Source organism: Quercus lobata, chromosome 11, assembly GCF_001633185.2.
Source record: "Quercus lobata isolate SW786 chromosome 11, ValleyOak3.0 Primary Assembly, whole genome shotgun sequence".
NCBI lineage: Eukaryota > Viridiplantae > Streptophyta > Magnoliopsida > Fagales > Fagaceae > Quercus > Quercus lobata.
Genome location: NC_044914.1, coordinates 21448508 through 21520596, shown reverse-complemented (window position 1 = coordinate 21520596; position 72089 = coordinate 21448508). Strand labels below are relative to the sequence as shown.

Below are 72089 nucleotides of genomic sequence, written 5' to 3'. Positions count from 1 at the left end.
TATAAAAAAATTAAAGACAAAAAATGCATTAGGTATTATTAAAAAATAAACAAAATATTTTCTTGAAAGTTAACTCACTGTACCTGTCAGTGTGTTTGGTTTTGTATCTTCAAGCATTTCTTTTGGGGATTTGAATATACAAGTGATAGCTTTGGGTGTATTTTAACATTTTCTTTTTTCTTTGTTAGAACAACTACTTCAAATATTCAACTTGGAAGTTTAAAACTCATTGTTTCATTTTATTCTTGTAATTTTCTTTCTTTCCCATTATTCTATATTATCTTTGTTGGAGAAATATAGTTTGTCCATTACTAAGTTGCTAAATTAACATCAAGAAAAAAAATGACTTCACATAATAACATTGGTAGCTCCAATCCATTTGTACCTATTGGCAGCAATCAATTTCCTTCGATAGTAGATGAAGATAATGCAACCTCGTCATAACCTCTGTTGGATAGGCCAGAAGATGTCCAACATAACAATGAGATAATTGAAGGAGAGGGAAAGCACAAATCAATTGTTTGGAGTCATCAACAAAGAGAAGGTAGAAGTTTGAAGAGGCAGCCCAACAAGAACATAATGAATGTACCAAAGAACTAGCCCTTGATTGTAAGACTCGCTGGAACTCTATCTATCTCATGCTTTCTATTGCTATAAAGTATCAAAATGTCTTTTATCAATTGAACATTTGTGAGTCATCTTATAAGCGCATTCCAACAGAGGAAGAATGGGAGATGGCAAGTAGTATATGTGAGAGATTGGCAAGTTTCACAAGGTTACAGAGCTATTCTCGGGTACCTCATACCCTACAGCCAATCTTTTCTTTCCTAAGGTGTGTGAAATAAAAATAGCTTTGAATTCTTGGTTTACAAGCGCAATTGATTTGATTAGGAATATGACATTTAAAATGTTGGAAAAATTTAATTGTTACTGGAATGTGATTCATGGTGTTATGGCCGTGGCAACCATTTTAGACCCAAGATATGATTGAATTGTTAGACTATTATTTTCCAATAATTTATGGTGACGAAGCTAATAATGAAATTCAAAGGGTTAGAGATATTTGTTATGAAATGATTCGTGACAATAGTTCTAGGAGAATGGGTAAGGAAGGTACTCGTGGCCTTTGTGTAGGAGAGGATCCACAAGTTGATGACTCCCTTATAGACTTTGAAAGATATCTTAGTAAAAAAGAAAAAAAAGACGTGGGAATATTAAATTGGAGTTGGACCATTACCTTGAGGATGATTTTTTTTTAGAATACTAAGTATTTTTTAACACAGACACACACGGGGAGAGGGGATAAGGTATTAAAGAAACTGACAATGGTATATTCTAAGAACCGTTGATGATTTAATGCCAAGAACTATGGATTTTGATATTTTGGCATGGGGGGAATCTAATGGCCCTAAGTATCCTACTTTGAAACATATTGTAAGGGATATCCTTGCCATTCCAGTGTCAACTGTTGCCTTGAAGTCATCATTTAGCACAAGTGGTTGATTGTTAAGTCCACATCGCAGTAAACTTCATTAAAAGACCGTGGAGGCTTTAATGTGTGCTCAAAATTGGTTATGGGCTAAAATTAATGGAAATTAAATTTACTAGTTTAATTATGCAATGATTTATTTGCTACATTCTTTATTATATTTTTCAATTGTTTGATTGAATTTATTTTACTTTTTTTTAGGTTCTTCATCTATTGTAGATGGAACTAAAGATACATTCCAAAACATCATCCGGAATGATTATGATGATGAAGAAGAAAGTGGTGTCACAATGACGGAAGAAAGTGAAGATTATTTTTGAAGAACTAGGCAATTTTTATTTTGTTATGTATTAGGAGTTTGGATTATTTTGTTGTGTCATACTATGAGATCTTTGTTTTTGTTGTGACATTGTCTTGTTAAACACTTCAATAATATTATTAAGTTTTTGCTAAAAATTAGTTTGATTTGATGGGATAAATTTATTTGTAATTTCAAGTATATTTTTATTAATAAAACAAGTAATTTTATTTTAAAAAATTGTAATAGTTGTAGGGAAAATTAACAAAAAAAAGAGTTTTACAAGATGAAGTGAGGTTTCGCAAGGCCCAAAGGGGCAAGGATAGGGCAAGAAAGGTGAGGCGGGGATGGGGCAAGACAAAATTATGCAGAGTGGGGGCAAAGACCCCATCATTCGACCCCGCCTCGCCCCCATTGCCATCCCTAGGTGGGAACAATTTTTGAGTGGCTAGCGGCAGCTTAGTGTTGTTTAAGTATTGGCATTCAAAATATTGTGAAAATTGTGATTTAAAAAGTGTTGCGACGTGTGAAAACACGTGTTTAAAGTATTCATAATGGAAAAAAAAATGTGTTTAGTACCATATTTCAAATAACATATTTTAAAATGTGAAAAAAAAAAAATTGTGTGTTTGGTATGTATATGTATTTTTTTTTTAATTGATAATTTTTTTGTAAAAGAATTATATTTTATTTAAGGAGAAAAAAAAAAAGAAAAGAAGGAGAGAAAGACAAAGAGGTGGGCCTGTCAGAGAAAAAAAAAAAAGAGTTTAATTAGTCTAGTCCATGGGGCCACAATTTTCAACTTGTTTACGTTACAAAAAGACCATTTAACAATGTTACTTGAAAATTAAAAATTGGTATGAGTGGAATTATGGCGTGCCTTTGTGTTAGAACCCTTTTCCCTCTCCCCTGTGTATGTGTGTGTGTTTGTTTCTCAAAAAAAAAAACTGGTATGAATGAGTTTTCAAAAAATATGTTTTAAATACTCTAATTTGAGAATTATAACTCAAACACCCATAATAAAAACATCACTACCAAATACTTTTTTTTTTTACCAACAATTTTCAGTATTTAAATACTGAAAACTATTATTTGAGCGTGGCTGCCAAATTCACTTCTACCAAATCCCTTTGTTGTTGTGTTCGCTAAGGAGCATATGCACTAAGGACAGTGGATTATTGTTCTGTTTTTTTTTTTTTTTTTTTTTTTTTTTTTTTTTTTGAGAAACTAGTGGATTATTGTATAAACATCCTATTTTGTATTGGTTAATAAACTTGAATCCAGGGCCGGCTCTAGTATGAAAGCAAGTGAGGCGGTCGCCTAAGGCCCCTAAGTAGAAAAAGGCCCCCAAATTTTGGCCAATAAAGTAATTTTTTATATTATAAACTTATTCATTAAGCCCAAAAATATTAGCCAATAAATAAAATAACTTTTTTTTATCAAATAAAAAACAAGAAAAAAGAGAGAAAAATACCACGTCCACAACATTTTTCACAACAAGTCCTAAGTAGCAAGTTGTTACTAGCTGTTATTGGTGGGAAAAAAAGTAATTCAATGATGAGCTTAAATTAGAACTAGTAACGACTTAATATTTAGGATTTGTTATGAAAATATTGTAAATATAACACTTTTCACAAAAAAGGAAAAAAGAAAAAGAAAAAGAAAAAAGCAATACCCAAAGAATTTCACAAATTTTCACACCAGTTGAGTTGTTAACTTTTACTAATTTTCATCTAAGTCTACCACTAACATCACATTTTTACTTACCATTGCCAATCTGCTACATCAACAACTGTGAAATGTTTTGTTAATTTTTTTATGTCTATAGATTTTCTAAAGAAAAAAAATTCTACATAGTTAATTAATAATTTTGCATCTAAACACAAGATAATAGAATTTAAGTAATATTAATTTTTTTTATAAAAAAAGTCATATTTAAATATATGAAAAGTCTCGAGTCAATTTTCGCCTAAGGCCTCTAAATGCATCATGCCGCCCCTGCTTGAATCCACAGTTTCAAATGATAACACCTAGACATGATACATTAGTCAGCTAAGACACTAAAAAGCAAGAAAAAGAGCATAAGTATAGCGTGCCGTATGCATGCATCAACCATGTATACACGGCCTCAACTGAGCCTTACACATGGCTGTCAACTCTTGCGCATGGAGGCCGTGGCTGAAATACTAAAAAATGGAAGGTTTCTTTAAGATACAATTTTGTGGCTAAGCAGTCCTACATTGCTTAAACACAACTTTCTTACCCAAACTTCCCCATGTAATGAGGGTCTTCAACCAGTAAAAACAGCGAACTTAAGGAGAGTGGGTATACTAAATAGTATTCAAGATTCAAAGAAAACGATAATAATTATAAATAAATAAACTTTGCTTTCTTTTTCAAAACCCTCTCTCTCTCAAGGTTTTGATTGCTCTTTTGTTCTTTGAGTTAGTCTAAATCCTGAGGGGACCGGCCAATTGAGTTTTAGGGCCTGGTAAGTTCATTTTTAGTTTATGTATTTCCATGTTGTATTGAATTGTTTTATGTATTAAATTCACTATTTATTTCCATTTTCCTTTTCTTCTAAAAAAAATCCGTTTTGATTAAATTTCAGATAATTGTTTTGTTTATTTTAGTTTAAATATATGTAGATTACGGTTGCTGGGGTAAGGGTGCATACACATATTTTAGGGTGCATATCTCTTATTGCATTTGTGTGGTCTATATGAGTGATTTAAATTATGTTTTTTTTTTTTTTGAGAAATTAAATTATATTTCTTATATACATTAGGTGGTATATCTATTTTTAAAATTTTTATTTAAAATAAATAATCCAATAAAATTTAATAGTATTTTGTCTACTTCATGGTAATTATTCTTTACTATCTTGTAACCCCATGCATATGCATAGATACACTTAAAAATATATAATAAAATGCATAATATAATTCCTATATATATAATTTAAATAATATTGATAGTCATTTTTATATTTTGTTAACTCTTTAAAAAAAATTTGTAAGGATATTATTAGGTATAAAATGTAAATTGTCATTTTTAAAAAAATGATTGTGAAGCATTTTTTTTTTTTACTATTCATTTATTTTAGACTCTTTGGTTTTTGTAGTTAATAACTCACTTGGATAAATATTCATGATGTGGTCCCACATTTGATTCTAAAATTAAGAAATAAAACTCTTTAAAGATATATAATTTAGGATACATGGCGTAAAATTGGAACTCTAATTTGGAATTGTAATTTGAGTTTCTCTCAACTTCACCTATTATTATATATATAGATTATTAAGTAAATGGTCTAGATTTGAAATCTTTGATTTAGTCTTCAAGGTAGTAGCCAGTCCATAGATGTCCATGTCATTGTACTCAACTTTGAAAATTATATATGGTGTGCCAGAAACTCTCTCAAACCCGAGAACAAGATAGTGAGCTCAATCAACTTTGCTCTACTTGGACAAATTGAAGGAACTATCAGAATTTGATAAGGAAGTGAGGCCAAACCTAGTGGTAAGCAAATGGAGACCCCCGAAGGTGGGTAAATATAAAGTTAATTATGATGGAGCCATGTTCTAGGATCAGAACTTGTCTAGCATGGGAGTGGTAATACGAAACCATAATGGTCTCATCAGTTACTGGGAAACCTCAAGATTGGGACCATGACTCACAGGAAATTCTTACCTAGTCCCGGACTAGTCTCAGCCAATAAGAACAAAACATGTAAGATAAAAATGCTGACATTATTTAAATATTACAGCTCATCAACAATGGCTAAATGCAAGTCTTCCCGTTAACTTTCCTGTTAGCCAGCTGTTTTCAACAATTCTTAACCAATTTCAAAAGTTCTCGGGCCCACCTCAATTTCAAATTTCAATCCACCCGCTTGTTTCTTATATTTCATTTCTCCTCTTTAACATAAAAATGAAAATCACTTTCACGTAACTCTCTCCCAGCCGACACAGCCATGGTCTCATTGGTTTTTTTCACTTTCTTGTAGCTCTCTCCTAGTTGACACAGCCATGGTCTCACTGGCTTTTTCACTTTCAAACTCATATATATATATATATATATATATACATATATTCATATGAAGTCTTTCCAAAATCAAAATCAAAATCCTCCAAACAGAAATAGAAGAAATTGGAAATGAAGTTTTAGAGCGAAAAGGGGATGAGCTCGAAAGTGAAAACGAGAACCGAGAAGATGTCCCTGGAAAACTACCTCGATTTCGTTCTCTAACAAGCAAATTGATCTCTCCGTCAACTTCCTCAACCAAGTCATCCCTCATTTTGCTCTCTCTTCTTCTTCAAATTTCATTATGCTTTTTTCATTTTTTGTTTATCACTGAAAACTTAGGTTATGTTTGGTAACAGTTTTTGTTTTCTATTTTCAAAAACTTGTTTTTGGAAATATATAGAAAAAACAATTTTCTTATATTTTTGAAATAAAAAACATGTTTGGTTAGTTGAATCTAAAAAAATGGTTTTTTGAAGAAAAAAAATACTAAAATATGTTGTTACTAGGATTTAAACTCTAATGCTAATTCATTAAATCAAATGCGTGTTTTCATTGACTTTTGAAAACTAGAAACTGAAAAAAATATTTTGTATGTTTTCAGTTTCCTTCACAAATTGAGTTTTGAGAACAATTTTTGTTTTCTATCCATTTTGGGTTGCCAAACAAATTTTTTAGTCTCAAAAATAGAAATTTGTTTTTGAAAATAGAAAATAAGAGGAAAAAACAGTTACCAAACATACCCTTAGAAATTCATCTCTCATGTTTTGCATTTAATTTTGCAAATCATCAGCATGCACGAGTTCAAGAAAATCCACAAGGTTCAAAAGGTGACAATGAAATTGCACTCTCTAATATCTCTTTCTCTCTCTCTTTCTAAGTTACTGAACTTATATATTAGTGTTAGCCTATATTTGATTGCCAAGAAATTGGATGTGAAATCAATTGTAAATGTCTTAATTAACCACTGTTTACATTGCTGTACGAAATTTTTTTCTCCTTTCAAAAGCTCAAAAAGTGTGTTACACTCTTACTCAATTAAGTGTTGTTTTACGTTTCTATCTATACTGCTCTGAATCATCAATGAAGTTCTTAGCCTCTGTTTAGTTCCAGAGAAAATAGAAGGAAAAAAAGTGTTGATGAACTAAAATCAAATTTATCTTTTTCCATTTGTATATAGTCTTATGAAGGATTTAGTTGCTTCTTATGGAAACTGACTGAACTATTTGATCGAAATTAGTATTCGAATTTTGAAGTTGATCTTTGTCCATAAAGGAGTCACTAAGCATTGACCTCTAATTCAATTAGCAATTAATTCTTAAAATGTTAGCCTTTGAAAAATACTTACTATTTAATGTTTGTGTATGCTTCATTTCTATAGTTCTACTATAATTTTCTAGTCTCTCTTAAGCCTATTATTTTGTATTGAGAAGGCTTTTAGAAAATTTTTCCTTGTTACTTGGTTAGTTGGACTTTAGCTTTGAATTTATGTGATGGGAAGTCGCATTCTAAAATTGCCAATTAAATTGGTGCTCAATTGTTATTTGTGCTTTAATGAAGGGGAATGAAAATTCGAAATTGGTGCTCAATTATTGTTTTTGATTCTATGAAATAGATGCTCAGTTGCAAGAACTTGATGCCAAATTTAAGTTGTAATCACCATTTTCATGGAATCATAGGTGCTTAAAGGCGATTTTGGAAGGAGCGTTAGCCATACTAGAAACATATCAGCAGGTGTCTGCTACCCAACTTTCAGCCTGAACACATGACCCTCTGTTTGTAGTAGGTGGGAATAGGGGAAAAGCTTAGGGATTTTTATTTCCATTCATGATGTATCCTCGGGAAGAAGCTCAGCTAGCTTGGGACCTTTTTTAAGTTGTATACTTTGTTTACTTACACATCAATAAAATTCTATCTGTTATCTCAAAAAAAAAAAAAAAAAAGGTGCATAAAGGGTGTATTTGTGGAATATGAGAGTAGGAGTTTTGAGAAGCTACCAACCTCAATTAAAGCTAATCCAAGAAAAGAAATGCAAGCAATCTAGAAGTCATTCTTAATAAAATATGTTGGAGGCTGAAAAATAAAGAATCTGTGAAGATTGAACAACCAAGGATAGAGACAAGGGTAGAACTGTAGAAGATGCTAAATTTTGCCAGTGTTTTATCCTGAATTGTATTTTCAATCAATGAAAAATAATGTTGTATAATTGTATTCTATGTACCCTATGTACATTCTTATTCTTATAGAAATTTTGGTGTTGGTTGTGTTTCTACTTTCAAATAAACATCAGTGGTTTCTAATTTTCATCATGAACAATATTTGCAATACAATTAGGAATATCTTCTAGCCATATGACCTCATCATTCAAGAATTGTGCATGTCTTACAAGTGTTTGAGGTGCATAATTCATATCTCTGCATATATGCTAAAAGGACCAGCTTATTTCCTGACTTGCTAAGTGTCTTATATTCTCTATGATGTGACCAATAACTATGAATAGTGAACACTATTTGCATTTGCAATAAGCATCAACTACAAGTTTAAAGCTTAAGATGTTATCTTTACTCCTTTAAGCCTTGAAATAAGCATTGTATAGAAGTTGCAAACAAAAGATCAATTTTACTATAATGTAATTACAATCTGAACTTGGAGCCAAATCACCAATTGTACACATGCTATTTTATGACATGGAATTTAACCTTGAGTGTAATATTGATAATGCAAACTACAAATCACGGTTTTCTACTCCAATCCCATACTCCTATCTCCATTAACGCTAAAACTATAGTTAATACATAACTTTCACTTGGCAACAAGTCAAAATAAATCCAAAGAGGACAAATGTACTCCTCAAAAATTAAATAACAAACAAAAGAAACTTGGTGTCATGATAAATGTCACTTGGCTCCAAGCTCATAATTTGTGTTGGTTTTGTGAAGTTCCTAGAGTTCTTGGTTGCATGACATCATTAGTCTTCCCACTAGAAACATATAAAAATCATATTAGCATATTAAATGGAACAAAAATGAATACATTAACATTCACAAAAACCATTCTAATTATTTTGTATTGATTCAATAACACTTAAAAACCAAACCCCAATTAAAATAATCAATAATTGGATTGCCCTAACCTTGCTATTCTACATTGTTGACCATGTTTTGTTTTTTTTTAAAAAAAAAAAAAAAAAAAAAAAAAAAAAAAAAAAAAATTGTACAAAGCAAGTCATCCTTAGGAACAAAAAACAAGTAATGAAATTGATAATGCAAACACACCACAAGAATTTTCAAATTTACCTCTTTTATATGTGTGGAATTTGATTGCTTGGAACTATACATCAATGAGTTTATTTGTGAGGGAATATAAGTTGTTGGATTCTATAGAGATCAAAATATAAGAAACATTATTTCAAAACAAAGCTCTGTACACATGTTAATACATAAATGATAGATATTTTATTCCATTTTAAATAAATAATCAATTGTGTCAATTTACCTGACTAAATTGCATTATACCATTGGTACCTTGCAACATAGTTGTAAATGAACCATTTACACAACCCATTTCCTATATAGAGACAATATTCATATTTAGATATTACGTCAATGACCAAAATTATGATTACACATTATAAATATTCTAATTTTGTAAATTAAAGTATGCTTAATACTTGAGAATGATTTGTCCATGACATGTAAGATTGACCATGTGCATTATCACTTGTAAATCCGAAATGAGAGTAGAGATTTGGTTGTTGGTATATAGCTAGATTGTATGAGCCATCGAATGACACATTTGAATTTTATTTGAAAACTTGTTTTTTTGCTTTTCCTATAAAATTGCACATTAAAAAAAATCAAACATAATAATAATTGTAAATAAAAAGGTTTATTAAAAATAAAAATATGGCATATATTTAGTAAAAAAAAGAGGAATTTTTTATGTGAAGATGATGCATCCTTAGACGATTTTGCCTTATGCTTCTCAAAGTGACCTTTAAGTCTATCATTTCATAAGCCTTTTGATTTCACACATGGGGGATTTAACACTGGCACGTGATTTGCTAAGTCAAGCATTTCATCAGCTATATTATGCTCCATAACTTCATTTTCTTCCAAATTTGTATTTGAACCCAACTTTGATGACCCTCTTTCAATTTTTTCATTAAGTCCCAGAAGTATCTTTTTACAAATGCTTTTAAGGTTATTATCCCCTTGGTTTTTGGATATGATTGTATTAGCTATACACTATCTTGGCCTCTTTAGCATTGCCACTTGAATGATTGTCTTGTTCATAAGCCATCATCCCTTTCTTAGCCTCCTTTATCCAACGTTTCAAAATGTATTGGCTTGGAATTTTAGTCAAAAAATTTAAATTGAAGACGCGCAATGCATGACAACAAAGAATTCCCATTAGCTCAAATTTCTTACAAGAACAAGAAATGTTGCTATTGAAATTATCAAAATGGACAATGCGTACTCTTTCACCTCAAAGATATCAATTGTTTCTCGACAATCAACTTGCTTCCACTCTATTGTAAGACTATTAAGTAATTCATAGTCAAATAATTTGAATATCTTACATGTGTAAACTTGAGCTATGTGACCCAAAATACCACTCTTCTTAACTACTCTTTGCGGGGCGTCTTGCTTGCATCGAAAATCTTCATTAAACTTTGAAGAACGCATACTTGCCAACACGCTTTCATATTTAATTACAAAGTTAGTGAGGCTTATTGTTGTATCTGCTATATTATTCAAAACATGGTTTGTGCTTTCACTCCTTGAGGAAGCTTTAAATTCAGCTGTGAAGCTATCCTTATTGAATGCAATGCTCCATTTATGTCAAATTTTGTACATCATATTAAGCCAGTGATGATCTTCAAGATTAACCTTATGCATCATTTTATCCCATGTGTTTTGAAATTTCAATTCTAAATGACAATATTTTTGACACTTGTTCCCACAAGGACTGAAACTCTGAATTAGAATTTAACTCTCCAAATTAGGAAGGTGCATTTTTTGAAATATGCCACAAACATACTCGATGATGTGTATTCAAAAACACTTCCTCAATAGCATTTGACATGGCTTGATCTTGGTCAGCAAAAGTTGGTATTGGAGATCGATTTCCCATTGAGTCTAAGAATGACTTGAACAACCATTTGAAAGAAGCAGTAGTTTCATCCAAAAGAAATGCACATCCAGTATTACATTTTGCCATTGGTGATTAACACTTACAAATGGAGTACAAATCAAATTATATCTATTAGTGTGGTAAGTAATGTCAAATACCACATCTCCAAAACAATCATAATCAACCCTAATCTCCCATCTCTCCAAAAAAAATTTGTCATGAAATTTTCTTAATCTACTTGAATCGTGTAAAAAAAACTTGGGATCTTCTATCTGCCTTTTCTTAAAATGATTCAATAGGTTTTGAGCATCTCCAACACTAATCGTTGACTTCTTTTTTGTGTTCACATGATTATAACAATCTTTTTTAGTGAAGTCCACATTCTCACTCCCTCCAACTTTTTCTGTTAAATACGAATAAGTATTCTTTGTACTTATACCTACATTCACCATAGAATCAATTAAACCTGCCTTAGGTTTTGAAATACAACGACCCGATCTTAACAAATGTCTTTTTGAGGGTAGTGCAAGTTCATGATTATGCTATAGATTAAATGTAGTAACCCTCCACACATCATTTTCAACTATGAAACAAATAAATGCTTTACAGCTAGTTCTAGTCTCTAGTCTCTAGTCTCTAGTTTCTTCCAATTTTTCTCTTCACAAGGATTTTCATCTATTTTAAAACCCTCCTTAGAACATAGAAATTCACATTGCCTTATGTTCTTTGTCCCATTAAAATATCTAGGCTTTCCTTTTCATATACTAAAACCTGTTCGTAATGCATAATTTTTGTATAAATTGTATGCTTCATCTTCAGTATATGCCACCTTATCCATCAAATTGTCATCGCTATTTTCTAGTCATTCAACAAACAAATAATCCTCTTCAATTCCTTCAATATCACTTGAATTGAAAATAACTACAATACTTTTTATGAAAAATATAAATGTTAGAAATAAAATATTAAGGAATATACAATATAATAATTATCTTATGTGTGCAATTTTTTATGTGTTCTTAAAGGCTTATGGTATGCTTTATTACAAAGCTTCCCCGCTTCTAGGCACAAATATAATTAGAAATTAGACATAGTTACCAATATAAAGATGAATATATTATTTATTCCTATCATATTATATATATATATATATATATATATACACACGTAAATTTAGTATATAATAACAAAAAAACAAAAACATATATCACTACACATATTTTATTTGGGAGCAACACCTTTATATATTTTATTTGGGAGTAAACTTATCACAACAAAGCAATAAATTCATTCCTCAATACATTTTTATAAGTTTTATTTGAGAACAAACAGATCACAACAAAGCATTAAATTTTTCACAAAAAAAGCATTAAATTCATACCTCAATACATTTTTATATGTTTTATTTGGGAGCAAACATATCACAACAAAACATTAAATTTTTCACAAAATAAAGCATTAAATTCATACCTCATTACATTTCTATATATTTTATTGAGGAGCAAACATATCACAACAAATCATAATACATTCTTTAAGAAATGAAACAAAACACAACAAGACAAAATAAATTATACCTCTATTACTTTGAAAATTGGGTTCTTCCATGCTTATGCGAACAAGATTTTGTCTCTTTACACTAGAACTTTTCACTTGATTTCACTAAAAATCACTCATAGTAACATTTGTTTGTGGTCGCATTGTGCACTTGTTTTTTGTTGGCACTAAGGAGTAGGACCTTTTGGCTTTTGTTCACAAAGAGTGAGAACCCTAAAAGGTTCTCTTTGTCCTAAGTCCTAATTGGAAAACAACTGGCTAGCTTCTTTTTTTATAATTTATATTTTTTTAATAACTAACATTAACGGGGTTGTCTAATGTTGGGGACTTGAAGACCAGCATTTAGCCATCGTTGATGAGTTGTAACATTTAAACGATGTTAGCATTTTTATCTTACATGTTTTGTTCTTATTGGTTGGGACTACAAGCTCAGCTTGGTGACCTTGTAGTCCTGGACTAGGTAAGAATTTCCCGTGACTCACACTATGCAAAGAATTTAGACCAAGAAATAGTATGGGTAGAAGATGAGTCTTTATTTGTGATAATATAGAGGTAGAAAAATTGTCTTGCACTAGTTGATTCATTTTAACCGAATTTCCTTCATTTTTGTTAAAAATTTAAAAGGAAGAATAAAGACAATTATTAATTTTTGGTAAAAGAAGGATTAAATATAGGCTTTTGTTCAATGATAGGATCCTTTATAAGAAGAGCTTAATGGAATCTATTGCATTAGGAAGAGACCAAATTTAGTTAGATCTTTAGTTGAACAAATTTGGATGCATAATACCTTTTTAATCCCGCACCCAATCACCTTGACTTTAACATCAAGACATTTTGTACCCCCAAAAAAAAAAAAAAAAATTCAAGGCATCAAGTGTCAATTTTGCTGACTTCATTTTGGACTTTTAATTTGAACAATTACTCCAAACAGGGACAGAACTACTCAAGGGCTGAGAGGGGCCATGCCCCCCCCCCCCCCCCCCTTTGAAAAAAAAAAATACTAGCATGTATATTAACAAAAAAAGTTCAATTAATAAAATCTCATATCAAGAGTTGTAGTAGGTTAAATATAAAATTCTATAATTGATTATTTGTATCTATAAAAAAAAAAGCAATTTTTTTTTTAGAAGATATCAAAAAGATCAACTAAACATAGGATATGTTTGGTACACTGAATAGAGATCATGACATGAATTGTAATTTTTATTATTAGTAATAAAGTGTATTGTAATGTAATAACTAAACATATTTATTAGTTTGGCTGTGAGTTATAATATTAAAATGAAAGTTAACATCTATTTTAAGAAATTTCTTATTTATATAATTATATCTCCTTAAAAATTGTTATTTTTAAATTTGAAAGAGATATGTGTTATTTTTTATGATTTTTTTATTTTTATAAATGTTAGATAAAATTGTTATTTTTAAATTTAAGAGAGATATACGTTATATTTTATGATTTTTTTATTTTTATAAATGTTAGATGTATACGAAAAGTTTGTTTATTTGGAAACATATTAAATTTTGAAATTATTACACTTATTAAGAAATAGTTAATACAACATTTTAAAAATGAATAATTATTCCTTATTTTGAAGAATAATTATCCATAAAAAATGACTATTTCTTATAATAAAATTATAACCAAACTAAATAATAACTAAACTATAAAAATTACTATTACATTACGACTCTTCTTATAATTTACCAAACATACCCAGAATGTTTTGAGAAATGTCACTAAAAATCTAAAGAAAAGAATTTCTAATCACGTATGATTTATTTTTTTAATCGTTAAACCCACCCTCAAAAAAACCACAAATCTTTCTTCACGTTCAAAGTTGAAATCCAATTTTTGCTGGCAATTTACACATTCTCCTCCACACTGAAATCACATTCTTTACAAAGTGACAGAATAAATTGAAAAGAGATCGTATGGGTTCAATTGGTCGCTAATCATCGCAACCTTTTTGTGATATAAATTTCGATAAACTATGGTATAAGTGTAGAACATTTGGGGAAAAATTACACTTTGAACATTATTATTTGTGAGGATTAATCCTTGTAATTTTGTGTGTGTATATATATATATATATTAAGTGGAGAAGAGGGATTCAAACCCTAAACCTCTCTATTAAAAACTCCAAAATAAATATCATTGACTCATAAGTTACAAATAAAGCACAATAATTTAGGGAGTTTCAAATTAAATGTCATAGTTTCACAAATTAGACATTAAACCATGAATTTTTAAATTCATTTTAATTTAAACAGTCTCTTCTCTCTCTCCACCACTAATCGCATGGTTCAGGATTTTAATTAATTCAAACATAATTAAAAATTCATAATTTGATTTTTAAGTTATATAAAATTATATGGTTAAATAAGAAATCTCCCCAGACTATTGGGTTTAATTTAAAACAAAGAAAATTTAAATTTAAATTATAAATTATAATGTTTAAAATGAAATTTCTTCAACATTTTATTTTACTTAATAAGAAAAAAAAGGAAAAAACCCTTGGATTTGGCGCTTTGCCAATAGAAAGAAATACAAATTCATTATACCACTCATTGTATTTCGTTTTATGTTCCACCAATTATGTCATGCCATGTGTTTGATTTTTTTTTTTTTTTTTTCATTTTAAACTTTGATTATTTTATAAGAAAATTCAAACAAATATGTAGTAAATTTTGATTGATATAACATAAAATAAAATACAAAAAATGGTACAGAGAATTTATATTTTATAAGAAGTCCAACCTATTCATTATTTTTAAGCATAAAAGTTTTAATTAAAAAAAAATGTGCATAGGTTGAGGCACTCTAAAAATGGAAGCAAGAGTTACATGAAAAAAAAAAATAAAATAAAATAAAATAAAATGGAAGCAAGAGTAGTACATGCAATCAGTGCAGCACTGTAACAAAAATGGAGACAACAATTCATTGTACAAAATGCAAATATAAGGTCTTGGTCCGGATATTCAAGTACCAACCAAGGACCGGATCAGCGGTTTGCCACAATCAAGTAATTTTGCTCAGAGGTTGAAGAATGAGAAGGGAAAACAGATAGATCTACATCAATATCCTATTCCAGTCCTCAGCCCACATTCAAGCAGTGAAAGCCAAACGTTTTTTCTCTGAATGTAAAGCTATCTCGAACAGGTTTTTGTGAGACACACCCAAGGAAGAGTGCTCTTCTTTATGGGGTTACTTATCAGAAACGGAAATACGAGCTTAAAGGAAACAAGTCTATGAGAGATATGTTGATTATTAACCTTTTGGTTATCCAGAAAAATGCATTCGCGTCCTCACCGGTAATTTCTAATTATTAATTATTAGTACCTGTCTTATGATCCGAATAGTACATAAAAACAAAGATATATGTGGTTTTTTTATGCTGAGTTTCTAAATTCTAATACAAATATATTGGGAAAATTTTCTTCCATTCTTTAGTTTTTAGATAGTATGTAGGGGACATTCTCAATGTCTTTATTTATTTTTATGGGTAAATTGAAAATTACACTCCTAAAGTTTGGAGGTATTTAGATTTTACGCTCTAAAGTTTTAGAATTTAAATTTTACCTCCTGAAGTTTGAGAGTGCTTGGATTTTATACTTTAATGTTTCAAAAATTGGATTTTAACCCCTAAAGTTTGGTATTGTTTGAAAATTAAACTCCAAATTCTGAAATTTTAGGGTGCAAAATCCAAACATCCCTAAAAATTGGGGAGTAAATCCAAATACTCTTAAAATTTAGGAAATAAAATCCAAATTTTGAAAAGTCAAGATATAAAATCCAAACATTTACATACTTCACGGGGAAAAATCCAAATTCTGAAATTTCAGGGTATAAAATCAAAATACCCCAAAACTTTAGGGGTATAATTTGCAATTTATCATATTTTTATTTGATTATTCATACAATGATCGGAGTTTGCATTTTCTTCAAAATTTGGAGCGGAACATAACATACAAAGCTTTAAGATCATAAAGGATTTTCTCTAACTGAGTTCTCCATTTAACTGATGAGGCAGAGGTAGGAGGATTGAGAGGGATAATTACACCCTACACCCTTGTAAATATTTAAAAAGAAATGTGAAAATAGCATTTGGGTTCATACATTTTGAAGTCACAGTTAATCACATTCCTGTTACTTTAACTTATTATCAATTTGGTTCCTATCATCAACTTATTAACGAAAAATGTATACATGGTTAATGGATTGCACCATTGCCATACTTTAGGCCTACGTGACCTCTAAAATGTTAATAATTTTATATTTTTTTTTTGAATATTTTTTATATGTTAAATAAATTTTTAGTCATGTAGGTATTTTTTGTTAGTGTGTTAACAATAGAGATCAAATTAACTACAAGTTGAAAATAATAAGAACCAAATTAATTGCTACCAAATTGTTAGTACCAAATTGACTATGACCCTAAAATGTACAGACCAAAATTGTATTTTCACTAAAAGAAATTGTTTGTCATAGGTTCAAATTAGTTCAAATTATAAAATCACTTGTTATCAAATAAGAGAGAGAGATTCAACTACTTACACAAAAAACTAATTGATATTTTGACATCATCGTGATCATGATAATAAAGAGTAATCACTCACACAAAATTGTTTGTCCCCTCCTCCCTCTGGGAGTGTCCACGGCCTTGGTCGATCAAGTCTAGTTTAGGCTTAACCCAGACTCAACTTGATCCTGTTAGGTGGCAAAACGAAGGCCCGCCATCAACCATGGATCGGATTGAGACTAATTTCCATAAATCAAATCTGTTTCGGTCAAAACCGAGAGAGGTGGCAATGATCAAGATTCCAACAGATCTTCATTGTGTGGTGAATCTCCATCAATTCTAGGCAAAGATCGTGTGATGTTCACTAGATTTGGACGGAGATCACAAGATCTCCACCAAATATGGATGGAAAACTCTTTAGAAAAAGGTGGAAGAGAAGTTTTTTGATCTAATTGACTTTGACGGCTCAAGAGAAGTGAAAACTGAGACTCAAACCAACTTTGTCAAATCTTCATCTCCTAGAAAAGTCATCGACCACCATGGTAATTGGATTGGTTGGAGTTTCGACCGGATGGCTACAGGTCGAACAATTCCGTCGAGCCCAGTTGACTTTGGACAATCATACCCCCTCCCTTGTAAAAGGTTAATTTAATTTGTAATCTATTGGATTACCTTCAAGAGAAAATCGTTGGCATAACAATTTCCAAAAGTCATTAAATGATAAATACAAAATATGCTTCACATGTCATATTAATTTCCTGTAAAATATTTCAAGTACTATTTTCTTTTTATTATGGGTCATGCTAACGAATGTCCTTAAGACACTAGTTAAGAATCCAATTAAAGAAAGTTTTTATGGGAAAAGAAAAAAAACAATTAATGTTTTGACAGTTTTTTTTCATTTCCCATAAAATTGATGTTAAAACTTACTTTAATTTGATTATTAACCAGTGCCCTAAGGACACTCATTAGCATTTCCCTTTTATTATTATTATTTTTTTTGTCCTTCTTAGCAACGAAACTTGGAAAAACCAGAGCTTCATAAGGATTTCATATAATACCAAATTAAGCATATCGTGACTCAAAAAAATTTGAAGATTTATTGGTGACTTAGGTTATACGTATGGTGTTCAAGCTTGGTGAAAAATGTAGGAAAAACATAGTTTGTATCGCATACAAAACATACACAGTGGAAAATTAATGGATCTACTTCATTCGCAATTGATAACATATATTATGTAAATTTTAGAATTTAAGACTAAGAGAGCGTACCTTGGTGTGGTGAAATTCAAAACCAAATATTAGAAGTACTTGGGAACAATTTTAATTATCACTCCAATTCCACTTATGCCCAAAAAGTGTGGTCTCTCAATCAGTTTACACGTATGTGTTTAAGGGAGAATAAGATAGTGACTTACACTCACATATACACCATTTCATACATTACCATGCATTTCAAATTTTGTATGTTTCTCTCCTTATATATATATAACTGATTATCTAATTGGACTAGCCTTTTGGGCCATTCCAATTGGGTTTTAGCATGTGGCTTGGAGTGGGACCAAAACCAAAATGGACAAATAAGACACTAGCTCTAATGAGTTTTGGACCTTTTTGTCAACTCTTGACAAGCCCAAAATTACCATTAATTATATTTAATACCACTATATAAATATAATTGCACTTTAGGCCTTATTAATAAATTATATCCCAAGACTTTATTATACATTGACCCCTTCATTAAAATATTCGTAGTAATACAAAGTCATGAATGGTGACTGTCACTTTGAAGATTACTACATCTTAATCCTTGAGTACCCGGTTTAATCCTTTAAGTTATTCATCATATATTTATGAAATCCAATTTCATAAATATATACTTTAGTAACTTCTTACTAAAATAGTTAGGCCTAATATTCTGAAAAACCAAACTCATTAAACTTATCTCAAGGGAATATTTTATATCTCCATTAAGAGATTATGAATTCCGTCTTGAGAATATATGTTCCTTCAACATTAAATGTGGCTGCCCAACATATTGAGGTTATGATCGTGACTTTAGATCTCACTCCTGATATATTAAAGCAACTTACACTTCATGATCAGATTCATTATTCTCTCTGGATTAAGAGTTGATATAAATAGAAGTCGTAAAATTTATTATTTATTTGATAGTTGTTAGTAGAATAATGAATCTCACAGTGGTCCAGTTCAATATGTTTTAACACTTAAAACATATCAACATATCAACTAGAAGTCTCCACTTCCATGATCAAGACAAATCATTTTTGTTGATATGTTATAGTCTTCACAGATGAAATGCCCAATTTCATCACCGACTACAAACTAAAATTCTGAGTTTACAAAGAACTTGAGATTTAAATCTTTTGCAACTAAATCACATAAATCACATACTATGCATCTCATGGATTATAAGATAATGTCCAAATATTCATATTACCGTTATTTGAATCGTGTAAAAAAAACTTGGGATCTTCTATCTGCCTTTTCTTAAAATGATTCAATAGGTTTTGAGCATCTCCAACTCTAATCGTTGACTTCTTTTTTGTGTTCACATGATTATAACAATCTTTTTTAGTGAAATCCACATTCTCACTCCCTCCAACTTCTTCTGTTAAATACGAATAAGTATTCTTTGTACTTATACCTACATTCACCATAGAATCAATTAAACCTGCCTTAGGTTTTGAAATACAAAGACCCGATCTTAACAAATGTCTTTTTGAGGGTAGTGCAAGTTCATGATTATGCTATAGATTAAATGCAGTAACCCTCCACACATCATTTTCAACTATGAAACAAATAAATGCTTTACAGCTAGTTCTAGTCTCTAGTCTCTAGTTTCTTCCAATTTTTCTCTTCACAAGGATTTTCATCTATTTTAAAACCCTCCTTAGAACATACAAATTCACATTGCCTTATGTTCTTTGTCCCATTAAAATATCTAGGCTTTCCTTTCCATATACTAAAACCTATTCGTAATGCATAATTTTTGTATAAATTGTATGCTTCATCTTCAGTATATGCCACCTTATCCATCAAATTGTCATCGCTATTTTCTAGTCATTCAACAAACAAATAATCCTCTTCAATTCCTTCAATATCACTTGAATTGAAAATAACTACAATACTTTTTATGAAAAATATAAATGTTAGAAATAAAATATTAAGGAATATACAATATAATAATTATCTTATGTGTGCAATTTTTTATGTGTTCTTAAAGGCTTATGGTATACTTTATTACAAAACTTCCCCGCTTCTAGGCACAAATATAATTAGAAATTAGACATAGTTACCGATATAAAGAAAAATATATTATTTATTCCTATCATATTATATATATATATATATATATATATTTATACACACACACGTAAATTTAGTATATAATAACAAAAAAACAAAACAAAACAAAAACATATATCACTACACATATTTTATTTGGGAGCAACACCTTTATATATTTTATTTGGGAGCAAACTTATCACAACAAAGCAATAAATTCATTCCTCAATACATTTTTATAAGTTTTATTTGAGAACAAACAGATCACAATAAAGCATTAAATTTTTCACAAAAAAAGCATTAAATTCATACCTCAATACATTTTTATATGTTTTATTTGGGAGCAAACATATCACAACAAAACATTAAATTTTTCACAAAATAAAGCATTAAATTCATACCTCATTACATTTCTATATATTTTATTGAGGAGCAAACATATCACAACAAATCATAATACATTCTTTAAGAAATGAAACAAAACACAACAAGACAAAATAAATTATACCTCTATTACTTTGAAAATTGGGTTCTTCCATGCTTATGCGAACAAGATTTTGTCTCTTTACACTAGAACTTTTCACTTGATTTCACTAAAAATCACTCATAGTAACATTTGTTTGTGGTCGCATTGTGCACTTGTTTTTTGTTGGCACTAAGGAGTAGGACCTTTTGGCTTTTGTTCACAAAGAGTGAGAACCCTAAAAGGTTCTCTTTGTCCTAAGTCCTAATTGGAAAACAACTGGCTAGCTTCTTTTTTTATAATTTATATTTTTTTAATAACTAACATTAACGGGGTTGTCTAATGTTGGGGACTTGAAGACCAGCATTTAGCCATCGTTGATGAGTTGTAACATTTAAACGATGTTAGCATTTTTATCTTACATGTTTTGTTCTTATTGGTTGGGACTACAAGCTCAGCTTGGTGACCTTGTAGTCCTGGACTAGGTAAGAATTTCCCGTGACTCACACTATGCAAAGAATTTAGACCAAGAAATAGTATGGGTAGAAGATGAGTCTTTATTTGTGATAATATAGAGGTAGAAAAATTGTCTTGCACTAGTTGATTCATTTTAACCGAATTTCCTTCATTTTTGTTAAAAATTTAAAAGGAAGAATAAAGACAATTATTAATTTTTGGTAAAAGAAGGATTAAATATAGGCTTTTGTTCAATGATAGGATCCTTTATAAGAAGAGCTTAATGGAATCTATTGCATTAGGAAGAGACCAAATTTAGTTAGATCTTTAGTTGAACAAATTTGGATGCATAATACCTTTTTAATCCCGCACCCAATCACCTTGACTTTAACATCAAGACATTTTGTACCCCCAAAAAAAAAAAAAAAAAAATTCAAGACATCAAGTGTCAATTTTGCTGACTTCATTTTGGACTTTTAATTTGAACAATTACTCCAAACAGGGACAGAACTACTCAAGGGCTGAGAGGGGCCATGCCCCCCCCCCCCCCCAACCTTTGAAAAAAAAAATACTAGTATGTATATTAACAAAAAGTATTTTAATTCTGGCTCTTAAATTTATATACTTGGCCCCCCTTCCCTAAAAAATTTACAAACTGACCTAAGAAATCCAACAAATAGATAACAAGAAAAATCTATAAAAAAAAAATGCACATATCTAGATAATAAAAAAATCTTTTGACAAATCATAAATCCGGTCTAAGCAAAAACAATAACAACAAATCAATTACAAATCCTAGCAAAAAAAAAAAAAAAAAAAATCACAAAAACCCAATAACATTTACCCAATTTCTCCCTCTCACTTAAGAGCTCTATGCCCCTTTCAAATGACTCCATTCTCATAACCATAGAGACAACTCATATGCCACTTATTGATCGCTCCATTCATACATTAGTTAGACCTTGAAAATATTAAGATGTGCCAATTGACTTACAAAACTCTTGATTATAAAATCCTATTATTAACTTTTTTTCAAAATAAAAATTACAAATAATAATTAATAAATTAATGCTAATAAAGCAACTTTGTCTCTAGTATTGATATTCTTTTTTTTTTTTTTTTTTAATCTTTGAACAGAAAACTTCGACCCCTCAGGTTTGAATCCTGGTTCTGTCCCTAACTCCAAAGACATTAAGCTCGTGAAAGTAGGGTCCGTTTAGTAGAGGAGTTTAAGTAATATTATTTGGTATTTTTTTGAAATACATATAGGTGAAAAAGTATGTGAAAATGCGTGTAATATTGTTTAAAAACTGAAAATATGTTGCTAAAATGCTCTACCAAACAGGGCAAACTTTCCGTAATTATTTTCCATTAAATCCAAATATATCCTATCTTTTCTTCCAAAATAAAAAATCCAAATATATATAACATGATATGTACATAGTTTCTATCAAACCATCAAATTTTAAACTACAATTAATATTATCTATAAGAAAAAAAAAGTAGAATTAATATTGTGAATTTTAATTAACTCAATTAATAAAATCTCATATCAAGAGTTGTAGTAGGTTAAATATAAAATTCTATAATTTATTATTTGTATCTATAAAAAAAAAGCAATTTTTTTTTTAGAAGATATCAAAAAGATCAACTAAACATAGGATATGTTTGGTACACTGAATAGAGATCATGACATGAATTGTAATTTTTATTATTAATAATAAAGTGTATTGTAATGTAATAACTAAACATATTTATTAGTTTGGTTGTAAGTTATAATATTAAAATGAAAGTTAACATCTATTTTAAGAAATTTTTTATTTATATAATTATATCTCCTTAAAAATTGTTATTTTTAAATTTAAAAGAGATATGTGTTATTTTTTATGATTTTTTTATTTTTATAAATGTTAGATAAAATTGTTATTTTTAAATTTAAGAAAGATATGCGTTATATTTTATGATTTTTTTATTTTTATAAATGTTAGATGTATACGAAAAGTTTGTTTATTTGGAAACATATTAAATTTTGAAATTATTACACTTATTAAGAAATAGCTAATACAACATTTTAAAAATGAATAATTATTCCTTATTTTAAAGAATAATTATCCATAAAAAATGACTATTTCTTATAATAAAATTATAACCAAACTAAATAATAACTAAACTATAAAAATTACTATTACATTACGACTCTTCTTATAATTTACCAAACATACCCAGAATGTTTTGAGAAATGTCACTAAAAATCTAAAGAAAAGAATTTCTAATCACGTATGATTTATTTTTTTAATCGTTAAACCCACCCTCAAAAAAACCACAAATCTTTCTTCACGTTCAAAGTTGAAATCCAATTTTTGCTGGCAATTTACACATTCTCCTCCACACTGAACTCAACCCTCCCTCCTCTCCCAAAATGGCAATGGTGGCCACCACCACCGCACCACCACCACCACCGTCTCTACTAAACCAAGACTCCCTATCTCACATAGACCTCTCAACACTCTCCCAATCCGAACTCCACTCCCTCTCCCTCTGCTCCACTTCTCCCTCCCCCTCCACTTTCCCCTCCCCCCTCCTCCCTCCCAAAATCGACCGTTCCCAGTTCAACGAATCCGCCGGCTCCCGTCGCCAAACCTACTCCCGTCCCTCCATCTCCGCCGGCCACCGCCGCCGCGTCGCCGGCCTCCTCCCCACCCCTAAACTCCCTCCCATCCCCGCCGACGACCCCGAACGCGTCGAGAATCGCTACATCATCAACCACCTCAAGCAGTTCCTCAACCAAGACCCTCGATTCGATCGCTTCGACCTAACCCTAACCCTTCCTTCCATCTCCTCAATCTCCATCGCCGGAGTCAACAACAACAACAACAACAACGAAAAGGTGAGTTTCGGGAACGGGAAGAGGAAGAGAGGGAGGAAACCTAAGCTGAAGGCTTTGCATTTGGAAGAGGACTATCGGAAGTTGGAGATTGTGAATAAGAACGGCGTCGTTGTGGACCTCGAGAAGTTGGCGAATGCGGAAGATCCGTTTGGGGAAGAGTTGCGGAGGAGGACTGTGGGGATGGAGAGTGAAGAGGCGTTGCTTGGTTTTATGAGGGAATTGGGTGGGCAGTGGGGGAGTAGGAGGAAGAAGAGGAAGATTGTGGACGCCGCAGCGTTCGGAGACGCGTTGCCGGTTGGATGGAAGCTCTTGTTGGGGATCAGAAGGCGCGATGGCCGCGCCTCCATTTACTGCCGCAGATATATAAGGTGTCAATTTGGTTGATTGTCTTCCTTGGCTGCAATTAGTACTTTAATTTTGGATTCTTTCGCTTCTTTTAGAATGAAATTTCTTATGAACGTTAGGATGATTTGCAAATGCTTGATTACTCTCGGAATTACAACTGATACGTAGTGTGAAAACTTGATCATCGGATTGCCCCTAACAAGTTAGAACTTTAGAGAACTTAATTAGAATTCAACTTGAAACTTGCCAAGTGCCTTGTAGCTCAAGTGGTTGGCACCTTCTGTCATTTCCATTGGAGACATTCAGGATTCAAATCCACCCAGCCTCGGTTATCAAATTATCAAAAAAACTTGCTAAATATGGAAAATTAAAATTAACACTTGATACGAGCTAAAGTAGCCTATGTTTACACTTTACAATGATACGTTATGAGTTCCTAACTTAATCATTTGTTTAAGACTAATGTCTCAGACTTTATACGAAGTGATAAAAACAAAAGGATATTATTTAAAATGGAATCTTGCACATTCTTCAGTTCCATTTACCAGAATCCTTTTTTTGCTATATAATATGATTTGGAGTCATGTTAATTCGGTAGAAGGAATGACAATGATTGTTGACATTTCAGCTCTAGTGTAGCTGTTTATTTGTCATATGTGCCATTTGGGTTTAGAGATTAAATTAAAAACCGTAAAAAATTCTGTAACTATTAAGGTTGTTAAATTATTTCTTGTTACTCTGTATCTTTGTTCCCTCTTCTTGCTGGGTCTTAGATGTTCTTTTAATTTATTGTTCCAGCCCTACTGGACAACATTTTGTGTCCTGCAAGGAAGCTGCTTCATACTTGCAGTCGTTTTTTGGTCTTAGAGATGCACAATGGCCCAGTAGTCAGATGGTTGAAAATATTCAGCAGGACTATAGACTAACTTCTGAAACTGTAAGTAAATATTTGTGTAGTTCTTAGGCGTATTTTAATTTCATTCAATAAGGTTTATGGGGGATGTGCAGCAGCTTGTGGCCGTTACCCAAAAGGATGAAGACCGAAGGCAAGAAGTCATTTCTAGTTCAACTGCAGCAAGAGTTCCGATATCTAGCGAACAGCCGAAGGAAGCAACATTATTGGGAATGGACAATCTTGCAGATGTCCAAATACGTGATCTATTTGAATGTCACAAGTGTAGCATGACCTTTGATGAGAAGGATACGTATCTGCAGCACCTATTGTCCTATCACCAGAGGACTACGAGGAGGTACAGACTTGGTTCTTCTGTTGGGGATGGAGTGATAATTAAAGATGGCAAGTATGAATGCCAGTTCTGCCATAAGGTATTTCTGGAAAGGCGTCGTTACAATGGTCATGTGGGGATTCATGTGAGGAATTATGTGAGGAGGGTAGAAGAAGTGCCTGGTACAACTCCTCTTCCAATGAGAATCGAGTCTCCAACCAGGGATGATGTTCCTTCAAGGATCTCAAAAATGGATGCTTTGATAGAAATTGCTCAGAATTCTATTCTAGAGACTTCTACTGTTAGACCTAATAATGAACCCAATGGTGGTTCCACTCCTAATCAATTGAATGTTGTTTCTACTCAAGAAATTCCTGCTTCCAATTTTAATAATGACACAAATCTTGGTTCTCCTCTTAGTGGACCAGAAATGGATGATGACTCGAGTGACAGAACTCTGGATCAAGATTTAAATCAGCTAGATGGTGACCATATTAGCACTGCTGAAAATATGGAGAAGACTACTGATGAAGTAGTGGATTCTAAGATGGATTGTTGTTTGGGAGCCACGACTGTCTTACCTGATAAAGATCAAAATGCTAATACAAATGAAGCTTTTTGTAAAAAAGACAGTTTGGCATTTGTCAATAATGAAAATGACATTTCTGGGGTTGAGCAGGAGGGAGTTCCTGAAGGCCATTTGGTTGCTCAGTTTGAAAATCAGATTATTTGTGAGAATAGGGATAATATTAATTTGAGTTGCACTAGCACTTTAGACCATTCCAAGCCTTGTGAAGTCAATAATAATATTGAGCTAAAAGTTGGTGTTGGCGGCATCAATGAAGGGCCATCCAAGAATGTTGTGATGGAAATTGTACAGCAAACTTCTGAAGAAAATATACTCCAGCATGGGGTTTCTGACTCCCCAATGTCCCCAGAACAACTTTTGCAAAAATTTTCAACATTCAATGCAACCTCGGATAAGGTTTGAGGCATTGTTGTTCCAGCAATTAATAATAAAATGAGCATCACCTCTTTGTGTTTTACCTAGCTTTTCTATACCTTTTCTGTTTTGTTAGAAGTCTACTCTACCATACTTTTTCTATGTGGTTGTTAAATATGGTAACCCATATTTTTCCAGTTATTCCGTTAATATGTGAGTCTTGGGAGATGCAGAATTTATTGGATTGTTCTGTCTGTTTGTATATTGTTGCTTAATTAATTGTGCTTAGATTTTTAGCATGTTGCCTGTGAGACTGTTTTGTCTAAAGGCTTTCCTGTTGTGTTCTGATGGTTATATGGTTACAAGGGGTAGTACTATAGATTGGGGACTATGTATCATTGCAAAGTAATATATCATAATGGATAGTTTTTTACTTATTGAAGTTAGTATCGCTTTTAATTTGAGTGGTTTGCCAAAATTTAGCTGCATATTCTTCTTAATGTACATTTAACATTTGTATATTGTAAATTAGGTTATATAACATAGTTGAGTCATGATGTTCATGTTCTGTAGATGTAAATGGTCTAGCTCCTTCGTTTTTGGCAAATTGGTTGATACAATGTGTAAGGTTTCAAAGAACTCTTCTTTTTACCTTCCCAATGTTTGTGATGAAGATGTTCAGTTTTTCCAGTTCCATCTTACAAAATTAATTATTTTTTTATTTTTATTTTTATTGACAGGGAGATCAGTTACACAGTGTTGACCAACGGCATGACAATTTAACTGGGTTTGAGGAACTGAGGTTGGATGAAATAGAACCTCTTAAGTATAGCACTGCAACTGGGCAAGAATCTCTTTCCTTGCAGGAGGTACCCATGGATTTGACATATAGCGTAGATATGGAAAGGGAATATGCTTCCTCTGTCCAGTTTGAGTCAGAAGAAGTCATGTTAAATATGGGTGGGAGACATCAGCTTACAACTGTTTGTGTATGGTGCGGAGTAGAGTTCAACCATGAGGCTGTTGATGCTGAATTACAATCAGATTCTGTTGGTTTTATGTGTCCAACCTGCAAAGCAAAAATCTCTGGACAGTACATTAGTGGTTCACCAATGACTTCCCATCGTCTTTGATAAAGTGCATCCTTTTCAATTTGCCACGTGACAAGCTTTCCTTGATGTGGGGTAATTACTATTTCTCAATTAAAAAAAAACTATACCAATTAGTAATTAAGAATGTTTCTGTTATATAAATTTTAGTTGTCACATGACTTATCAAAAAATACATTAATTAATAAATAACATTTTTGTTGTCATACTTATAAGGTATTTATTTTAGGTGTTATAAGATTATTAATTTCTTTTTTTAGTAATTTATAATTTACCCTCTTGGTTCAGCTTAAATTTGGTTTACTAATCTATGGTGGTAAAAGTGACACTTTATCCTCTGTGATTCACTCAGTTATCTTTACCTATTAAGTCTCCAATGTGTAGATCAAGAGGTGACACTTTGTCTCCTTGTGGTGTGTCCCTTCACATGTAATTTCTGTCCAACTAAACTGAGGAAGATTGCCACAATGGGGCAGGGTGTCTCTTTCTAAACCACTGGTTAGTAAACTAATTTTGGGCAAACAACAGGAGGGTGTCCTTTTTTTGATAAGTTGTCACCTTTTTATTTTTATTTATGTTTATAATTCCCTCATTAAGATAAATTTTATTATTATTATTTTTAAATCATTCTTGGTTTCATAGAGATAAGTTTAGAATAGTTATTATAATGTGTTTTTTTCTTATATTGATTCACAAGTTGATAGAATTACTTTTGCAATCCTGTTAGTTTCTCATGGAAATGCTTCCACTAAGATTGCCATTTTGCTGCCCATTATTAACAATTAAATAGCAGCTACTAGGTATTGAAAAAAAGTATTTATTGATTTGGGGTTTGTATGAAATTTAGCACTACTTTAGGTTTCTCAATAGATTTTGAATGTTTCTTGTACGTGGCTTGATGTTTAAGGACTAAATGATGATTAGCTAATAAAAACTGATTGAATCTTAAAAAATAAATAAAAACAGATTGAATCTTGATCTGTTTGGTATGAATACCATGAATTAAAGGAGAAAAGAAAAGAAATCACACCTAGGAAGGAGATGGCAATAACATCCTTAAGTCTTTAAGAAAAGCTGTTGGAATCTTTTTTTTTTTTTTTTGATAAACACTGTTGGAATCTTATTGAACTCCATTTCTAATCTTGACAGAATGCATAAAAACCTCAAAAATAATTAAAAAAGAACATCTAAGAAGACCCAAAAAATAAGCAAAAAAACTCATGGGCCTCTGGAATTGAAAATTACCAGATTACCACTTGCATAGTGAAACTTAAAAAATCTTAATTAAGGTACTGATAAATCTAGTCAAAAACTATTGAAACAAAATATAAGAAACATCAAAAACGTAGAAAAGGACTCATGAGTCTCTGTTACATTGCATTCTAGCAAATCTGCAAATTACCAGACTACCCCTAGCATGGTGAAACTTAAAGAAAACTATCTATCAAAAAAAAAAAAAAAAAAATCAGAAATTAAGGAAACTTAAATAACATGAACCAACAGTCTAATGAAAAAAAAAAAAAAAAAAAAAAAAAAAAAAACTTAAACCTAAAACTCAGTTTTAACTAAAATAGCCTAAGAATGTGCCAATAAGGGCCCATATTGGGACTAAACAATTAAATTGCTGCAACAATGTATGGTTTGAAGCACAACTTCATTGCATGTGGTCTGATATTACTCATATTAGCAGTAGTGGTAACTGGTAAATTAAACTTTCATCTTCATAGTTCTCTCACTTTTAGTATAAATGAAAATGAAAATGTACATGTCACCTATTAAGGTTCACCATTTTGTGTGACCTACATAAAAAGGTTCACTATTTTGTGTTGGGGGAATGTCCTGTTTCTTAGCATAAGTATTGTTTTACTTGTTAGAAGTATATTCAAAACTAGTGGCTATGTTAACCATCCACTTTTTATCTAGATTGAGGCATGTCAAGAACTTTTGGTTATAGCACAAATATTGAGTTTGGAAACACAAGTGAAACAGCTACCCTTCCTGCCCATTATTAAATATTGATAACCTTGACCCTGACCTCTTTATTTTTATTTAATTGTATTATATTAATTTATTTTTGAAGCCAGTGGCTGTACGAAGATTTCACTCTTTACATACATGGGGTTTCATCCCGAGAAATTTTACCAGTGATTCAGAAATTAATGGAGGACAAACCTTAATAGTGGAAATAAGCTTCCTGTGATGAATATTGATTGGGTAATTCAGGAAAGTTATTATAAAGGGTTAGAGGATGAAAGGCTTAATGGTGTTGGTTTTAAATCAAAATATAGTTTGAAATTATAATAGGAATATATTGCTCTAATTTCTGACAGTATGGTAGGATTTTAGTGCTAAGCTTACGCACATGAAGTTGCTAACAGTTTCAGAGGTCAGATTTAAGGAATTAAGTGAGTTTTAAAAAGTGCTGGTTGGTAGTGAGTGAGATACATGCAGATAATGCGATAGAAAAACAGACAAGGAGAGAAAAGTCAAAATATCTTAAAATATCATAAGGCGTCCACTGCCGAGGAGATAATCCATTGTGTCATGATTAATTGCGCCAAGCTTTCAGCCCGGGGCAACTGATATAGTCAGTAAAAAATGCTTGGGTGAAAGGTTCTTCTGGGTTGGGTTTAACAAAGGCATGAAGTGGACTTGTGAGTTTTCAGGCTTTATTACATTGATGTAAGGTATGGTTGTTGGATACAATTGTTTTGGCATGATAGTTGTTACAGTGAGGTTGCTCTGAAAATATTTGTTCAACTTGTTTCCCATCATTGACAATAAGGAAATGACTAAACAACCATATCCTCCAATTTAGGCATAAGTTGAGGATTTAAGCTTGATCCCCATTTTGTACGAGCAATTTGAGGTTGGTCAGTGGTGTTTTGATTGTTCTTCAATCAGGTAACTAGCGAAGGAGAGGACAAAATACATTGTAGGTTAATGAGAAATGTCAGTTTGTATTTGTTTTTATTTAAGGCGGTTAGAGCGTTGGACTGTGGAGGGACCTTAAAAAGGTCCTCATTTGGGAACTGTGTTTATAAATCTTTGACAAGTGAATATTTATTAAGGAAAGAAATTATTGTACTTTTAGAGAGAGAGAGAGAGAGAGTAATTGTAGATTGGTACGGTATGATCAAAGCAGCAGTAAGATATTGTATTATCTTTTACTACACTGTGCAATTGCAGATATTTTTGGTCACTTGTGTTCTCTCTTTGTGGCATTTAAAGAGTGACAAGTTGAATGGATACACTGTGTGGCCGCTGGAGAAATTTTCAGAGAAAGAGTCCAAGAAAATAATTTTGGCTTATGTGGTAGTATGTTAGAAATAGTCGTAAAAGATTTTCAAAATATGTGAAATTCTCAGTTGGACATGGGAGATGCTTCTAACAGAAGTATGTGTGGCGTTTTGGTGAATCGCTCAAAATTATTTTCCCTAACTTTTTTGAAACTGTGGTTAATAGACAAGCTAGTGTTGCTGAATGTGTGAATATGCTTAATGATATTGACCCATTGGTGTCATACTTTTTCATGGGCCTTGAAAGATTGGGAGCTTGAATCTATTGGGGTTTTTTTGTTACTCTTTTCTCATCTCATACTCCTGTGAGAGGCATGGATAGGATGTATTGGACTTAATACAAGAACCACAAATTTGATGTGAAATCCTTCTATAGGGATTTACAAGGAAACTATAGGGTGGTTTTACTTGGTGAGAAATTTGGAGCACCAAAGTTCCAAGGAAGGTGGCTTTTTTGTTTGGAAAACCTCCCATGGTAATGTACTTACCATGGATAATCTTTGAATCTGAAAGATTACAATTGTTGATTGGGCTGTATGTACAAAAGGGATGGGAAGAATATTAATCACTGTCTTCATTGTGCATCGCTAGGGACCTTTGGCCTATGGATTTTTCTGTGTTTGGTGCCTCTTGGTCATGCCTTTTTTCAGTGAAAGACCTTCTAGCTTGTTGGAGAGGTGCTTTCAAGGGCCATCAAAGTGCTGATGTGTGGAATGCTATTCCTCAATTTCTTATGTGGTACATTTGGGAGGAACAGAATTCTTGGTCTTTTGAAGGGGTTGAATCCCCATAGCTTCAAATGAAGTTTTCTTTCTTAGATCGATGTTCGATTGGTTAAAGGCCTTAGGGAATTTCAATTGTTCTTTTCTGTAATTTATTGATCTTTGTAAATTTAGGTGTTTTCTTGGTGTGTATCTCTTGTATTACTCCAAGTATGTACCTGGGCTTTGTCCTTTTTCCTTTAATATAATTTTATTACTTGTAAGAAAAATGAAACACCGACTTTACAGAGCAAAGTTACGTGGTCTAGTGATTAGGAACAGGTGTCTCTAGTCTGTTATGCTACAGTCTGACACTGTTCCAACTCAGCCTTTTTAGATTATTGATCAAAGCTGCCTATGGCAATGCTTAAAGATTGAAAGCCCAAAAGCATGGTATATGCCAAGAGCCCTGTGGCTCAATTAGTTGGCACATCTTGATGTGTCCATGACATCCAGGGTTCCTTCCTCCCCTGTGGTAACTATAATTATCAAAAAAATAAATAGGGATAAAATAAGTTGCATTGCTTGACAATGACATTTCTGTAGATTCCTAACCAATAAAATGTGCCCCTAAGATGTCAAGAGTGTTGCTAACCTGTGCTCTCAGAAATGAATCCATGATTCATGGCTGATCCATATCCTAATTTCCAAATTTTGAAATGACTCCATCCCTTTAGGGTGTGATTAACTGTCTCATAGGTGATGTCCAAGACAGTAAGGTTCACTTGCCTGTGTTGAAAACTTGGGTTTGGTCATTTGACTTTGGGTACTGTAGAGCTTCAACTGAATTATCTTCAGTTTCTACTGATATATTATCCAGTCTAACTCTGTTTTGGTCTTAAGTTATTTTGAATCTTAGACAGTGATTTTTTGGAGGAACTTTTGTATGCTTTCTGTGTCCTTAAAATTTTCCCTCCTTGATAACCATTTTGTGAAAAAAGAAAAAAAAGTTGCCTTCCCCTGTCCCCTCTCTATCCAAAATGTTTAATTCGTTATGCACAAAAGAATAAAAAATTGAGTGCATAAAATTGTAGGAAGTTATAGTTAGTTCTTCTCTAGTTGTGTATACACTCCTTATATGCCATAAGCCTAACTTGCTTAGTGTTCCTAAAGATTATACCCCTACTAAAACCAGGAAGGCAATTTCTGTGAATCAAATATAACTCAAGCTAATATGAGAAGAAATTTCCTATAGCCTAATGCATATCAGCTCAGATACCAATGAACCCTGGGATTTTACTTTTCTCCAAATTGGATGTGAAGATATTTTTTTACCGTATTCAACAAAGGATGTTTATGGGCACACTTGTTGGAAATTTTACCACAATTCATAATGCTAACTTAAGCATTGATTAACTGAATTCAGAAAATCCTCTGGAAACTAAAATCTGTTTCCTTGCTTTATCTTTGGTAGAAATTTCTTCAGCATTAAAGCATGCTCACAACTCAAGCTTTGCACAAAAATACTCAGACCTTGCATACTAATATACTAAGCTGTCAAATTATAAACTGGCTCTGTTGAAATGAAGCAAATGCTAACATGAGGGCGTCATATATATGTATCTAATTCCAGTGTTTAAATCTATTTTTGCCACAGCTCTCAAGTTAGTTTAGTGTTATCACTTCTTTAGAATGGTAGGACTACTATCGTGTTATTGATACTAATGCTGTTCTTTTTCAATTTTGGCAGCAGACTGGTGGCTGAAAGATGCTTATTATATTGGCTCTGATTAAAATTTTGATGGCATTCTGGGTTGTGGTATGTCTGTATGTGGTTTCTAGTTGCTGGGGTTAGCTATTAAATCTTAAGATCGTAGGTTTGATGGATATGTCTTTGTTGCACTATCCTAATGAAGTGAAAAAGAAACGAAGGCCAGCTGAGTATATGTAGTTGATGTAACTTTTGTTTTTCTACTCCTTTTAGGTATATGAGAAATTTTATCTATCTACAAGCCAGGAAATTAACACTAGCATCTATAAAATAAATAAATAAATACCTAAAAAGAGAAAAGCTTATTGCAGTTGTATAATCCATACTGTAAAATTTAACTAGGTAAAACACAGGAAAAGGGAATGTTCTTGGTTTTGTGGCCTGAGCACAGTAAACAATTTAATTAATATTTATATGATAATACAAATAAAAAGAATAAATTTCTAATATTTGACAATATTTACTCTATAAGGTCTAAGCAAACATTCAAGTTAGTTAACAACTTATGTAAGAAAAAGTTAAAAAAGGTTGCCGTTGCGTACATAGGAATTGCTCGCTCCTCCGTTTATGGCAGCAGCCATATCAGAAATATGGAAGATCGTTAGTCCTCAAACTACCTGACTCCTTATGTGAGCCTAAGCAATATGGTAATATGCTTTTTAAAGTAGCATGGTAGTGACCATTAGAGATTCACATTAGTACATGCATAATAGGAAAAAAAAAAATTATATATATATATATATATATATATATATATATATAATTTACAAAATTTTGCTTACAAATGACCCACATCAGTCTGTGTATAATTATGTAAATTTACAAATTTGCTAAATTCAGAGCAATTACATCAATCATGCTAAAATGGAAAAAAAAAATGATAAAATTTACATAATATGACATAAAAAGGACTCGCATCAGATTGTCTAAACTTGTGTAAAGATACAATTGTATTACACTAACAGTGTATATTTACACGGATATTGTAGTTTTCTATTATATTATTTTATTAATTTCTACATTTTTTTATATTATTTTTACTCTCACTTTTCATTCTCTCTCACACCACTATTGTCTCTCCCCTCTCATCTCTCATCTCTCTCTCTCTCTCTCTCTCTCAACTTCCTTCCTAGTCGTTCTTCGATTAGGAACTCAGTTTGATTTTTTCTTGGTAGCGCCACATGGCCTAGATCTTTGATGAGCGATTTGATTTTCGCTTTTGGGCAGCCTCGATCTTCTCCTCAAGGTGTTGGTCCTCCTTGACTTTGTGTCTCTATTGGGTAGTGTTGATAGATTTGTATAACCCCGAGTCTAATTTTCAATTTTAGTAGCCCATTTTTTATTGATTTATTGTTGTGAATTTTTTTTTTTGTTACCTAAACAAATAGGGTTTAATATTGGAGATTGTAAAGAATTGGATATGGTTGGGCGTGATTATCAAATGGGCATCATTGATTTGGTTGTTATGGGTAGATTCATTAGCTAATGTTGTTTGATGATGAGTGATGATCGATATTGTTTGGCGGAGGGGAAGGGAGAATATGGGAAAAAGGAAAAGAAAAAAGATTAAAATATAATAAAAATACAACATTTTAATAAATTAGAGGGTAGAATACATAATCTAACGTGGGTTTTTTGAAAAAGTCGTGTGTTAAATAGAAAAAATAGGTTCTTATACTAAACTAGATAACAATTTTTATACAAATTGATGCGAATGCTTTAACCATGTAAATTTACACTAATATTATTAATTTTGTATTTAGTTGTTTAATATTTCTTTACGTATCTTGAGGATGAAGGAAGAGAGTGAATGGTAGTTGTTATGTGTGAAAAAAGATAAACAATTTAAAAAATTAAGAAAAATTGATATTTTGATGAAATGTAATGTAAAAAGTAAAATAGATAATCTAATGTGAAGTGTTTTGAAAAGTGAGTATTTAAAATTCAAAAAATAGGTTTTTATACTAAAATAGATAGAAATTTTCGTACGAGCTGATGCAAATGTTCTTAGGTAGAAACAAGTTCAAGTTTTTCAACCAAGCATTTATGTATCTTAGAAAAAGCTTGTTCTAAGCTGTAAATGGCCAGAGTATTAACATTTGGCTTGGGAAACCAAACATGGCTCTAGTTGAAAAGAAAGTTGGCTTTTTAGTTGTAAATGGCCGAAGTTCTAAAAGCTCTCGGATACAATGTATCACAATTCTTAGAAATGTTTTGATACGGGTTTCAATACACACCTGCTTAACACATACAATTTAATCCTATCAAATTTATATAATCTAAGGTTATATAATCTCTCTCATACAAATTTTTGATGTCCTTGTCAAAGTTAACATTATATTGCTAATTGCAATGCTCTCAAGTCATAAAGAGGTTTGATATCAATTCATTCAAATCCATACAATCCAAAGTATCACATCATATCTTCTCAACTTCCTTTTTTGTTGGTATAGTGTGGTGGGAGACAATTTAAAAGTTGCCAACCTCTTTCAATTAGGAATGGCAACGGGTTCGGGTTTCTTTATGCCCGAACCCGACCCGTGGGCCTAACCCTAAAACCCGAACCCACTCCGTTTAATAAATGGGTTTTTTTTTTTTTTTTTTTTTAATGCAAACCCACCTCGTTGGGCCCCGCAGGCTCCACCAGCCACTTCAGGGTCTTATCTAAAGGCCTTATAATCCATGGCCATACAATCCTAAAAAAAAAAAACGAATTTCCCTTTCAAACATAGAATCACAAACACAAACTCACAGATTTGAAATAGGACATGAACCCAAAAATAAAAATTGGAGAACTCGGTCTACCAAGGCTCTATCTCCAATCTCGGACTCCTACTCGGCCTCTCTCTATCTCAGACCACCAAGATCTCCGATGATCGGCGGTGGTTTCAGCCATCAATCCCACCTCTAGGCCGAAGCTCAAGCCTAACCTCAACACTACCAAGAGCTCCTCTGATCATCACCAAAGGGCCTTTCTACCTATCACGGCCTAAACCTCACACATCTCTCACTGATCTAACCTCTGTGCTTCTCCCTGGCAAATGGAAATCACCACATGATGAGAGTGAAGGTGAGGGTGGGTCGGTGAGTGAATGAGAGTGAGGGTGAGGGTGAATAGGTGAGACCGTGTGGGGTGACTTGAGAGAAAATGAGACTGAGAGTTGTTGAGAGTGAGGTGAGAGCACTGAGAGAGAGGCGGCTTGAGCTAAGAGAGACATCGGAGAAATGAAAACAGGGTTAGAGTTTTGATATAAGTGACATATATATATAGGTAGGTATTTTAGTAATTTTACTTTAAGTTTAAACGGGTCAGGTTGGGTCTGGGTTCAGGCCGGGTTTTTACCAAAACCCGGACCTAACCTGGACTTGCTTCGATTTTTATTTTTATTTTTAAAAAACCCAAACCCGACCCAATTCTTTATCAGGCAGGGTAAAACCCGACCCCTTAGGGTTGTACCAAGTCGGGTACCTACGGATTGGACATAAATTGCCATCCCTACTTTCAATATTCTTAGCATGGCTATAATGATCATATGTTACGTTCTCTTTGACAATGAAACTTATAATGTTCATAAGATTGCCTTAAATCCCCATTTTGAAAATATACCCAAAATATCTAGAGTATTTTCTCCAAAAAAACAACACGTCGATCCACATACTGGCAAGACAAATTCCGAAACCGGTAGACTGCAATGTCAAAATCATATTGGAATAGTGAACAAACAACAAAGGCATCAAATCAATTTTTTTTTTATTGCAATTGAAAATATAAGAGTGAATTTGTTGCATCATGTACAAAAGCATTCCATGATTTTCATCATAGTTAGCATAGCATATGATCATAAGAATCATTATAGTTTTTCCACAACAGTGTTCGTCAATGGTGTTAGTAGTCAGGGATTGTGCCGGATTTGGTCTTGCCTCTAAAGTTTGTGTCTACCTTCATATTCCATCTCTCTGTTGTCACACCTAGGTTGGTGTGGTTTCTTTAAGGAAAACATATATTTATGGGATTCTAGCATTTAGGTATATTTTCAAATTGGGGAAGAGGAGGCAAGAAGGAGACGGCTAGTATCTTAAAGATGGTCTCATGAGATCACCCTCTCACATCATGTGACACCCCTACATATTGTGAGAGAAACATCTCTTTAGACCTCTATTGCACAATTGAAGGAAGCTTATATATGTAAACTAGTTGAGTTTTCATATGATATGCAGTGCAACTTATTATTAGTTTTCTCTAATATTTTAATAAGATTTAGCTTAACTGATTGATACCACAATTTCCACTAAAGACATTTAGGATTCAGATTGCCGTCCTCAACTATTGATGTATAACAAAATTTCCTTGTAAAAAATGGTAATCTTTAGTTATTTTATGGACAAAATAGAAAGACACTAAGAATAGTATAGTGATTTGATCATACTATATATATTTGTTTATAAATTGAAAATTCCTTGATGTAGTGGCTCATATAGATAGGCATATTTCATGCGTACTAAAAAATGAAAATATATATACTTCAATTTTTAAATTTTTTTTTTTTTTTTTTTTTTTTTACATTCTTAATTTTGTGTTTCTAAATATATTTTCCTTTTTGTTGGACATTGTTTCAATTGTTGCAAAAAACAACTAAATTCGAGCAAGAATACTATATTTCAAAGCAAATGTTCCTCATATTAAAAAAAATCAATTTTTTCTCCTATAAATCTTAGAAAAATGATATTAAAATTTTGTTATGCTTAAAATAATCAATATAACAAAATAAACATATTTATTCTATTAGTTATCTTTCTAATTATATAGAATAAATACTACAATGTTAGTTATCCCTGCGCCCCCCCCCCCCCCCCCCAACACACACACACACACACACACACACACACACACACACATTACATGTCACAAAAAGGAGTTATGAAATTTAAAGGGATAAGATTAATTTTAGTGAATTCACAAATATTTAATTTCTTTTTATGGTTTTTGTGTCAATTGTTGACAAAACAACTAAACATGAGGAAGAATGTCATATTTTAAATCTATTATTATTATTCCAATTTTCTTATATAGAGTTTATAAAAAGAATCATATAAATTCATTTAATATAAATAATTAATGTACAACTATTGATAATTAATATATGTATTTACTCTATTGGTTAATTCAATGAACTAATAATATATATATATATATATATATATAATTTTGAATTGGATATTTTATCATTTACCCCACTTGTGGTCACATGCAACTGCTATAGTTTACCACCCAAATAGATGGTGGGGTGCTACTTGCAGGGATTGTCACAATTGGTGCCGTAGTTGTTAATTTTGTAGTTTAGGGTAGATTTCTATAATTAACCTTGCTTTCCCCCTTTAATTTTGACAATTAGATAGATTTGGGTTTACTTTTTTGGAATCTCTACATATTTTTTGGAAAATTTAATACTATCTCCATCCCACTTTGTTTGTCCTCTATTCCATTTTGGGATGTCCCAAAATAATGTCCTATTTCTAAAAATAAAAGTCATTAATTTACTAATGTTCCGATTATACCCCTACTTTAATTTCAAAACTATTTGAAAAGAAAACTAACAAATATTTAAAAAATCAATTTAATTGAAACACATTTTTAGTTGCCTCATTAAGAATAACTCTTTTTAAAAAAAAGCTGATAAATTTATTTAAGAATAGTTTTAAAAATTTATAAATTTTTATAAGGCAAACAAGACAATAAATGATATTCCCTTAAAAAGTTTGACTTTTCAAACAGGACAAATAAATTGGGACGAAGGGAGTAGTTAGGAAAGAGAAGAATTTGAACCTTTGATGCTTTATTTGAAAATGAGAAGATGCGCTAACTAATTAAATTACAAAACTCTTGACATGAAATCTCTTCATCCTACTCTCTCCATTTTTGGCCTAATTAATAAATCTCTTTTGCTTAATATTCTAGCTTCTAATGAATTTAGCATGCATCATCTAGTGCCTAATTAGTGAATTTGCCTGTGTTGTTATAAGCTTATAATCCTTGCGAGACTACGCTTTAGTCTTATTCCAATGGTAGTGACCTACATCTCACACAACACAACTCTATGTACGTGTAAAAGGAATAATGAAACCGGATTGATATTGTGAACGCTTGTCATTTCAGTTAATTAGCCGTCGATGTATATGCCTTTCATAACCTAGTACTTCATTTGAAAAGACACCTATCAGATGCCTTCGCATAATCTATTGATTAGGAAAGCCTCATGCTTTAGACTCACCAAGATTTTTTTTTTTTTTAATCTTTTATCAAACGGGATTATTATTCTATCTTGTTCCAATGTCAAATATAAAAAAAAAGTTGATAGCAAACATGTCACACACAAGAACATCTATGCATACATCATATTTATGGATGCATGTCGCAACTCTATAGAGCTTATGCCATTTGTTGATATTCTATTATATTTATATTTAAAAAATTAACTATTTTTATTTTATTTTATAAAAACGTAGTCTTACATAATATCATTTTACTAAAAGTAATTTTTATTCATTTATTTTTACTCTTTTTATTTTATTATTTAATTTTAACTATAATTTTGAAATATTATTTTTAGTTTACATATGATTTTTAATAAATTTCATGGAAATAATGCTTATTTTATAACAAAAAGTGATGCTTAATTCTAGTAATCTAATGCACTACCAAAAAAAAAAAAAAACGTCTATACCAGTGCTTTCAAAACGACAGTATAATCTAACCGTCGCAATATTACGACGGTTCAATACTGATGCTAGAAAGCGTTGATATAGCCCAAATGGACTTCTTGGTGGTTCTATCCTAGCGTTTTGAAAGTGCCGCTATATATATAAATTGGCTATAAAAACGCCACTATAGGTATTTTATAATGAGAATGTTCAATACTGATGCTAGAAAGTGCTGATATATGGACTTCTCGGTGGATCTATCCTAGCGTTTTTTTAAAAAAAAAAAAAAAAAAACATAATGTGGGCTAAATCCTGTAAGATCACGAAAAAGGAATATGATAATGGGGGAAAAAAAAAAAAAAAAAAAAACCAGATCCGCCCTGGACTAGTTTACATTTTTCTAATTATTTACATTGAGCTTTTTATTTTATTTTTAGCTTTTGGTTAAGCAAAAGTGCGAATGAGAATCTAAGAGACCAAGAAGAAAGGGAAAGCAATTGCAGCCACCGAATAAAGGTTAAGGCATGTGATTCTTGCTTTCCAAATTGAGAGAGAATAAAGTGAAAAGGGAGTTCAATTGGACGCCAACGATTTTGCACCCTTGGTATATAGATTTTCGTGAGCTATGATTACGACGTTTTAAGGAAAATTATATTTTATCCTATTATTTTATAGTTTGAGTGTATTACAAATTAAAATTTCATAGGCTTAAAAAAAAAAATTAAAATTTCATAAGTTACAAACCCTATAATTTGTGGAATTTCAAATTATTCCTTATAATTTCATAAATTACAAATTAAACCATGAACTTTTGAATTTGTTTCAATTCAATTCATCTCTTTGTGTCTCTCCATCACCGATCTCGTTTCTCAACATTTGAATCGAAATTGATCTAAAGATTCATAATTTTAATTTTTCGTTAGCATTTTCTTACGTTTTGGGCTAGTATAATCATTTTTGTGTATTTAATAAAATATGAATTAGTTGGAGAATATTTTACTAAGTATTTCTTAGATTAAATAATAGATAGTGATGACCATGAATTGTTAATATTGGTTATTTTAGTGCACATTGTAATTAATAGTATGTATTTTAATATTGTGTATTTTTTTTTCCTGGTCATAGGCGGCCTTAAGGTTGATTTGTTTAGACTTTTTGGAAGACTAAAATGACATTTTAAAATTCAAAACTCTGTTTTACAACCGTTACTTTTCAAAGTTTTTTATTTTATTTTATTTATTTTTTATTTTTAAGCTCATTTTAAATTCAAAACATAGTTTTCCAACCGTTTATACAAACACACCCTTAATGGGACAAACTTGTATTTTGAGTTTTGATAATGGAAAGGCTCCTGCTTTTTACCTGTTAAAATATTGGTTGGCTTATTAAAATTCAATATATTTTGATTATATGTATATGTTGTGTTGGTGTGAGGTGTACAAAGTAGGAATATGAGAGAGTGCAAGTGTCTTGGTGTAGTTCACCTTCCTCACACAAACTCCATTCTAAATATTCTTGCAGCAACATCGCCTGCTTGTTTTTGTTCTCATGGAGGGCTCTTCATCTTTATCATCAGGTGTGTTATGTCTGCGTCCTCATTTATTTGATAAATATAGTGTATGATTCTTGATAGTTTGGTAAATGCTTTATTCCTTTTGTTATGTGGAACTCAGTACAAATTTTTTCAACTTTAAGTGGAAGTTAGTACAAGAATTTCAACTTTTTAAACTTAAAAATTTTATGGTTTAATTTAGCTTGAAATTTCTCCTAGACTATTGGGTTTAATTGATAACTTATAAAACTATAAAGTTTAATTTAGAATTTTCATAAATTATAATATGTAAAATGTAATTTCGTCTACATTTTATTTTACTGAAGGGAAAAGGAAAAAAACAGGAAAATATTCTTGGCTTCGGGGTTGGAGCTTTGCCCCATAGGAAGACCAACCTTGCAAAGCACTAGCTTTCTTTATATTATTTCTTTAAGAATTAAATTCTTTTCTGTTTCTTAGTACTAATTCATGCCCTTTTAGTTTTTTTTACCCAAAATTTAAGCAATTGTAGCTCTTGTAAGTATAAATTTTTTTAAACAGGTTAAAAAAAATATAATCACTTCTATATCTTTTTCTTTCCCCCTTTCACATTTAGCAAATAGTCTTAAGAGTCAGCGTTATCAATTATAAATAAGCATACACAAGGTTTGCATTCTTCAAAGGAGAAGGTGTGAATTCAGGGCCGCCATTCGTACAAGCTTTGAGGTCGGTGTAGGGCTCTGAATATAACTTTTCTACAAAGTTATGTTCTAGCATTTTGAAGGGTGTCAATTTATTAACAGTTATATCAATAAGCAAAAGTCAAAAGTTTCTCATTCTATATATCCCCGCCGAAAATAAATTATTCTAGATTTCATGCATATTCAATGAATTCGGCTCAATAAAGAGTGTCTATATAGCTAGCTAGCTCTTTGGCCAGGAAAATTTATAGGCAAAAATGGAAAAAACCAAACGGTGCAATACACAACATTCAGTAACAAAACCGCAGTCAAAATGCAAATGTTTTGTCCCAACAGGCGGGCAGTCAGGTGACAACCAAGAACGGCATCATCGGTTTACACAATTTGTTAAAATTTTTGCTGAGAGGTTCAAGAATAAGCTCTCAAGCAGTGGTGAAAGCACAAATGTTTCCTCAATGAATGTTAAGCCATCTGGGACAGGTTCTGCAGAGACACACCCAAGGAAGAGGGCACTTCTTTGTGGGGTTACTTATAAGAATAAGAAATACAAGCTCAAGGGAACTGTTAATGATGTGAAGTCCATGAGAAAATTTTTGATTGATAAATATGGTTATCCCGAAGAATGCATTCGCGTCCTCACAGGTAATTACCAATTATTATTTGTCTATATGATCTGAATATTGGTGCTTTTACACACAACATATATGCATGTATGCCATCCACAAGTTTCCTAAATTTTAATACAAACATATGGACTACTATTTCCTCAATTGTTTCCTTTGGATATCTTTCCTTATTGTTATGTTATTGTTCACATGTTTATTGGAGTTTGCACTCCCTTTGAAGTTTTAGGACAATGCAAGAGTACTGAAACAAGCCAACAAGAACTGCTACAAACACCGAATAAGCCACCCAAAAAAACACTCTCACATTTCAAATAGGAAATGGAGATTTGGACCATGATTTTCCATAAAGGAAACTAAACAATGACACTAAGTTATAAAACTCTTAATTTGGTAGGATGTTAAGGTACTAGCTAGCTGTAACTTGGGTTGGTCTGGTATGGTTGCATTGGTTAAGAGATAGGCTCAATTGTTAGCTGTAGCTGATGTAAGCAATTTGTAACTAAGAGATTAGGTTGTGTGCACATGCTTAAAAAGCAGTAGTTAGTTTGTTAGTTGATGGTTAGAACCAGTAAAAAACTAAGCAGTTACTCGTAAGCTGTTACTGTGGTCTACTGCAACTGTATCCATGAAAGGAGAGTCCTGTACGGGAATGAACCATATATGATGATGAATAATACTGAATTAGCTCTCTCTCGGAGGCTTAACTAGTCTTTACCTTACCATTAAGCACTAAAGAACCCCTTTGTTCTTATCAGAGGACAATTTTAAAAGCGGTCTACCTATGGACGCACTCAAACCTTGGTTAAACCTATACCTAATTTTTCAACATATATATATTTGATGTTAACTTGTAATTGGATTACAAGACTTATATATAAGGCTACAACAGATACTTTTCAAAGAAATGAATTTCGGTGTGCCAATTACAAAATGACGTTTAAGCATATTATAAATTTGAGTGTGTTGCTTGAATTTTCTTTTGAAAAAAGTCGTAAAATGATAAATAGAGAATATGCTTGACTTACCCTAAAATATTTCTAGTATATATATATATATATATAACAAAATCAAGATGTCATAAAGTGATAAATATAGAATATGCTTCACTTGTTATATCAACTTTTCCTAAAATATTTCAAGTAATATATATACATATATAATATTTTCTTGTTATTTTTTAAATCTTGTCAGCAACTAAACTTTTATGAGTTAACAAAGATTTTTTTTTCATTTTCTATTTCCCTCAACTAGTTTAGCTCTTTGAGTTAATCTAAAGGAAAAAACGAAAGACAATTTTTTGAATAGAACAAAAAAAGACGCAGGATTTTTAGAAAAGTTTTATTATATGATATCATATATTTAATGCTTTCACATTGATTATTATATGTATTAGAACCATTTTCCCTCTTACTTGTATGTGTTTGTTTCTTAAAAAAAAAAAAAAAAAAAAAAACATCAATTACTTTCAATAATGTATTTGTATCATTGAAAAATTTATATATAAAATTCCACTACTAAACTATATATATAAAGCTGTTTTAATTTTTTCTTTACATAAAATATTTTCTTGGAAAAAGAGTTTTTAATGGAAATTATATTCTAAAAATGAGTTGTTTTTCTTGTGTTTGGCTGACTCTAAAAAGGATTATAGAAGTGTTTTTATGTCATTTGACTTGTACAAAAAATTATCAGTATTTCATGCATGTACGGTGGTGATGGTGAGTGTGTGATGACGGTGGTGACTGATGACTATGTCAAAGATAGTGGGGTTGTGGTAGCCATGATGGTGTGCTAGTGGCAAAGTTGGTATGGTAGCGACGGTGGTGATTACAATAGCTAGTATGGTGGCGTTGGGTTTGAAAGTAGTGGAACATGGTGACATGGGTGTGGTAACAGTGGTTTTGTGGGCGAGGTGAGTGTGGCAGTAAAGGGGTTGTTGTGATGGGCTGGTAGTAGCACCATGGTGGTGGCGGTGGCGGCGATAATAGGTATAGTGGCATCCACATTCTGCAATAGTGTGGCTGTAGTGGCAGTGGTTGTAGTGGGAGGCACAGATCGTGATTAAGGTAGTATTAGTGGTGAAAACATGGTGGAGATAAACGACGGATGGTGGTGGTGGTTATAACTTATAATGCCAAAATGAATGGAGGTGGTGACTGGTGAGTACACAAAGGAAGTAATAGAAAATGTTATTTATTTATTTATTTTTCTAAAAAGCAGATTTTTTTTTCTAGTTCTCAAAATTAGAAAAGTTTTATTTCCCTATTTTGGGTTACTTTTTGTTGACTTTGAAAAATATTTTCGAAAGATTTTTTTTGTTGCATTAAACACTATAAAAATGTTTTCCATGTAAAAAAATGTAGTGTTGTAATAAAAAAAATTTGTTTTGATATGATGTAATAAAACAATTTATTCTACATGATTCTAATCACCTTAAATATTGAACTTTGTTTGTTCTTAGGATTAGTAAGGTTATCATCTCCAGTTGATTAATTATTATTATTATTATTAGTATTATGCATTCCATTTTATATTAATGTGTGTTTATCAAGTTAGTAATATTTCATTCATTAATTTAATTTTCCTTTCATTAACTAAGTAAAAATTCTATTTAGACCCGGCCCTTATGCAATTTATTTAATAGAATTATTTATTTATGTTAAATCACGCAATTGCTAAGTTATCCTCACAAATATGTAGTTCACCACAGTTACGGGAATCCAAATCTTAAACTAAAAGCAATAAACACAAGTCACAATTTATTATTGAAGTAGAAAATTATAGAAAGAATCTTTTTTAAAGGAAAAACTACTCCGAGAATCCAATCCCGTAAAAAATTCACTAAGGAAAGAAAGTTACAACAGCCTCTTAATTATGATAAGCAAATCTTAGGTAAATTATCAATAAGGCATTAAAAGTTTTTTAAGCGAACCTTAGTTAGGTAAAATGATATTTTTAAATTATAGTTTTTTAAGCGAATATCACATAGGCAAAACAACATTTTTCAAATTATGGATAACTTATGTGAATTCAAACATGATTTATAGGTGAGTTTATTGTAATTACCCCTTAAAAAGATGTGCATATAATGTTTTTGCTTCAATTTTTGCCTCTAAGCTAGAATTACAACACTTCCCTCATTAATTTATTTAGAGAAAATAGTCTAGGAGATTAAGCCTATCAAGCTGGTTCTGGGATCATGAATTGGGAAAGCACTAATCACAATTGTATTATATCTCTGAAAGACCATTCACAATTAAGACTTCATCTGCTAACCTCCATGTAAAGCCTTCTTTGTTGGCTTCATTTTTTGGTTCATGCAGCCAAGTTGTATCTCCCTTGATAACTAGTTGATGTGTTTTTATTTTTATTTTTTTTAATTTTTTGTCCCCTCAACATATAATCCATAATTTGTCATTGGAAAAAACATTTATACCATAATACAGAAGAAGAAGAAGAAAATTTTAGTCCAACGAAGAAAAACATACAAGAATCTTTGAAATGGCTTGTGGAGGGTTCAGAATCTGGAGACTCATTGGTGTTCTACTTCTCTGGACATGGCTTACGGCAACCTGATTTCAATGACGAGGAGCGTGATGGGTTCGATGAAACTATTTGTCCTGTTGATTTTATGCAAGAGGGCATGATTCTTGATAATGATATAAATTCCACCATTGTTTGGCCACTCAAGGAGGGTGTCACACTTCATGCAATCGTCGATGCTTGTCATAGTGGAACTATTCTTGATTTGGAACACGTATACAACCGAGAAAGGTGTGTAATTTTATTTATATTTCACTTCTAGACTTCTAATTAGTAAAAGTAAAATGTCACATGTAAATAAATTAATTAGTGTTTAGACGTGATAATAAACATCAATTAGCATGAAATAAATATATAAATTTAATTCCTACTCCATCTATATAAAAAATTGTAAAGCATCGACGATTATGAAATTTTGGTACTAATTTATAATTAGTAGTTGGAAAAAACGTCATGACATTGTTTGTATACAGTACAAATTGTAATTGTTACTTTTGTCGCAGAAATGAATGGGAAGATAACAGCGCTCCGTCAAAAGCTAGAAAAAGTACAAGCGGTGGAATTGCAATTTGTCTCAGTGCTTGTGAAGATGATAAAATGGCTGCCGATACCACTGTAAGAAAATTTCGTAATTCAGTATTCCAAATTTCTTTTCTTATTTTTTATTTATGGTAAATCACTCTCAATTCTACTAGCTTATAACTCTCTATTTGCACATATACGATTAAGAATAACCATAATTATTTCTCAAAAACAGGAATAACCATAATTAGATACACATACAGTAACAATAACAAATAAAGTCTTATTCCCAAAATTTTTGGGTTGTCTATGGATCATCAACAGATTAGTTAGGATTGACCAAATGTATTATTTTTCTCCATTCTACTCTATTTATAATCATATTCTCTTTTACTTTCTTAATTACCATGTTTTTTTATATATCATTTCCATTAGTGTGATTTTTGGTTTTCTTCTATCTCTTTTTTGTTCTCTTATCTTGGATAAACTTGCTCTTCTTTAATGATGCATTAGTCGCTATTCTTTGAACTCATCAAACTATCCTCAGTGACTCTCTCTCATATTTTCATCAATAGGGACTACTCTTAACTTTAAGCAAATTTTTTCATATAGAACCTTATATTTCCCTATTTTTTCACTTATTCATCTTAACATTCTCATTGTAACTACACTTATTTCATGAATTTGTTGTTTTTTAACAACGCAACATTCAGTACCATAGAGCATAGCTAGTCTTATACAATTTTCCATTTAACTTAATAGGCATTCTACAACACTCTTGATGCTCTTTTCCACTTAATTCACTATGCTCTTATCCTATGATTCACATCATTTTCAATCTTTCCATTTTTTATAAATTATTGATCCAAGATGTCGAAAACTATCACTCTTTAGTATCTCTTAACCATCAAGTCATATCGCCCCTTTCCATTTCTATTTTAATTTAGTCATACTTAATTGGCGCTTTTAGATTTTAGAGCGTCTCACCAATTTCTAACTTGGTATCAACTTCATTTTTAGTTTCATCTACTAAAACTATATCATTTGCAAAAGCATACACCAAGAAACTTCCTCTTGCATTGATTTAGTGAGTTCATTCATCACTAGTGCAAAGAGATATGGACTTAATGATGACCCTTAATGCAAACTTACAGTAACAGGAAACTCACTCGTGATTTCTTCACTTATTCTTACGCTAGTTACCACTTCATTGTGCATATCCATAATCAGTTTAATATACTTTAGAGGAACTCCTTTTTTTTTTTATAGCCAAAAACCACTACATAACCTCTTTAGGAACCCTATCATATGATTTCTCTAAATCAGTTAAAACTGTATGAAGATATTCACAGGTTTTTCTATATTTTTCCAATAGACGTCTAAGTAAAAAATAAAAAAATAAAAAATTCCATGATATATAATCCTAACCTAAAACCAAATTGATTCTCCAATATTGTTGTTTCATGTCTTAAACTATGTTTAATCACCTTTTCCCTATGTTTCATATGTTGCTTATAAGTTTAATTTCATGGTAACTAGTACAATTTTAAATATTTGTTCTTATAAATAGGTATTAAAGTATTTCTCCTCCACTCACTAGACATTTTATTAGCAATTAAGATCTTATTGAAAATGTTTGTTAACCAACATGCATGTACCCACATCACCCAAGCACTTCCAAACTTCAATGGAGCACTTCCAAACTTCAATGGAGATTTCATCTAGTCCCATGGATTTTCCAATTTTCATCCTTCTTAATGCATCCTTTGCCTCAGTCATCCTAATTCTTCGAATGAATCTATGATTTCTAACCTCCATTGGGTTACCCAAATTACTCCAATGTCCAATCAATCATACTGTCTGCATAAAAATTGGTTGTCAAAATAACTTTTCCATCTCTCTTTAATTTGGTCTTCTTTCACTAACACTCTTCGATATTCATTTTTATTTCACTGAACACCATTCAGGAATCTTATTTTCATCTTTAATGCACCCAACTTGTTATATAAGTTATCATGAGCATATTTAGCTTCTTGGACAACCTTTTTTGTCTTCCTCTTAATCACTTTATACTTTTCTTCAGCAACATTGTCTCTACATTTAGGTAGCTTCTATATCTCTCTCTTTAATTTAATTACTGCTTGAACCTTTGTACTCCACCACCAAGTCATTTTATCTGGTCACCAACATCCTCTCTCTCTCTCTCTCTCTATATATATATATATATAAAGGGTATATTTTTATTGTATTATATACTAACATAATAAATTTGAATTGAGTCTTTTATATTTTTCAAGTTAAATCAACGAATTTGCATATAAATATAAATGTTACAAAATTCCTTCCTTCCCCAACCCCGCCAAAAAAAAAAAAAAAAACAAAATCAGATTATAATTGGAAGCCTATTTAATTGATACAAAATCAGAGTATAACTAGATGCCTATTTGGTATGAAATTGGAGAGTAAACCAGAAGCATATTTGAGTATATGATAAACTTCGTAGACATGCAAGCAAGATCACGTAAATGGTTGTAACAAATTGTTTTATTTAGCTATTTTAATTTCTTATTAATTTGTTATGAGACTAGGGCAACATTCTATGTGAAAATTTGTCTGTCCCGAAGAAAATTTTTTTACAGATTATATTACCATTAAAACGTGCAGGCTTTCACGGGAAAAGCAATGGCTGGTGCAATGACTTACCTTATGATCGAAACGGTCAGGAACAATACCGAAGTAACATACGGACTCCTACTGGATAAAATGCATGAGATGGTTGAACAGTTTAACAATAAATCATGCCTCGGAAAGTTCTTACCAAGAGTTTTATATCACAGAAAAATACAGGTTGGATTCCCTCGTATACATACAAAATGAGTTTGTTAATTGTTTAAAAATGTTTTGTCTTTTGCTTTTTTATTTAAAAAGAAAAAAAAAAACTTTTACATTTTTTTTTAAACGAACTAACTTTTAGGTTTTTATAGCACATTTAACATAAAAATTATCAAAAATCATATTTTTTGATAAAAGGAGACATAAATTTAAATTTATTTGTCCATTATTTCACTTTGAGCCACCTCAAAATATTTGTCCAATCTTTTTTGATAAACACAATAGAATTTTAATTTATTGTGTCATTTTCATGATAATTGCATTTATAATCAGAGCAAAAAAAAACTAATTAATTTTTGTGTAGGAGGAATTCGAAATTCAAAACTCTTATTTGATGACAAGACAATTTACTAACTGTGCTAACTAGATCCTTCTTGTCCAATTTTAGAAGAAAATGACCAGTTAATTCGTTTATAAAATTTAAAAATTAATAATAATAATAATAATAATAATAATAATTATTATTATTATTACTAGTCGCTAACCCGTGCGATGCACGGAAAAACTATTAGAAAATAATAAAGTATGCATATATTAAAAGACAATTTAAGTTCATGTGTGCTTGCAAGGGATATATTAAAAGCCTTATCTTTGAGACAAAGAGTTGATGTAAACAAACTAACCTTACATAAAACAAATTTTTTTAAAAAAAAAAAAAAAAACATAAAACTGATGTCACGGGAAATTCAGCCACATAGTAGTAATATATAAATCTCTTAAAACCTAAACCTAAACCTAAACTTAAACTTAAGGACTAAATATTTATGCGCCTTCTCTTGCTTTTCTGATGTATTTGGTTAAAAATATAAAACTGATGTCTCGGGAAATTCAGCCACATAGTAGTAATATATAAATCTCTTAAAACCTAAACCTAAACTAAACCTAAACGTAAGGACTAAATATATAAACAAACTAACCTTACAAAAGCTAAACTTTATAAGCTAAAATTTATACCGTGAGTTGTAGATATTGAATGCTATACCATGCGTTTAGGGCTTCCTACATCTAGAGAGAGAGAGAGAGAGAGTTTGCAGAAACCAAAGAAAATCTCTCTATAACTTAAGAAACACAATATACTAAAATCAAAGAGATAAAATTTTCAAAGGACAAAATATTATAGATAATTTAAAAGAATTTTGGTTTAATTCTTGAACACTGCAACTCCATAAAATTCATACTAATAATAATATTTTATGATAGAGCAGTTAGAATTTTGGTTTAATTCTTGAACACTGAATTGGAAATTGATTATATGAGTATTCAATGGAGAACAAAGTACTATGTATTAATTAATATATAAACAAAACTAACCTTACAAAAGCTGAACTTTATAAGCTAAAATCTATACCATGCATTGTAGATCTTGAATGCTTTAGGGCTTCCTACGTCTGGAGAGAGAGAGTTTGCAGAAACCGTGGCTTTATATTTCTTAACTTGAGAGAGGGGTAAGGTTGCTAGGGTTTTGTAGATCTTGAAATATTTAGGGCTTCCTACGTTTGGAGAAAGAGAGAGTTTGCAGAAACCGTGACTTTATATTTCTTAACTTGAGAGAGGAGTAAGGTTGCTAGGGTTTTGAGGAGTTATAATTTTTATTTATTTTTTATTTTTTATTTTTTAAATATTGTGCTGACGTGGAAAATTGTGGTGCCAGCAAAGGCTTCGATTTTATATATATATATATATATAGATTATGTTACATACAAATATACGCATGGGCCATATCCTTTATTTTATTCAAGGTTTAATATTTGAAAGTTTATAAAGGAAATTTTGAAAGGTTCTATTTTTTTTTTTTTTTTTGAAGACAAATTATGCAATTATATTCTGTGAAAAAGTTAACAAACAAAATGGAACGGGAAGTACAATTTCTTTTCTTTTTTTGAGTTTAATTTCCTTATTTTTTTAGTATTATATTATAATTAAGCTAAAATCTACATTGTACCTTTAAAATTTACTATTTTTTATTGAGAAATAAAATTTACTTGAATTGTCATTTTCATCTTTAAAGTTTAGTTTATCTTATTTTAGTTCTTAAATTTTAATATTCTTGTCAAGTTGGTCATTTTGTCTATTTACATTTATAAAACTGATACTTTCACATGTGTGATACATCGTCATTTTAACGGCAATTTTATAGATAAAAATAGACAAAAGGACCAGTTTGACCCCCCAAAAAAAAAAAAAAAAAAGTTTAACGACTAAAATAAATTTGTATAAATAAGGACTAAAATAAATTAAACTTAAGGACCAAATAGATAACTATTTTGATTCTCAAAAAAAAAAGAGAATAGATAACTATTTCATTATAACTATTTCCGAAAACTGACCAACTATAAATGCTTCATATAATTTTATTAGTCCTAAAGTATTGTTTCTATGCATATGGATTTTATGGAGGAGTGCAGAATGCTCTGCTATCATCTTCGGAAACGTTTAATGTTTACGAGAAGAAATTTCTGCTGTAAATCCTATGTGATGGAAGGGTGTAAATCACGAAGAAATCTCTGCTGAAAATCCTGTGCAGAGAGGGAAGTGAGAATCAAAACAAGCTGTAATTGTTAAGACGAGTGTTCTTTCTAATAAGTACAATGAATATATTTTGAAAATTAATGAGCAGTTGCCAATATGGCTAATGCATGCCCTTTACAACTTTTATGCTGAATTTGAGAATTAGGGTGTAAAGAAGGAAAGGCGCACTACCAAAAAAAAAAAAAAAAAGGACTATCCCAGCACAAGTGATTATATGATCTCATTTAACTTTTTTTTTTTTCCCCTCCTATTTTTACTATCTATTTTATTATCCAGTTTTAATTATATTATTAAAATATTTTTTAATTTACATATAATTCGTAATAAAATTGTGCATCATACCGACATAATACTAATTTTATAAGTAAAAGTTATGCTTAATTTATTTAATATTTTATTTTAGATAGATAGTGAAGGAGGGAGTGGTGGGGTGTGAACTATAGAGATGAAACACCTTGTAACACTAATGTGATTACCACTTGCCAATAATCTTTTTTTTTTGATAGGCTTGCCAATAACTTTGAACCCCATAGTGATGCTTAATTGGAGTAATCTAACGAAATGTTTGAAAATAAAATGTGCGCTAAATATGGTCCATCACTTTTTTCTTTTTTGAGAACCAAATATGGTCTATCACTAAATTTGTATCACTTTGAAAATATTTATTTATATTGAGCTTTTTGTTATGTAAATGCGCGAATGGGAATCCATGAAACCAAAAAACAAAGGAAAAGCAGCTATATGCTGTCCATCGTCGGCCACCGAATAAAGCATAGGGCATCACATTCTTTACAAAGTGATAGAATAAATTGAAAAGAGATTGTATGGGTTCAATTGGTCGCTAATCATCGCAACCTTTCTGTGATATAAATTTCGATAAACTATGGTATAAGTGTAGAACATTTGGGGAAAAATTATACTTTGAACATTATTATTTGTGTGGATTAATCCTTGTAATTTTGTGTGTGTATATATATATATTAAGTGGAGAAGAGGGATTCAAACCCTAAACCTCTCTATTAAAAACTCCAAAATAAATATCATTGACTCATAAGTTACAAATAAAGCACAATAATTTAGGGAGTTTCAAATTAAATGTCATAGTTTCACAAATTAGACATTAAACCATGAATTTTTAAATTCATTTTAATTTAAACAATCTCTTCTCTCTCTCCACCACACTAACCGCATGGTTCAGGATTTTAATTAATTCAAACATAATTAAAAATTCATAATTTGATTTTTAAGTTATATAAAATAATATGGTTAAATAAGAAATCTCCCCAGACTATTGGGTTTAATTTAAAACTAAGAAAATTTAAATTTAAATTATAAATTATAATGTTTAAAATGAAATTTCTTCAACATTTTATTTTACTTAATAAGAAAAAAAAGGAAAAAACCCTTGGATTTGGCGCTTTGCCCATAGAAAGAAATACAAATTCATTATACCACTCATTGTATTTCATTTTATGGTCCACCAATTATGTCATGCCATGTGTTTGATTTTTTTTTTTTTCATTTTAAACTTTGATTATTTTATAAGAAAATTAAACAAATATGTAGTAAATTTTGATTGATATAACATAAAATAAAATACAAAAAATGGTACAGAGAATTTATATTTTATAAGAAGTCCAACCTATTCATTATTTTTAAGCATAAAAGTTTTAAAAAAAAAAATGTGCATAGGTTGAGGCACTCTAAAAATGGAAGCAAGAGTTACATGAAAAAAAAAAAAAACGGAAGCAAGAGTAGTACATGCAATCAGTGCAGCACTGTAACAAAAATGGAGACAACAATTCATTGTACAAAATGCAAATATAAGGTCTTGGTCCGGATATTCAAGTACCAACCAAGGACAGGATCAGCGGTTTGCCACAATCAAGTAATTTTGCTCAGAGGTTGAAGAATGAGAAGGGAAAACAGATAGGTCTACATCAATATCCTATTCCAGTCCTCAGCCCACATTCAAGCAGTGAAAGCCAAACGTTTTTTCTCTGAATGTAAAGCTATCTCGAACAGGTTTTTGTGAGACACACCCAAGGAAGAGTGCTCTTCTTTATGGGGTTACTTATCAGAAACAGAAATACGAGCTTAAAGGAAACAAGTCTATGAGAGATATGTTGATTGTTGATTATTAACTTTTTGGTTATCCAGAAAAATGCATTCGCGTCCTCACCGGTAATTTCTAATTATTAATTATTAGTACCTGTCTTATGATCCGAATAGTACATAAAAACAAAGATATATGTGGTTTTTTTATGCTGAGTTTCTAAATTCTAATACAAATATATTGGGAAAATTTTCTTCCATTCTTTAGTTTAAATAGTATGTAGGAGACAATCTCAATGTCTTTATTTATTTTTATGGGTAAATTGAAAATTACACTCCTAAAGTTTGGAGGTATTTAGATTTTACACTCTAAAGTTTTAGAATTTAGATTTTACCCCTTGAAGTTTGAGAGTGCTTGGATTTTATACTTTAATGTTTCAAAATTTGGATTTTAACCCCTCAAGTTTGGTATTGTTTGAAAATTAAACTCCAAATTCTAAAATTTTAGGGTGCAAAATCCAAACATCCTTGAAAATTGGGAAGTAAATCCAAATACTCCTAAAATTTAGGAAATAAAATCCAAATTTTGAAAAGTCAGGGTATAAAATCCAAACATCTACAAACTTCACGGGGAAAAATCCAAATTCTAAAATTTCAGGGTATAAAGTCAAAATATCCCAAAACTTTAGGGGTATAATTTGCAATTTATCATATTTTTATTTGATTATTCATACAATGATCGGAGTTTGCATTTTCTTTGAAATTTGGAGCAGAACATAACATACAAAGCTTTAAGATCATAAAGGATTTTCTCTAACTGAGTTCTCCATTTAACTGATGAGGCAGAGGTAGGAGGATTGAGAGGGATAATTACACCCTACACCCTTGTAAATATTTAAAAAGAAATGTGAAAATAGCATTTGGGTTCATACATTTTGAAGTCACAGTTAATCACATTCCTGTTACTTTAACTTACTATCAATTTGGTTCTTATCATCAACTCATTAACGAAAAATGTATACATGGTTAATGGATTGCACCATTGCCATACTTTAGGCCTACGTGACTTCTAAAATGTTAATAATTTTATATATTTTTTTGAATAATTTTTATATGTTAAATAAATTTTTAGTCATGTAGGTATTTTTTGTTAGTGTGTTAACAATAGAGATCAAATTAACTACAAGTTGAAAATAATAGGAACCAAATTAATTGCTACCAAATTGTTAGTACCAAATTGACTATGACCCTAAAATGTACAGACCAAAATGGTATTTTCACTAAAAGAAATTGTTTGTCATAGGTTCAAATTAGTTCAAATTATGAAATCACTTGTTATCAAATAAGAGAGAGAGATTCAACCACTTACACAAAAAACTAATTGATATTTTGACATCATCATGATCATGATAATAAAGAGTAATCACACACACAAAATTGTTTGTCCCCTCCTCCCTATGGGAGTGTCCACAGCCTTGGTCGATCAAGTCTAGTTTAGGCTTAACCCAGACTCAACTTGATCCTGTTAGGTGGCAAAACGAAGGCCCGTCGTCAACCATGGATCAGATTAAGACTAATTTCCATAAATCAAGTCTGTTTCGGTCAAAACCGAGAGAGGTGGCAATGATCAAGATTCCAATAGATCTTCGTTGTGTGGTGAATCTCCATCAATTCTAGGCAAAGATCGTGTGATGTTCACTAGATTTGGATGGAGATCACAAGATCTCCACCAAATATGGATGGAAAACTCTTTAGAAAAAGGTGGAAGAGAAGTTTTTTGATCTAATCGGCTTTGACGGCTCTAGAGAAGTGAAAATTGAGACTCAAACCAACTTTGTCAAATCTTCATCTCCTAGAAAAGTCATCGACCACCATGGTAATTGGATTGGTTGGAGTTTCGACCGGATGGCTGTAGGTCGAACAATTCCGTCGAGCCTAGTTGGCTTTGGACAACCGTACCCCCTCCCTTGTAAAAGGTTAATTTAATTTGTAATCTATTGGATTACCTTCAAGAGAAAATTGTTGGCATAACAATCTCCAAAAGTCATTAAATGATAAATACAGAATATGCTTCACATGTCATATTAACTTCCTATAAAATATTTCAAGTACTATTTGCTTTTTATTATGGGTCATGCTAACGAATATCCTTAGGGCACTAGTTAAGAATCTAGTTAAAGAAAGGTTTTATGGGAAAAGAAAAAAAGCAATTAATGTTTTGACAGTTTTTTTTCATTTCCCATAAAATTGATATTAAAACTTACTTTAATTTGATTATTAACTAGTGCCCTAAGGGCACTTGTTAGCATTTTCCTTTTTTATTATTATTATTATTTTTGTCCTTCTTAGCAACGGAACTTGGAAAAACCAGAGCTTCATAAGGATTTCATATAATACCAAATTAAGCATATCGTGACTCAAAAAAATTTGAAGATTTATTGGTGACTTAGGTTATACGTATGGTGTTCAAGCCTGGTGAAAAATGTAGGAAAAACATAGTTTGTATCGCATACAAAACATACGCAATGGAAAATTAATGGATCTACTTCATTCGCAATTGATAACATATATTATGTAAATTTTAGAATTTAAGACTAAGAGAGCGTACCTTGGTGCGGTGAAATTCAAAACCAAATATTAGAAGTACTTAGGAACAATTTTAATTATCACTCCAATTCCACTTATGCCCAAGAAGTGTGGTCTCTCAATTAGTTTACACGTATGTGTTCAAGGGAGAATAAGATAGTGACTTACACTCACATACACACCATTTTATACATTACCATGCATTTCAAATTTTGTATGTTTCTCTTCTTATATATATAACTCATTATCTAATTGGACTAGCCTTTTGGGCCATTCCAATTAGGCTTTAGCATGTGGCTTGGAGTGGGACCAAAAGGGACAAATAAGACACTAACTCCAATGAGTTTTGGACCTTTTTGTCAATTCTTGAAAAGCCCAAAATTACCATTAATTATATTTAATACCACTATATAAATATAATTGCACTCTAGGCCTTATTAATAAATTATATCTCAAGACTTTATTATACATTGACCCCTTCATTAAAATATTCGTAGTAATACAAAGTCATGAATGTTAACTGTCATTTTGAAGATTACTACATCTTAATCCTTGAGTACCCGGTTTAATCCTTTAAGTTATTCATCATATATTTATGAAATCCAATTTCATAAATATATATTTTAGTAACTTCTTATTAAAATAGTTAGGCCTAATATTCTGAAAAACCAAATCCATTAAACTTATCTCAATGGAATATTTTATATCTCCATTAAGAGATTATGAATTCCATCTTAAGAATATATGTTCCTTCAACATTAAATGTGGCTGCCTAACATATTGAGGTTATGATCGTGACTTTAGATCTCACTCCTGATATATTAAAGCAACTTACACTTCATGATCAGATTCATTATTCTCTCTGGATTAAGAGTTTATGTAAATAGAAGTCGTAAAATTTATTATTTATTTGATAGTCGTTAGTAGAATAATAAATCTCACAATGGTCTAGTTCAATATGTTTTAACATTTAAAACATATCAACATATCAACTAGAAGTCTCCACTTCCATGATCAAGACAAATAATTTTTGCTGATATGTTATAGTCTTCACAGATGAAATGCATATTTCATCACCGACTACAAACTAAAATTTTGAGTTTACAAAGAACTTGAGATTTATATCTTTTGCAACTAAATCACATAAATCACATATTATTCATCTCATGGATTATAAGATAATGTCCAAATATTCATATTACCGTTATTTTAGATAATAATAAACCAACTTTATTAAGTACAACATAATATCATACATAATGTCATACATAGCATCATACAATAGAATTTAAGGGCACTAATCCTAACAAAAAAAAAAGTTCTAGTATTTTTTGAATTAAAAAAAAAAAAACTATAATGATGTTCTTGTAAAGGTGACATAATCCAAATTATTAAGAGCATTAGCATGGAATGGTGGTATTGCATCAAGCTTTATTCCCTAGAGAGGGCAAAGGCAAAGTGACCCAATTTCCCCTTACCTCTTTATTCTTGGTTGTGAAGTGCTAATGAAGTTGATAAACAGGGAGATAAGTAATGAGAACTTAAGAGGAGTTAAGTTTTCTAGCTCAACTCCACCTATTTCCAAATTATGCTATGCTGATAAGATTTTGTTATTTTGCAATGTAAGAATGGATGAGTTGATAGCCCTCATCCGTTACTTGGAAAAATATTGCAATTGGTCTAGCTAAGAAATAAGTATTGAAAAATCAGGAATTTTTGCCTCAAAAGGTGTATCCCACCTCTGTCTAAACTAGGTAAAATGCAGATGGGGTATTAAAAAACTGTCTCAAAATACCAAATACCTTGGTGTCCCTCTCTTTTTGTCAAATAAAAAATGCAAGGATCTCTCCCCAACAATAGAAAGGCTTGATAGTAGGTTGGCAGGTTAGAAAAGCAAGAACCTTTCGTGGTTTGCGAGAGCTACTCTTATCATATCAGTGGCATAGACAATACCTACATATGCCATGTCAACCATTCAATTTCCAAAAAGTCTTTGTGCCAAAATGGATGTCATGGTATGCAAATTTTGGTGAAAGCCTAAGGGAGAAAACAAACATTTCCTTACATCGATGGCATGTAATTTGTTGTGCATGCCTCAAAAGGAGGGAGGGTTGGGATTTAGAAGTTTTTTGGAGTTTAATCAAGCTCTCCTCTCAAAACTTGCTTGGTGGGTCCCGTCAAGTAGGAACTCTCCATGCATAAATTTCATGCATGCAAAATACAAAGTAAGGGGAAATTGACTCACTCACAAGACTTCAAGAAGCCCATCTTATGTGTGGAAGAGCCTTGAAGGGGTTAAAAAACTAATTGCTAAAGCAGCTTGTATAATAGTTGGAAATGGAAACACCATTAGAGTATGGGAGGACCCATGGATCCCAGATTCCCCACATTTCACCCCATCCCTAAGAGCTGGTGCAAACTTGGATGACGCCATTGTGGTGTCTCAACTCACAATAAACAATGGATCTACTTGGGACAAGAATAAACTATATGCCTTATTCAGTAAGAAGAGTGTTGTTGCTATTATTTGTATCACAATTTCCCAAGTTGTGCAAAGGGATGTATGGGTATGGATCAAAACTAGTTGAGGAAAATTTTCAGTTAAATCAGCCTATTGGATCAATAGATACTCCTCCCTTCCTCAGCACTGGGATAGAGTCTGAGGCCTTATTTGGAAATCTAGAATTCATGAGAGATTAAAGATGCTTTTATGGAGGATAGCAATAGATTGTCTTCCCACAGGAAGCAAGATTGGCAAGTTTGTTAATTTGTCTAAAATTTCTTATCCATTATGTAGTTGCAATGATGAATTTGCTCTCCATCTCTTCTCTAATTGCTCTATGGCTAGAGGTTTATGGTTTGGAAGCAAACGGGGGATTAGGATGGATTTTTTAAATCTCTCATCTATTTCCCAGTTTATGAAGCTCATTCTATGTCCAGCCAATATCTTGAATTTGGAAGTAGAGGAAAATGTGTTCTTATTGTTTGGCGCCCTCTTGTGTGATCAAATTTGTAAATACAGAAATAAAGTGGTGTTTGAGGGGAGGTCCCCTTGCTTTGTGGAGATCAAATCCTCATTGATAGACCACAAACTGAATGACCCCTTGTGATAGAAATTAATTAATTAATTAGCCAAGTTATTAATTAATCAATTTATCATGCAAACGCGTGGTAGCACAACAAATCACCAACAAACTAAATATGCAGCGGAAAATAAATAACACGGTAATTTGTTTACGAATAGGGAAAACCTAACGGCAAAAACCCCATCGGGTGATTTTTAGGTCACCACTTCCGAAACTCCACTATTATCACAACAAGCAGTTACAAGTAAAGGAATCCAAGTACCTTACCAACCTACAGTTGAACCCTTACCCCAATACCCAATTAGACTTGTTCTGTAGTGACAATTCCCCTTTCAGATGCACGACGCCCAGTACGTGACTAACCAATTGCGCGGATGCCAGTACGCGACTTCAATCACCAACTAAGAAGGTTATTGGTTGCAAAGTTCTTCAGTTCATCCACACGATGAAGATCAAGAAGATGCTTGGTCATAAAACCCTACGGTGCACATACACAGCAACTTCTTCAAGAGAAAGAGATGAACTAGGGCAAGAACTTTGTCTGCGGTCACAATTTGCTTGAACAGAGTTTGCTCAAAGCTTGTGCAACTTGTGAACACTTTGACGGCCCTTAAACTGATCCTTTTATATGTCTAGGGTTAGGAGAAAAGAAAGCCCAAAGACACATTCACGGATCCCAAGAAAATCAGATTGGAATTCTGACAATCTTAAATCTCGACAGATAGTAGATGTCGAGCAGCTGTCGAGAAGGTGTCGAGCACACCGAATGAAGAATAGCTTCCTTAAGCTCGATAGATGCAGCTGTCGAGCTAGCTGTCGAGCTTTAATGATTTTGCACTCTGAACTTGTTTTCTTGAATAGACTTGAAGGCTTCAATACTTGATCTTGAAACAAGGTTTCTTGAAGTATTTAAAGACATCCTAAATCTACCCAAATACAAGTAAAGTGCGTTTTGTCAAAGGATAAGCCAATTACATAACATCATGACATATGTTCTTAACACATGAAACACATATGTCCTAACACTCATTGGAATAAGCTCTTATTGAGCACACTAGTTTGAGGCAGCAGGTAGCTTTAGAGGAGAGAAATGAACCTTTGAGAAGTGTTTTCAACTGGACCAAACCAGCTAGAGGCGTCATCAAAATTAATGTAGATGCAATAGTGGGCCATTCTTATTCCGTTTTAGCTGTGGTGGTTAGAGACTTGAAAGGGGACTTGATATTTGCTTGCTCAAATAAAGCAAACACCTACTCCCCTTTCCAGACTAAAGCTGAGGCATTGAGATAGGCTATATCTCTTGTTGACCAGATGAATTCATCAGCTATTACCATTGAAGGAGATTGTCAAATGTGCCTTAACGTCATCTCTAAGCATTGCCAAGAGGTCTCGTGGAGGATTAAACAATCACTCAAGAGACTATTGTTGCATTAGAGTCTCTACCTAATCCAACAGTATGTTTGGTCCCTAAGAAGGCAAATATGGCAGCTCATACTCTAGTGAGATGGTCCCTTCTTAATAATTTTGTAGGTTCTTTTAATGTTACAAACTGCCCCCCTTGTTTTGGTAATGTTATCAAGGTGGAGGCTAATTTTCTTTTTGTTATATAATCTCCTTTCTTTTTACTGTGTTTTCTCTATTCGGAGTTTTTTTCTTCGTATTAAAAATTTTTTGTTCATAAAAAAAAAAATGGAATTACAACTCCAATCAGGTATCTATACTTTCTCTTAGTTTTGATTTTTTAGATGAATTATTATTACGAAGTTTATGGTAGTGTTTTACTGTACACATGTTTTAATTCAAACATATTATGAGAGACCGGGAACTTTTGGGGTGCTCTCAAAAAGAGATTTGGGTGCTTTAAGGCACCTCTCTTTTGGGTAGTGGTGTAGAGTTGCCACATATTTTTTTATACAAAAAATTAAGAAAAAAAAAATACAATTACATATTCAAAATACATCAAATGTCATTGATTAAATAAAAAAGTACAATTTGGTAGATTAACCTTACAAGGCTTTGGTCCTAGTTACAATCTACGCAAAAAAAAAAAAAAAAATACAAAACTTTGGTTCTAGTTACAATATACCAAAATTAAAGACAAAACACTAATCGACAAACCTAAATCCTAAGTTCAGGGGTTAGGTTAAGGAATGGGAAGGTATTACGCACCCATTCCGCCCAGACAAAGTTTGGTCTTCTAGACTCTAATGACCATTATATACTCTTTTTGTATGATGTTGAATGATATGCTATAATACACATGACAAACACTTGAAAAAAATTAATTTAAATAAATTTGCCTTATGAATAATGTCCTCTTTTTAAAGAAAAACATGAATTGTTTTGAAAATTAAAAAAAAAGTAGGATTTAATTTGTAAAAATCAGATCTATTTTTGTAAAAGAAAAAAAAGAAAGATTTTATCAAGAAAAATCAAATATGTTTTGAAAAATTAAAAAAATGAGGTTTGATTTGTAAAATCAGATATGTTTTTGAAAGCAAAAAAAAAAAAAAAAAAAATTAAAAGAGGACTCATATTCATGAGATGAACTTATTGTGCATGTATCACATATTAAAAATGAAAGACTCTAACCTAACTCTTAATTCCTTCTTTAAAATTTCAAAATCTGCAATTTTATATAAAGAAAACTTTTCAGAAAAATATTTAGATTTGTATTTAATGAAAATACATATCTGTTTTGTAACCAGAAAAATTCAGATCTGTTTTTATTGAAAATATCAGTTTTGAGACCAGAAAAAATTCAAATCTATATTTAATGAAAAAACAAATCAATTTTAAGACCAGAAAAAATTCAAATCTTTATTTAATGAAAACACAGATCAGTTTTGAGTTTTTAAAAAAAGGTTTTGATGATCATTAGCAGATTTTGAAATCAAAGAAAAAATTAAAACAAACAATCAACTAAAGAACATGTCAATGAAAATTTTAACTAAATATCTAAGCATGGCAAACATGAATTAAGAACAAGGAACAATTAAAAAAAAAAACATATTAACCACATTCATGCAATGAACAACCATAACATGCTAATTAATGGAAAAGAAAAAAAAATAGATAGAAAAATATAACTAAATACCTCTTGCATGAGCGTGCTCTTCAAATAAAAGAATATTTTAGAAATCATAGAAGTTTTCACTTCTTTGAGGTCTAAAATACTTTACCTACAAGAAAGAAGTTCTTAAAGGAAAAGCCTCCAAAACCTCTTTAACATAAGGGGAGTAGAGAAGTCAGAAAAGAAGAGCCCTTAACTTTGATCTTTTTCCTCTATTTACAGAGGTTGGGATGCTCAAAAAATAAAGTTGAATGAGATCAGATATGAATTGGAACGCGTCTTTATCTCTAAAAATTCGAAAAAGATAAGCTTTATCTCAATCAGGAAGCTCTCGGGCCAGGCTGAGCATTTGGGCCAATCGGCACTTACCATGTGCCGATCAGCACTCCAAGAGTGCCAACAGGCCCTCTTGGGTGCCAAGCCCGCATTTGAATTTTGGTTCAATTTGGACTCCTTTGTGAAGGATTTTTTAGTCGGAAATTGCACCTAGACGTGTTTTTGATTCGAATTCTAAAAATTAATCCATTTTTCTTGATATTCAGGTCTTTAAAGTGATAATTATCTTTCAAATGAATATTCTAAAAAGACTTGATTATCCACAATTTCTTTGTTACCTGATTATCCACTTTATTCCCATGCAAGCAGACTTACTTTTGACACTAACTAACAACCAATCACAAAATTATTTAATTAATTTTAATTATTTGACTAATCAGAATTAATTTAAATTAATTATGTGTGATTAGTTCCACCCAAACAAAATGCATGGCGGACCGTGAAAACTTGATCGTGTGATATCTTTCAATCCAACGATCTGATTTGGAAATCGGGCATACCGTCACAACCGTTAGAATCTTAAGATCATTTTTATGCTATGCAATGAATGAATTAATGCATGTAATGCAACTCTAAATTTTGGGTATATGAATGGTCACTCCAGTCATCTTTCAAGATTAAATTATGGGTGCAAAATCAAGTGTCTACAAAATGCCCCTCATTGACAGAGCTTGCAAAGTGAATGTCAATGTAAAACAAAGACACTAATTTTAGCAACGATGATTTAATCGAGGTTGACTTTTCAAAGATTACCTAGCCCTAGAATCTAAAACCTTGGGACATAGAACTAGTGTTTTGTTATTTTGAAAAATGAAAACTGTGAATACTTGACCTACTTGACAACTGATAAACTTGAATTAAATCTTGAAATCTGAGGTGACTGAGAGGCTTCTCTATTTCATTCTGAATCTAGGGTGGATTGATAGGCTTCTCTATCTTGATCTGAATGGGGGTAACCAAGAGACTTCTCTACCTTGATCTGAATGGGAGGTAACCAAGAGACTTTTCTATCTTGGAACCTAAGGCAATTGAAAGGATTTTCTATATCAATCTGGAACTGGAGACAACCAAGGGGCTTCTCTACCTTGATCTAAGTGGAAGGTAACTGTTAGGGACATATTTTATGTAATTGGCTAATCCTTTGACAAAATGCACTTTATTTGTAATTGGGTAGATCTAGGATGGGTTTAAGACTTCAAGAAACATGTTGTTCAGGTCAAGTGTTAAATCCATGAAGATCTTACCAAGAAACAAGTGAAGAAGAGCTATTCATTAAAGCTCGACAGCAATCTCGACAGTAATCTCGACAAATAGACTTCTATCGAGATTTAAAGTTGAAGCTTGACAAAAGCTCAACACAAGTTGTTTCTGTCGAGACTAATGAAATTAGAAATTCCAGATCTAATTTTCGGCCCATGCTTGTATATTTGTATAGGGTTTCTTTTCTCACAACCCTAGACATATATAAAGCTTATTTTAAAGGCCGTCGAACATGCAGAAAGTGACCTAGTTCATTATTCTCTTTGAAGAAGCTATTGTGTCTTTACGCCAAGGGTTTTATGACCAAGGAACTTCCTGATCTTAATCGTTGATGAACCGAAGAACTTTGCAACCAACATCTTCTTCAAGTTGCTGGTGTTAATCACGTACTTGGATCTGTGCATCATTGGTTAGTCACGTACTAAGATTCGTGCACTAAACTGGAAGATTGCCACTACAATACAAGTCTGATTGGGTATTGAGGTAAGGGTTCAACTGTAGGTTGGTATTTTAAGATAGGCCAAAGGGTTTGGTGAGATTCCTTATACTTGTAACCGCTTGTGATTGATAATAGTAGATTCTTGGGAGTGGTGACCTAAAAATCACCTAGTGAGGTTTTTCCTTGAAGGTTTTCCCCATTGTAAACAATTCACCATGTTAATTTAATTTTCGTTGCATTTAGTTTAGTTGGTGATTTTTTTGTGCTACCATGCTATTGCATGTAATTGAACTTAATTAATTAACTTGGGTAATTAATTAATTAATTGCAAGGGGTCAATTCATTTTAACCCAACAATAACTAAGAGGCTTCTCTATCTTGGAACCTAAGGTGATTGAAAGGCTTCTCTATCTCAATCTGGAACTGGAGGTGACCAAAGGGGCTTTTCTACCTTGAATTGAGTGGAAGGTAATCAAGAGGCTTCTCTATTTTGGAACCTAGGGCAATTGAAAGGCTTCTCTATCTCACTTTGGAACTGGAGACGACCAAGGGGCTTCTCTACCTTGATCTGAGTAGGAGGTAACCAAGAGGCTTCTCTATCTTGGAACCTAGGGTGATTGAGAGGCTTCTCTATCTCAATCTGGAATTGGATGCGACCAAGGGAGGTAACCAAGAGGCTTCTCTATCTTGGAACCTGGGGTGATTGAGAGGCTACTCTATCTTAATCTGGAACTAGAGGTGACTAAGAGGCTTCTCTACCTTGATCTGAGTAAGAGGTAATCAAGAGGCTTCTCTATCTCAATCTGGAACTAGATGCGACCAAGGGGCTTCTCTACCTTGATCTAAGTGGGAGGTAACCAAAAGGCTTCTCTATCTTGGAAGATGGGGCAATTAAAAGGCTTCTTTATCTCAATCTGGAACTGTGGAGACCAAAGGGATTCTTTACCTTGATCTGAATGGGAAGTAACCAAGAGGCTTCTCTATCTTGGAACTTGAGGTGATTGAGAGGCTTCTCTATCTCAATTTGGAACTGGATGCGACCAAGGGGCTTCTCTACCTTAATTTGAATGGGTGGTAACCAAGAAGCTTCACTATCTTGGAACCTGAGGCGATTGAGAGGCTTCCCTATCTCAATCTTGAACTATGGCGACCAAGGGGCTTCTCTACCTTTATCTGAGTGGGAGGTAACCAAGAGGCTTCACTATCTTGGAACCTAAGGTGATTGAGAGGCTTTTCTATCTCAATCTTGAACTGTGGTGACCAAGGGGCTTCTCTACCTTGATATGAATGGGAGGTAATCAAGAGACTTCTCTATCTTGGAACCTGAGGCGATTAAGAGGCTTCTTTATCTTAATCTTAAATGGTGATGAACAAGGGTTTCTCTACCTTAATCTGAATGAAGGTAACCAAGAGGCTTCTCTATCTTGGAACCTGAGGCAATTGAAAGGTTTCTTTATCTCAATTTGGAATGGTGGCGACCAAGGGGCTTCTTTACCTCGATCTAAATGGAAGGTAACCAAAAGGCTTCTCTATCTTGAAACCGGGGGTGATTGAGAGGCTTCTCTATCTCAATCTTAAATTGTCCAGACTCAATTGTAGGGTTGTCTAGCTTGCATTCCTGTAACCTTGGTAACTTTCTTTCCTCCCGAAGTCAATTTGCATCTCATTTTGTATCCTTATCTCCTTTGTAAAATATCTGCATGTTGCACTTTTAGGCTTCATCCTTTGAAGAGGAGGAGAGTCCTCCTACTAGCCATACTGATGGCTCTTCTAGTTCTTTCGTGGAGACATATCCTCATTTTCCTGCATGGCAGTATGAATCTAGACCAGCTAGAGTACACCCCAAATGTCCCTCGGAATGACCCAGTATGTTCCTGAATCCTTTAGTCTTCTATCCTCATTTTTTGCTCATTGAGTTATTTGTGAACTGGTGAATCTATGCTTTAAGTTGGCGTTGATCTTGTGGAAGAAAGCATGCAGATGATTGGAGGTTTGCAATTGGTGGCACGCACTCAATCTTCTGAATATGTGCTCAACGAAATGAACTGGGTATAAGATGATGCTTCCTTAATGCTTTTTGCTTGAACTTCCATGATAATGGTTCTAACACTTGTCTCTGTTGATTTTTCATAACAATCGAATGGCAATGGCTGATGCCAACATAAGATCCTTGGAGGAGAGGATCAGAAAGCTTGAACTTTAGAATCAGCAACAGGAATCATGGTTTTATGCAAGTCAGGAAGGAGACACTGAGGGTGGCTCCTTTAGGGGTGGGTCTAGGAGATCTTCCCACAGACAGACCCGAAGTCCGAATGATGCTTGACCTGTATTTTAATTTTCCTGCAAAGACAAGAAAGTACTCCTTAGAACAATTTGGCTTTGGATTGCTTCTAGTCTTGCTGAAACTCAAATGAGTCAAAAAGCTTGAACTTCAGAACCGGCAATAGGAATCTTAGTTTTATGCAAGTCAGGAAGGAGACACTAAGAGTGGCTCCTCTAGGGGTGGGTCTAGAAGATCTTCCTGCAGGTGGACCCAAAGTCCGAATGATGCTTGACCTATATTTTAATTTTCCTACAAAGACAAGAAAGTACTCCTTAGACAATTTGGCTTTGGATTGCTTTTGGTCTTGCTGAAACTTAGATAAGACAAGTTCAGAATTCACCTGATGAAGTCTTGTAGTAAACAATTTGAACCTATCTAACCACTTCTAATGGGATTTGTATTTACTTGAATGAGGCATGGCTGAATGCCCCTAATTTGAAAACTGTATGCATGATGACCCTTCATCTTCTTTTAAAAAAAAGAAAGATTTTTTTTTCTTTCTTTTTGTTTTGTTTTTTTTTTTTTTCAAAAGGAGAGAGTGTTTTTTATTTGTTCCAGAGAGAGGAGATAAGGCATAGCTGAATGCCTCTAGTTTAAGAGATGAATGCATGACTTTGGAAAATCTCGTTTTGATTAATTTTCTCTTCCCTCCTTTTTTTTGAAACAAGTGAAGTAGATGATTTTTTTTTGAAGACAAATGGACAAGGCATGTCTAAATGCCCTAGCTTGACAATCCATGCAAAATTTTGAGAAACTTTATTGCACAATCAATGTTTTTTGAAAAACAGAGTCAAAACGAACCCGTGGAGTGCTCGAAAACACAAAAACGGGATAATTGGGCCTTGGTCGAGTTGGGTGCCAATTGGCACTCTTGGAGTGCCGATCAGCACTTGGAGAGTGCCGATCACTCTTAGAGTGTCAATTGGCACTTTGAGGTGCTAACGTGCATGCCCAATTTTGCCCCAATTCCTTGCTCTTTTTCAACGCTTTTTGTGTGTTTTTGAGTTTTTTGAAAAAAAAAAAAAATTCTCCGTTTGGGACCATGAAACACTTTCCTAGTCAGTTAGAAACTCTAGAAACCTATTTAAACCTGGTTAGGGACTAAGGTAGCTTATTTTAGCATCTAACCTACAAACAAATCTTTGAATCAAAGTCATCAAGAAACAATAATCACATGCAAGAGTTATCCATGGCTAAGAGCATCCACAATTGTGGTGCTATTTTTTTAGCTATTTGGCACCACAAAAAGTTACTTTATCTATTTTACCTACTCACTTTACAAAACATTCAGTAGCAGTGGATCTATTTTAGCTTTCAACACAATAAAATAATATAAACATCACAATAAAATAAGATATCTACTGCAATAAAATAATACATCCACTACAATAAACAACAATCACAACTACCATTGCCACCGACTATTCCACTGCCGTTGCCGCCACCGACTCTTCCACCGCTGCTGCCACCCCCACCCCCACCGCCACCGCCGCCGCCACATGATAGCAAATAATCGTCTTGTGTCAACAAGTGATTTTTTTAACCCTAAATTATACTTATGAATTTCTTTTTACTAAAAGAATTTCTCAATCATCATGATAGCAAATAATCATCTAGTGTAACAATAATATTTTGTAACCCTAAATTATATATATACAAATTTATCTTTTGAATAAAAATCATTTCTCAATTGTCATGATAGCCTATTATCGTCTAGTATAACAACATTATTATTTTTTTTAAACAAATTTATATATATACAAATTTATCTTTGACTAAAACAATCATCTCAATTGTTTGGAAGCAATCTTGGAACAATGTCAACTATGAAATGGAGGAACTTTATAAGAAACCATATAAAATAGAACACATTATAGTTGGAACAATATAGTCCATAGATTACTCACATACATAACTCAAACCAAATTACAATAAAACTCACACACTAGCACAAGTTCCTATGACTCATGCTTCTCAACATATAAAAAAAAGAAGTTCCTATGACTCCCCTTGCAATTGCCATAAATGTTCAATAAGGTCCATCACTTTGTTCATGTGACACTTGTATAGGAGGATTATCCACTCCATCAATTTGTTCATAATCCAAGTCTACCACTTCATTATCATCCCGCTCATCTTCAACAATCATGTTATGGAGAATTATGCACGCTTTCATGATCTTTTGGAGTGTTTCAAGATGGAAAAATCGTGCAGGTCCACGGACAATTGTGAAACGTGCTTGAAACACTCCAAATGCACGCTCAACATCCTTCCTATACGCCTCTTGGGCTACTGCAAATAATTTTCACTTTTGCCCTTATGGAGCTGGGATTGTTTTCACAAATGTTGCCCACTTTGGATATATGCCATCAACAAGGTAATATCCCATTGTGTAATCATGACTATTGATTGAGTAATGTACTACAGCAGCACGTCCTTTAGTAAGATAAAAAAATATAAGAGACTGCTCTAACACATTAATGTCATTATTTGACCTAGGTAATCCAAAAAATGCATGTCATATCCAAAGATCATATGATACTACTGCCTCCAAAATAATAGTAGGCCCATGAATATGACCACAATATTGACATTTCCATGCAACTAGATAATTTTTCTACTTCCATTGCTTGCAATCAATTTGAATCTAACATACCTGGAAAACCTTGGTGTTTGCCATGAGCTAACAGTCTAGCAATGTCTTCATTGTTTGGCTTTTTCAAGTATTCCTCAGAGAAAACATCAATTACTGTAGTTACAAAAATTTTCAAACTTTCTAATGCAATAGTTTCTCCAATCCACACATTTTTATCCATCAAATCACCCGATGCTCCATACGCAAGCATTCTAAATGCAACAGTTATCTTTTGTAATGAAGATAAACCAAGTTTGTTGGTACTATCTCTTTTTTGGACAAAGTAAGAGTCACGAACTTCTACATTAGATTGAATATGGAGTAAAAGAGAACGCTTCATCCGAAATCTCCTACGAAATAAAGTAGGTGGATATATTGGTCTGGGAGCAAAGTAGTTAAGAAAAAGCCTCTCATGGCCTGCCAAATGATTACGTCAGATATAGTGACGACGTTTATGTTGTGATGTTTCCATAACAAGTTCTTCGATTATCTCATCCTCATCTGAGTCATCAAGAAGCAATTTGCGAAACAAAGAGCGATTCATGGATGCAACCTTCAAGACAATTGGAAAGCAATTATTACTATAGATGCAAGAAACATAATCAATCCAAGCTTTTAGTGCCATAAGCAATCATTATACCCACAAGCACACACGCACAAGTCACAACACAAACAAGATGAACAATAAATTTAAAGGTTTATAAATACATCTAGATTAAGATTAAAGTCAAGTGACATAAGCCACTACTAAAATACATGAAAGCCTCTCAAAAGTTACTACCAAAATACATAAAGGCCTATCATAAGCCACTACCAAAGTATCACCTAAATGTGCCAACCTTTTCCTAACATTACAAAATACATAAAGGCCTAAGCTACATCCAAAATGTAATTAAACCCATTAATTACGTGAACTTCATCTTGCCATGATTTCCTCTTGGAGTTGTTTATAAAAAGCTTTTTGTGCTCCGGTCAAGGCACTTGTATCTTTCATCATGGTTCTCTCCTCCTCTAACATATGTTGCATTTCAAAATTTTTCCTCTCAATCATGACTCTTTCCTTCTTAATCTTAAGTTTTTCTTCACCTCTTTCCTTCTCAATACTAAGTTTTTCCCTCTCAATAAACATTTTTTCCTCTTCCAATCGAGTTCTCTCTTTATCCCTCAACTCTCCCAAGCGCAACTTCTCCGCTTTGATACAAAGATGAAAGGGTTTCTTGAAAGTCTCTTTATACAAAGCCTTCGCATTGGTAATCTTAAAAAATTAAAAGAAATATAACATGATTAGTATCTTCAAACTATTGGTGAATGGGTATGTTAACACTATTGCAATATAATTTATACCTTATCTTGTTCGATTATACCACTTTGATGACGTGTGTTAACTTTAGCCATGCACCCACAAAACTTATTTGTCTTTTCATTAATCGTTGCCCAATGACTTATCAAGGAAATAACTGTATGTGTGGTACTGGATGTATTATACTGCGTGAAGTATTCCCAAAATTTTTGACGAAATGTATTATGTGTTTTTTCATTACTATGTATGGCATCAAGACTAGTATTAAGCCATGTTGATACTAGGACTTGATCTTCCTCTACACTAAAGTTAGCACCCCATTTTCCTTTTGTAGAAGAGACATTTTCAACTTGAGGTGGAGAATCAGAAACTAACATAGGAGTATTTTGAGATGTTCCCAAAGTTGTGAGTCAAT

The 72089-nt window shown here is 32.1% G+C and overlaps 3 protein-coding genes across 6 annotated transcripts; 2 read left to right on the top strand and 1 right to left on the bottom strand.

Annotated features, from left to right (window-relative positions):
• The first annotated feature begins 23564 nt into the window (after positions 1 to 23564).
• LOC115967862 lies at positions 23565 to 33797 on the top strand. Of its 3 annotated transcripts, none has more exons than XM_031087015.1 (5): positions 23565 to 24512; positions 25288 to 25426; positions 25501 to 26700; positions 27399 to 27842; positions 33518 to 33797. In XM_031087015.1, exons 1-4 carry the CDS (start codon positions 23677 to 23679, stop codon positions 27789 to 27791), a joined length of 2568 nt encoding a protein of 855 aa, XP_030942875.1. In that variant the 5' UTR covers positions 23565 to 23676; the 3' UTR covers positions 27792 to 27842; positions 33518 to 33797. The 3 variants fall into 3 exon arrangements, with proteins under 3 accessions (XP_030942875.1, XP_030942873.1, XP_030942874.1); XM_031087013.1 differs by having other exon boundaries at positions 25498 to 26700; XM_031087014.1 differs by having other exon boundaries at positions 25498 to 26700; positions 33521 to 33772.
• A 7791-nt stretch (positions 33798 to 41588) lies between these two features.
• LOC115967863 (metacaspase-3-like) lies at positions 41589 to 52662 on the top strand. Of its 2 annotated transcripts, XM_031087017.1 has the most exons (6): positions 41589 to 41813; positions 42806 to 43111; positions 46542 to 46869; positions 47142 to 47253; positions 49825 to 50007; positions 52458 to 52662. In XM_031087017.1, exons 1-6 carry the CDS (start codon positions 41786 to 41788, stop codon positions 52515 to 52517), a joined length of 1017 nt encoding a protein of 338 aa, XP_030942877.1. In that variant the 5' UTR covers positions 41589 to 41785; the 3' UTR covers positions 52518 to 52662. The 2 variants fall into 2 exon arrangements, with proteins under 2 accessions (XP_030942877.1, XP_030942876.1); XM_031087016.1 differs by lacking the exon at positions 41589 to 41813 and having other exon boundaries at positions 42054 to 43111.
• Positions 52663 to 69768: 17106 nt separating this feature from the next.
• On the bottom strand, positions 69769 to 70714 carry LOC115966565. Its single transcript, XM_031085777.1, has 2 exons — positions 70396 to 70714; positions 69769 to 70031 (listed from the first exon to the last, which is right to left on the bottom strand). The coding sequence occupies exons 1-2, from the start codon at positions 70712 to 70714 to the stop codon at positions 69769 to 69771; spliced, it is 582 nt and encodes a 193-aa protein (XP_030941637.1).
• Between the last annotated feature and the right edge of the window lie 1375 nt (positions 70715 to 72089).

What these genes read in the sequence shown, in the direction of transcription:
- LOC115966565 (XM_031085777.1), bottom strand. Translation starts at nt 70,714, where the DNA reads ATGAAGCGTTCTCTTTTACTCCATATTCAATCTAATGTAGAAGTTCGT. An exon ending in CAAACACCAAGGTTTTCCAG is followed by an intron (nt 70,032 to 70,395) that starts GTATGTTAGATT and finishes AATTATTTGCAG; the next exon opens with TAGCCCAAGAGGCGTATAGG.
- LOC115967863 (XM_031087016.1), top strand. Translation starts at nt 42,727, where the DNA reads ATGGAAAAAACCAAACGGTGCAATACACAACATTCAGTAACAAAACCG. An exon ending in CACGTATACAACCGAGAAAG is followed by an intron (nt 46,870 to 47,141) that starts GTGTGTAATTTT and finishes CTTTTGTCGCAG; the next exon opens with AAATGAATGGGAAGATAACA. An exon ending in TATATCACAGAAAAATACAG is followed by an intron (nt 50,008 to 52,457) that starts GTTGGATTCCCT and finishes GGAGGAGTGCAG; the next exon opens with AATGCTCTGCTATCATCTTC.
- LOC115967862 (XM_031087013.1), top strand. Translation starts at nt 23,677, where the DNA reads ATGGCAATGGTGGCCACCACCACCGCACCACCACCACCACCGTCTCTA. An exon ending in TACTGCCGCAGATATATAAG is followed by an intron (nt 24,513 to 25,287) that starts GTGTCAATTTGG and finishes TTATTGTTCCAG; the next exon opens with CCCTACTGGACAACATTTTG. An exon ending in TCAATGCAACCTCGGATAAG is followed by an intron (nt 26,701 to 27,398) that starts GTTTGAGGCATT and finishes TTTTATTGACAG; the next exon opens with GGAGATCAGTTACACAGTGT.